Here is a 72089-nt window from a genome sequence, read left to right as displayed (position 1 = left end):
TGTCCGTATCGGCTACGTAGATGATGCACATAACCATCCTGCACAATTACGATCGTCAGCTCAGCGAGCTTGCGCAACGCTGGTAGAAATTTTTAATAAAAAAATAACAAAAAAGTACATGTGTGAATGGTCCCGCTTTTCAGACATGCAACTTCAGCCATGCCTGTACGTTTTCGCACAAGGTGACTGTTTTGCCTTTGCGCGAACTGCATCTCTATGTTCTTTACCGGGGCGCGTATGATGTCCGAAATGGGGAAACAGCTTCCCTGCACTGGGGAAATTTATGCACAAGCCGTCCTTGCTGGAAATATGCAGTGCCTGCAAGCACGCGCTGAGCCTCTAGAGAAGCCTGCACGCCAGCGTTAGGCACCCTTGTAATAACTTCGTTGACGCTTTCGCGCAGTTTAGATTCTATATTCTCCTATCGAGTGACGCTGTCGCCAGCTGCTCCGTGCGCTCAGCACAGGCACTCCCAGTATCTCAAGTCGTCATTACCCGTAGCGCTGCAGCGAATGCGTTGTGCACCATTTTTCGCAGTTCAGGGGCGCTGTAACGTAAAGCTGTTCCATTGTGTTTAAATTGCACTTTTTCCATAATTGGTCAAATATGTATGCCACATACCCACTTCGCCTCTCTGTCACATGCATGGCGTCACGAAACGGCGAAAACTGATCATCTGATATGACACGTGCACAGTCATCGCACACTAATGGTTACGAAAACTGAGCGCAAACACAAGGGACAAAAAAGGAAATGTAGGGCGCGAGCGATGTCTCGGAACTGAATTTTTATTGGGATCTTCCATGAACATATACACTTACAAAAGGAAATAAAGAAAACAGAGAAAAGCCCGTAGTAAACAACAACAGAACTATACTTCCTTTTGTGGAGCGCTCGTGTCGTGAATTTTTATCTTCGTCCCTTCTGTTTGCGCTGAATTTGCGTAGCCATGAATCCACCATTACAACTAGCCCAGTCAGCAGTCTCGATCGTTTTGCATGGTTACGCAGAATAAAAAAAATCTGCTCTTGATTCTACCCCTCTTTCTCTTTTATCCTATTCTTATGCTATTATCCATTATTTTATTCCGCTATTGGTCAAACATTTTTCTGACCTACGCCCACTTCCCCTGTCTGCATCACGACGTCAGAAAACCACGAAAGCTCAACACATCAAAGTGACGTGTACGCACTAACGATGCATTCACAAGCCGAACAAAGCCGATTATTCTTTCGCCCCGATCCCTAAATAATAGAACATGGCTGCACACCAATTGCTCGGGCACAAGCTCTGTCGGGGAGAATGAATTTCTTTAGGTATGAAATAATATATTGCGTGGCAGTGCGACATTGTCTAGCCCTTTCGAGACGTATACGATATGGCTCTACGAACTCTTCTTCAGCGATGAACCGCGTTTGGGGCATTTTTTAACCCCCCTTTGCATGCCGCAGCGACTGTAAACTAGTCCTCCCAAGCGCAACAAGGGGAAGCAGATCAGTCGCTCATACTGGCAGCACTCTCCTCACTCAATTGTCAGTTCTTATTGCACTGCAGCTTGACCTCACAGAAACCCTCTCGACAACTGCGCTGCACCTCCGCTCTTGCCAGCCGACTGTTGAGAAACAAAACCGTGAAGGTAAGCAATGCTATTAGCTTATTAAGGGGCACTAATGGGAAATAATAAGTCATGCTAAAATGATGTATTAATGCTCGAGGACGTCTAAGGCGTCAGCATTACGGCGCAAAAAGTTTTAGTAATTGAGATTTTGAGGTAAATGTAGGGCACGATTTGCGGCTCACCCAGGACATTCAAGTACTAGCCCGATGACGTAGGCAATGCCCAGTTTGATTCTGTCACTAGTTCTTAACGACTAGTAATAGAAAGGTAATTGAATTGCATAATGAAACGAAACAAAATGGTACTAACCCAGTTCACAATTTTTTTTAGAAAAAAGAACTCATTGACGTTACCCTTGACAACGACGCGGCTGGTCGAAAGGTTTCGTTTTGTGCTCGACTCTGCGGCGCCCACGCTTTCGCATTTCAGTAGTTTCGTAATCGCGTAGTGCTGCGCTGGTTTTGCTTGCTCGCGGAACTGCCACAAACGGCAAGCAGCAGATAATTTAACGCCCACGTAATGTGGCGGGAAGGTGACAAAGCCCAGCTGCAGCGGCGAATCGAACGCACTGTCTTGGCTCAGTTTCTGCATGTCCGCGTGTATGCGCTTTGTGCGAAAAACCGTAGCACTGTCTGTCACCGGCCGTTTGACACACCGGCTGCAGTAAAGGACGGTGACGGTGTGTGAAACGTCCCCATTCCTCGCTCGGATGCGGGTGATTTAAATTGCGCTAGTGTTATGCGGAACCTTCGGACGCGCACGAAACAAGCGCAGTTCACTTTCTTGAATGACGTTTCAATCGTCCACCGCCGCTTAATACATGCCTTAGTGGCCCATTAAAGAGAACAAAGTGGACTTCCTATAGGTGAGGGGAGTGTTTCATTGGGCTGTTCAAACAACGCTTCGGGTCATGTCCGATGCTGGCATCGGTGTTTACATTAATTTGACGTCAGGAGATCGAGAAAAAAAAATCTCAACTAAGTAGTTTTACGGTACACGGCCCCAGAAATCGTGCTTTGTTCGTTTCCCAATTTGACTGTTCAACTTCTGATGACCTATTGTTAGTCGACGGAAGAGGGTCGCGCTGAACATGCGTCCCGCAATCTAACTGAGCTCCGCTCGCCCTGAGATGCGATAGTGGCTTGGAATACAATCTTTAGATTATCCAGTGGCCAAATTAGCTTCCCAATTACTTTTGGTCGAAATTTCTCTTTTTTTTTTGTAAATCACGGTAATGGGTGACATTATCCTTGCCCCTTTCCGCAAAATTGTCTGAGTAACGGGCTAAATGTCCCTTGACATCAGGCGCTTTTTGGCCACACCTGGCACATGCGTAATTTAACACGATGCATCGCCACTTCAGTTATAAATATTTACGCGTAAAATGAATGCGATATTGGGTGGCAATTGAGTAAAGAAAATTGTCTTGGACAAACGAGCGTTATATAAGCTACTAATAATACAATAGGATGATGTAGCATAGCGCTTTCATAAGCATGCACCGATACTATACATTATGAAGAATGTCTTGGGACCAAAGCCGGTGCACGGTTATATTTGGGAGCATTTCGGGTACAGAAAAGAGAAAGGTGAGCAACATGCACAGACGTCAGCCAACTTGCTATACACTAATGTAAGCGTGACCAGTGGCCGGAAGCGCGACATATGTGACATTGCTTTAAATGTGCAGAAGTACAGCGACATAAACCAACACAGTCCACGCCCGATTCTTCTGGCGACGCCATTACTACGGGCCGTGTTGAGCCATGTTGATAAGGGAACCAGGATAGGCGCTCTTATAATGTAAGCACATGATCGCTCTCCTGGGGACGTTGACAACCGAGGTGTTTACATGAATTTGACAAGGGGCGCGTCGCATCTCATCGCATTTGCAGTGCGTCGAATTCGTTTAAACGTCAGCATTGCGCTAGAAATGCGAAGCGCCGACGTGTCGCATTCAGAGAGGGAGACTTCCTCCGTGTGCTCTCCTCCACTAAATTCCGAAGTGCAAACAACCGGAAACACGTTCCGGCTCTTTTCGAACGAGGGCGTAGGCTGTAAGTCATTTATTTGTTTTATTTATGAATACTATGATTTTTCTTAAAAGATCATGGCAGGCTTCGTACGAGAGACTACTACAAGAAATACAGATATGAACGTACAACTAAGATACAATAAAACACTAATTGCGATGCAATACACGAAAAAATCAGAAATACAATAACAATATACACAATAGTTAAGATGTTACGTATTATACAATGCAATAATTAGTGACAGTGAAGTGAGGTTGCTTTCAAATAATGACAGTGTGCTATGTGACGCAACTTCATTAGAAAGCTTATTTGAGTCATTAACAGTTCCCGGAAGAAAGAGTACCTATAACAATTATTCTGTGAAGTTAGAGGAGTTATCTTACTGTAGCGCTTGCAAGTGGCATAACCTGAAGAATACGCGAGAATACTTCAAGTGTTAACATCTAATTGCGCGTTTAATAATTGCACGAATTTTAGATGGGGAATACGGTTTCTATCCACACTTGCAGGTCACTTCTTGTGAGCAGCTCAGTGACTGACGTCCAACCGTAGGAGTTATAAACCTCAAGACTTTCTTTTGCACAGCTTCTAGTTCTTTAACATTACGCTTAGTGAAAGGATCCCATATTATCGTTGAGCATTCCTACGTTGGACGAATGAGTGTTTATATGCTAGCATGCAAACAGGCTGAGTATAATATTTTAACTAGCCCTTAAAAAAATACAGAGCTTACGAAGCCAGTTTCCCGTAATCGTGTCGATATGGTTGTTCCAAGTTAGATCTTTCGTTATCGATAATCGAAGATGTTTGTATTCAGCAAGTTCTGATATAAAGACGTTATTTGTGGCGAACTGAAAACATAAGCAGTTTTTTTTCTTCAGTGTTAGTTCCATATGGGCTGTTTTTTGGCAATTAGTTTCCATTTGTTATGTCTGGCACAAGCAATGACCTTGCCAAATTTATTATTCAGCCTAATCTGATCTTCACCTGAACATATTTTTGTGTGCAATACACAATCTTCAGTGTAAAGTTTCACATTTACAGAAAGATGGGTGACAATGTCATTAATAAACAACAGAAACAAAAGCGGTCCAAGGATGGAGCCCTGGGTAATGCAGACTAAACCTGAACATTGCCAAAACGGGTTTCATTTAGGGAAATAAATTGTCGTCTATAAAGGTAGGCTCGTATTCACGATAGCAAATTGTATAGATAGAAAAGCGGAAGCGCCGTTTAGGCGCTTGCTACGAAGCTGAAGAGCTAGAAGGGGGATTGGGGCTTGAGCGGGGAAACGTGACGAACATCACTTGGTAGCGAGGACGTCGAAGAAGTAGGGCCCAGGGTCTCGTAATTGATGTCACCGAGTAGACGCAGCACCTCGTAGGGCCCTGTGTAACGGGGGAGGAGCCCTGTTCTATTCCAGTGGGATCAGTAACTATTTGCGTGACGTCATATATTCACGTGGGGGTGACGTTGAAGAACACAGTAGCAATACTGTGAAAGACAAAACTTTCATTGGGCGATCCTGTGCCCACAAAAACAGGCTACTTATAGCACAACGATAGCGGCGAACACGGTCGGCGATCGTCGAAAATCTGATCAGCGGGTCAAGCGCGTCGGCTTTTATACAGCAGTCGTCGAATGTTCCAGACTAATCGTTGGGACCCGCGTGCCTTCCACAAAGTTCTACACCATTCGCGTCAGGCGATGAAATCAGATAACATAAGGTTCGGCGACAACAGACAGTGGATAGAAGTATCGATAACTTTCCAGAAACTTCGGATACATGCAGGCGCGTCCCGCGCTGCGCGATAACATTTGTTAGGCGGTGAGATGTGGTCGCCCGATAAAGTTAAAGAAGTACACGTGTCACTATTTAAACATGAAATCCGGCTTTGCAGTATCAGTAGCTTGGCGCAGACTAGAATGTTTGCCACTGCATGTTTACCAAGGAAAAACCTCCTGCTCTGATTAGTTTCCACATTTACATGACAATGCAGGTAATTCAGCCTACCAATAACATCGAAAGAAGAATTCCGTGGTCCATAAATAAAACGAAGAAGGTATCTGATAGTTTAGAAAAATTAAATTATAGAGTTTTACGCGCCACAACCATTATCTGATTATGAGGTACACCATAGTGTGGGACTCCGGTAATTTGGACCAGTTCGAATTCTTTAACGTGCACCTAAATCGCGGGTGTTTACACATTTCGCCCCCGTCAGAATACCGCCGCGTGGCCGGGATTCGATCCCGCGACTTCGTGCTAGGCAGCCCAGCACCATAGCAACTAAGCGACCACGGCGGGTGTATCTTATTCTTCTAATATAGCCTTTACACAAGATGATTTCTACGGCTTGGTCATCTGGCATTTTTACGACCTGTCTTTTGCTCTTAAAGAGAATGGCAACGCCTCCTTCTCTTCTAACTAGATCCTAACGGCACAGTTTTTCGGTACAAATTCACCATCAAAAACATAATCTCGTAGCCATGCCTGCGTTAGTAATAGAATACCTGGGTCGTTTCCTAGAATCATACGTCTTCCACTTCTGTGGTATCAGCAAGATGGGGCACCAGCTCACAGCAGCAGCAGAGCACGGAACTGGATGGATGCGTCTTTTCGTGTGCAATAGATTGGAAGGCACGGGCTTGTAAATTGGCCGGCTAGGCCACCTGACCTCTCTCCACTCGATTTCTTTCTTTAGGGTTATGTGAAAGATTGTGCTTACGTGATCGAGACGGACGCCAGGTTAGCTCAAGGCAAGGATAACGGATGTCTGCCGTAGAATTCCAGCTTCGATCATCAAGGAAGCCGCATATGCATGTTGCCTACTATTGCATGGAGTAAGTAACACTATTTCTTTTATTCTGCTTAAGTGCGTAATTAGTCAAGATTAATTAACCATCTTCGGAAACAGCGAAGTTTGCCAAAAAATTCCAATTAGAAAGTTGTAGAGCGCTTTGCAAAACGTCCGATTAAACAGTTTTCTACTTTCTATCTATTGCGCATTAGTGTCTTTCCGCTTACTACTGATGCCCGCCAAATACAAAAATATTCCACGTGAGATGTCCGCTTGTTTGTCTTGATTGCATTTATATCCTTAGTTCAGCTTCAGTTTCGGATTGTTCTGACCACTGGCGCCACACCGCGCTCAACCTTGTGAGTGTACTGCGTCATTTACCGCCTCTCACCATTTGACAGAAACGGCTTTCTACGTTTGGTCGATTTGGTCCCCTTCCAAGGAGGTTTTCCTGCGGCGCTCCACGCCCTGGGTCGTTGGCCTGTTCCGTAGGCCCCGCGTTGCGGCCCATCCGTCGAGTCAGCTACACGTGACGGAACTGCAACAGGTGCAGACTTTAAGAATGTTTGGCGCTTATCTTGTCGCACAACAATGATAATCATCTATCTTGCCTGCATTCGCTTTCTTTATCACTGCGAGCCCGGCACTTCTCAGTCACGAACGGCACGCGCGCTATCAGCGTGACACAGCATTCTCGACGAGAAAGAAGGCACCGCAGTTTTTGAAGAAAGCAAACGCAAGCAAAGGAGACGACGATTATTGTCGAGGGGCAACATAAGCCCCAAAGGGTGTAAACACATTTAGAGCGAACCGAAACGCTCCACGGTATGCGTGTTTGTGCAATGACAGAACAACGCGCAGAGGAAGGCATTTCTAGCATAATTCCCCCCTGATACTTGCTTTGCTTCGTAAAAGTGGGGAATAGTTCGTAAAATTTGCCATGGCTTAGTCTAATTCTACGCTGAAGATAAAGTATATATCTCTGTTTATAACGAAGATTGGTTGTTCGTTTTCACACTAATAGGCCAAGAGGGACGCCATCGATGCGGGAGAGTGTGTCGATTTCCATCTAAGAGATAACGCCAAGTGACTGTGCAGCGTATATGTGGCGTAACCGTGCGCGATACATTTCTGTATTTATTCGCTTTTTTTACTTTATTTATACAGACCTGGATAACGTACAGTCTGCCTGCCCCTTAGACAGGGAGTAGTCACAAATCATAATAATCATTATTATCATCATCAGCAGTGATTCACGCTAAAGGCTGTGACGCTATCTGCTAGATGGAAGTTGACGCACATTTCTGAGCGCATGTCCGCTTAGATTGGGTAGCTACAGCGCGCCGTCACTCTAGGCTTAGCAGCGTAAAGATAAACGATCTAGTGGAACTATCCGGCCTAGGAAACTAGGCCGCTCCGGTGGTAGAAGTAATTGGCGCCATCCATCGGTAGGGCGGGCAAGCAAATCTGCTTCCCTCCTAGATCACCATTAGGGCTTTTCCAGGTCCACTTCTTGTTGCTATGCTTCCTGAAAAACGTATTCATTATTCGAAGCTGATTCTTTTCTGCGAATTCCACCAGTATCTTTCCTCCAACGTACCTAGAATCGACGCCGTAGTTGCCAATTGCTTGTTCACCAGCCTGCTTTGTCCACAATTTCAACAAGACACTCCCTCACCGGATCAGGAATTGGCCTCCCTGGTGCAGTATTGGGCCACCCCCTCCTACTTCTCTAACTCAATTACCCAATGGCCCTCATCCCCCAGCAGCTGCGGAGCATCTGACCAAGGTGGCGGTCAGACCTGTAAGCAGCAGAGGGTGCTAAGAATCTCTGCATCCCGACAGCCCGCCAATGGAAATTGATCCTTGCGACGTTTAACACCCGAACCCTCTCGAGTGAGGCTAGCTTAGCAGGAATCTTTGAGGTATTATCAGACATTGTTTGGGATATCATCGGCCTTAGTGAGATTAGAAGAACTGGTGAGGCTTATAAATTGCTGAATAACGGATATCTCATCTGTTATAGAGGTCTCCTAAACAAGGAGCAATACGGGGTAGGATTCATAATCCATAAGGATATAGCGGGCAACGTTGACGAATTCTACAGCATTAGTGAGAGGGTAGCTGTAGTCGTAATCAAACGCAATAAGAGATATAATTTAAAGGTAGCAGAATCCTACGCTCCAACATCCAGTCACGATGATGAGGAAGTAGGTCAGTTTTATGAAAATGTTGAATTACCGATGAGAAAAGTGCAAACTCAATATACTGTAGTAATAGGCGACTTCAATGTTTTCTATGTGCTGCTACAAAAGCTGACTACTTTCTGTTCTCCCTTGCCACCGTTACTCTTGTTGTTGCCAAGTGCAAAATAATGTGATAACGTGTATTTCAGTTTTTAGTAGAACGTTATTTTTGTTCTGCCATTTCTTGGCAGTCAGCGGCAAACACTTCAGGATAGTGACACCGTACTTTGCTGTTGGCAGGCTCACTGCCGTCGCTCGGATACACTTGGAGGGACCGGCTGTACCCACTAGCAAGGTTACGGACATGCGCATTTGAGGATCCCTTCGGCGCGTGTGCTTTACCGTCCTCCTGCGCTCTGCAAGCTGCCTTCATCACGTCACGAGCGTCACGCCTTGCTCTGCCACCTGGTGTCTCCTCTGTCGCTTAAAAAGCCTGCTGCTTCAACGGACACTTGCAGTCAGCGGCAAACACTTCAGGATACAGATACCGTACTTTGCTGTTGGCAGGTGAGTTTGATACCTTACCTGCCTGTTCTTTGTGTTGTTTTGCCGCTGACTGCACAACAATGTCTCATCTATGTGGTTCGTGTTCTAAAGCTATACCGGATGATGGGAAATGTTTGACATGCTCTACTTGTAATAGGAGCTTTCACATAGGAAAGAGTTGTGCGATTGCTGAAGGTACATTTGCAAAGATGTCGTCCGCGAAACGCGTAACACGGCACTGTCCCTCTTGCAAAAGCGGCACGGGCAGGCAGTCAGTCTTCTGGAGGCGTAGGTCAGGTGGACAGTACTATCGTGCAGCCGTTGAAGTCTGGGAATGGAAGGCTTGACAAGTTGTGCACAACTGTCAGTACGCGTACTCTGAAAGTGGGTGAGCTGTCGACGTTTGGGGAGGCCTGCGCTGGAATTTGAGGTGGTGTTCAGGAAATGCAGAGATCTGTTGATTTTCTCTCCTCTAAATATGACTCCGTAACATCCTTCACTGAATCCACCAAATCGGAAATAACAGATCTTCGTACCCAGGCTGTCTCTCTATAGTCGACTGTGACTACCCAGGCGGAGCAACTTGACAGAGCAAACTCAGGGTTGAAGGACTTAGAACAATGCAGTCGCAGATGCAATATTGAAATTCACGGCCTTCCAACTAAATCTAATGGAGATTTGACTTCTTTCATTTTGGAACTTGCAGTGAAATTGAAAATATCTGATTTCAAAGTAGCTGGCATTGCCGCCATACACCGTTTGCGCAGTCAAGGCGTCACCCCACCCGCTATTCTGGTCCAGTTGCAGAGCTTTGCTGCGAAGCAGAAATGGTTCGAGGCACGCGGAGCTCTGTCTGGTCTAACGCCTTTGGGAGTGCTTACACGCCTGTATTTGAATGATAATTTAACTCGTGAGAACCGAGAGCTCTTCTGGATGGCACCGTTAAAGAGCAAGGAAAATATTTATAAATTTTGCCGCACAAAAGACAGCAGAATTTTCGCAAAGAATTCAGAAGGGGCGTCGCTTCTCAGAATAGATAGGAAGTCCGATCTTGATAAGATTGTTTGAATATGATCAGTTGCGGCTTTCTTGTCACTACTAACTTTTCCGAAGCTAAGAAATTGCTATCTGAGCCACAAGGAAATGCTTTGCGTATAAGCCATGTCAATATATGTAGCATTAAGAAACATTGGGACCAGTTCGTCGCTGCAACCTCAAGTGACCGCTCTTTGTTTGATGTTTTTCTCGTGGCAGAAATAAACATCTCATTGGAATTTACTGTGTAATATACTCTGCCAGACTATCAAATGCTTACATACACACGTCCTGTAGGAATAGGGGGAGGCATTGCTGTCTTTGTTAAAAATAAGTGGTCAGTTTGCGAACTAACTGTTTTCTTCGTTTACGCTGAAGCGGTAGTGCTTCGGCTCAGCACTGTTGAGCTGTAAGTTGCCATTTTTGCAGTTTATTGCCCTCCGCGCTCCAACACACGGTTGTTTCTGTCTGAGCTAGATACGGCTTTATCCTCACTTTCTCTAGATGCTCATGCGTGCCTGATAGGCGATATAAATATAGACACACTCTCTCCTACGAAGCCACCTGTCAGCGATTAAATTGACACTGTTTCAAAATGGGGCCTAGAAACGACAATCCGTTGGGCCGCTCGGGAAGAATTTTTGGCTGATAGCCTTACGGTTTCATGTATCGACCACATAAATGTGCGATCATGTAATCTAGTTATTAATTCCACAGTAGTTTAAACAAAACTAGCTGATCACTACTTCGTTTGTACTTCTCTAACACAGTCATCTGTCACCATTTTTTCTAGCGCGTCCAAGCAAGAAATTTCAGTAACTGATCCAAGGTTATTCGATAGACTAGTCCAACAATATGATTGGCACAGTTTTCTATCAACCGTGCCCTAGTCTGAAATGTATGAAAAATTCGTTGCTCTTTTCGATGACTTTAGGAGAGAATCCACTCGAATGATAACAGTTAAACATCGCAGCGCTAATGATGGTTGGATGTCAGCAGAAATTCTTGCTGCTATAAAAGAAAAAAGATATGCTTTGGAGTCTGTGTCGCTGAGCCCCTAACGGCAACACAATTCGTTTAAAACTTAAACTTCGCAGAAACAAAGTTAATGCAGCTATTCGCCTCGCTAAACGCAATCACTTTCGCAACAAGTTTAATAATGTCCGATTTGACAGCCGTAAAACCTAGTCCCTAATGAATGACCTCAGAGGTGTTGGTAAAAAACTACGTAGCGATAACTACTTTCTTTGCCACTTTTCATTTGATGGCCACAGTATAGCAAATGATTTTAATGATTTCTTTTCTAGAATATCGGGTTTTCCCATACCACATCAAGATACATGTACACTAAAAACAAGTAACCTACAATCAGTTTATCTACTGTTGCTGACTCATTGTGACCTAAAAACAATACTTTTTAGTCTTAAACTCAACAAGTCCGTAGGTACCCATGGCATCTCCGTCATCGAGCTTCTAAGAAACTACAGCTACATCAGGGACGTTTTGATAGGAATAATTAATCATATTTTGACATGTGGCGTTATTCCAGTCATACTGAAAATGGCAATTATTATACCACTCTTTAAGAAAGGATCTCGAGGCAAAGTGTAAAACTACTGCCCTATATCAGTTTTACCTTGCATAACACAAATTTTAGAGAAACATATGCTGCTCACTATGAATAGCTTCCTTGATACTAACAACATGTTATCACCGCAGCAATAAGGCTTTATAAAAGGCAAAGGCACTGAGGCACTTTTGGATGATTTTTCCGATTTCCTGAATTTCTGCTTCGAAACTAACCAGGTAGCGTGCGCATCGTTTCTCAATGTAAGCAAGGCATTTGGCAGTGTCTGCCATGACTTGTTGTTAACAAAGCTTTCGATGTTGGGATTCCGTGGTTTGTTTCTGTCACTTCTCGATAGTTTTCTCCAGGACCGGTTACAGTACATATCAGTTCAAAACTTTCGCAGCAGCCTTTCACCGATCAAAGCCGGTGTTCCACGAGGTTCGGTATTAAGCCCTCTTCTATTTAACATTTACGTTAATGATCTGTCTAATGCAGTCCCCATTAAGATATTTCAGTATGCAGACGATACAGTGTTAGTTTCTTGTTCAAATCAATATTCTGATGCAGCTTCTCTTTTACAAGAAGCAGCAACGAAGGCAATGGATTGGATCGCCGCGAATTTAATCAACATTCACGCATTAAAAACGCAACTTGTCTGCTTTCGAAGTCCTTTAAAGAGAGTACACTTGACTAGGGAAATAATATCGCATAATTCACATTGCAATCCATGTTCTTGCAATCCTATAGACCACACATCATCCGTAAACTATGTGGGTTTGTGTTTTGACAGCGATCTATCAGGGAATTCGCATGTTTCTTATATCTGTCAGAGGCTTCGCTCAGTGCTTTGCTTACTCTATAAAATCCGTCACCTCATGCCGATATCAGTCAGGAAACCACCGCGCATGTGTTGTGCTACAGTGTTGTCCTATACGGAATTACTGCCTACGCACATTGTGCTCTTAGTTGGCAAAAAAGAATTAGCTCACTAATGCGCTCCCTTTTAAAAGTTATAGGTTATGACTTGTGTCTTGAAGGCAACACCGACATTTTTAAGGTATTATCAATGCCAGATTTTTCTTCGGTTTTACTGCATACAATAGCCCTGAGACATTTTTGGGAAAATCGTTATAAAGCACCTTATGTAACTCCCCGTAGCCTTAGACCAAAATGGCGTTATCAAATACCGCGTTGTGCAACAAAATACCGCAAAAATATAGCGCGAATACGATGTTCCTTCGTTGTTTAATTATTTACCTTGTAACGTGCTGCAGTCCACATCAAAATACAAGCTCAAGAAAGCACTAAAACGTGCGGATTTGAGCGGTTACAATATATAAAGAAATAGACCGCACTTACCTTCTCGTGTGTTCTGCTTAAACAGAGGCTTTGGTCAAAACTGTGACGAGACAGTTTGTTTCCGCAAAGTTTTCATGGAGCATTTCCGTTTCTTTAACTCATTCTGTTGTTTATAATCACGTATTCGTTATTACTGTGACATGGAAACTAATCGCGTGGCATGGTGATAATTGTACGCGCCAGGTGCGTTTCTCAAACCTGAGGGTATGCATATATTTAGATGTATTATGAATACGCATAATGTATGTATCAGTGTATGTATACACTTTTATCGCTTCCCTGTTATTCTTTTTTTTTCTTGTTTTTCTTGATATTGTAACAGTTTGTATGCTGCCTGTCACGCTCTGCCAGTCAAGCCCAATGTGGCTTTTGCAGGCCTGATGGATGTGCTAGGTTTTATAAAGATAATAAAAGTTTAGTATTATTTTTCATTTTGTTCAGTAGTAATGAACATGTCACGCATTTCATATACATTTGTGCAGGGCTATAAGTAAGATCTTGTTTTTTTTTTTGGTATGGCTGTCAATCCAACAATCTTAGCATTTTATTCTATTGTTTAGGTATTTAGCGTGTTTTTGCCATTACCAGTAATTTTACCTTTCTTTAGTAGTCATGGCTATGTCATGCATGTCATCCAGTTATTTGCAATATCTCAGTGAGTATATGAGAAGCTCTTCTACTTTGGACTTCAGGGCATTAAATAAAAATCTTTTATATGTGTGCACATGAAACGGGCTTCGCGTTTTCTTGTGTTTTATATATATAGTTTTTTGTTATTTCCCTTTCTGTTAACTTTTCGCTTGTTTAGTAATTATGTACATGTCATTTATTTTTCGCTCTTGTTTACTTTCTGTCCGTGTATGATACAGTTACGCGAAAATATTTGTTTTCGGAAACGGAAGTCAATAAAACGAGGTCAAAGGACTGTTGTGTTGGAAGTGGAATTTATATATGTTCTGGTATATGCTGGCATACTCAAAGTATGGACAAGGCTGCGTGCGTTCGTGCTAACGCATAAAAAACGGACGGCGCCCCACGCGCCAGTTCACAAACAATGCCTGCGCTAGCGCACGCGCGCAGTAGAAAAGAAGATACGCGTCGCGTAGAGGCAAAAAGAAAGCAAAAGTAAAGGCGCGCGGAGCATGGGGAAGGGGGAGAGGGAGCGTAGCGCGTCGTCATAATAAAAAAAGAAACAAAAAAAGCAAAGAGCTCTAGGGTGAGGAGGTGCCGCGCGCGCCTGCTGTTTCTGTTGGCATGACAACGTAAACAATCGTGGGCGCCGCTATTTTGCCAAACTATCGCCCTCATGCTAGGGCCGTAACTGAAGGGGACCTTGTCGCTAGCGTCGAAAGAGCGTCTGCTCAAAAACAGCCAATGGCAGCCATTCGGAGATTCACCCCTGGGCAACTATCACGAGCGAGTTAGCCTCGAAGGGGGCAGCCCTGGATGCTGTCATGTTGTTGCGGCATATAGGGTACAAACACGGCATGCGGGAAACTGTTCCGGTAAACTTGTACCGGAGGCAGCTAAACTCGGCGCATGCGCAGTCGTCGCCATTAGTACACGGTACCATTCACGGTATACGGTCTGCCGACCTCTCTAATATGTGTGAATACGCCCTTAACGGGGACTTCCATCCTATGCACACCCGCGGATTTTCCAATTCAATTGCCACAGGAACGAAACCGGTGTCAGACGAGAATCAAAACTGCTACTTTGTGCTTGGCAGTTAAACGGTCGTCTCACGGCCTGCGATGTCCGTTGCTTCTGTGCTCTGCGGACGAGGTTTTTTTTTTTTCTGCCACAGAAGACGTCGTCGATTAGACGCTATAACATATTTATTACTTTTTTATTTACTCGTTTATCTATTTATTAGGGATCCTGTCAGTCCCATCAGGGACCATGGCTGGTGGGCATAGAGAAATGAAATACATGGAAATAAAAGTGCACGTACAAAGTGCGTGTCAATAAGCCAAACAAGAAACACCAAAAGAGTGAGGTAACAACACATAAAAAAATATAGATATCATATGTCTGGGAAACATGCGCGCCAATGCAGTGAATACATCGTGAAAAGGACATCAAACGCGAACCAACCTAACCGTACACGATTATCAGTTCAGTTTCTGTTTATTCTTCATTAAAAACAATGAGTAAATAACAAATAGTATGCAGACGAGGGTGCCAAAGTCAACGACTGCAACGAGACCATCGGTTCTAAAAAGAGAAAATAAAGGATGTGTCCAAAACTTGGGTTAAAGCAGCAAAGATACAAAACAATGTACAAGGAAAACAAATGAATGCGCGTATTGCAATACATTGGCAAGAGGAAAACCAAAAAGTACATATATCAAAAAGCATAATTATACTGAGAACATGTTATAGGACATGAAACTATTTATAAAAAGAAATAAAACATCTTAACTCATGGTTGAATACATTCAAAGACGATGTTAGTTTAAGTAAATGGGGTAGGTCATTCCATATTTTTAATGCTGAAAACGAGGATGTCATTTTTGCATAGTTCGTGTTACATTTAGGTAATAAAAATTGTAATTATGCGCAAACCTAGTGTGGTTGGTAATAGTGAGTACATTGTTGTCCACAAATTCGTAAGGAAGCTGTTTGTTGAGTAAATTAAAAAAGAGAATTCTTTGATGATACCTAAACAAGCCAGATACAGGTAGTATAAATTTTGCCTGGAGTAGCGGGAGAGCATTAGAGTAAAAGGGGCTGTTGGTGATTATGCGAATAGCCTGGTTCTGTTTGGGTTGAATAGACGAGAGGTGGCAGTTATACGTGTTTCCTCAGGAAGCAATACCATAGGTCATATGACTCTGAATGAACGCAGAGAATAAAGATAATTATTTGTGTTCTGTAAAGAATGCACGTGATTTCATGACAGCGCTTATGCCAAAAGCTGTTTTCTGTTTAACAAACGCAATATGATTAGTAAATTTCATGTGAGAATCTAATTTTATGCCAAGGAACAACACGCAGTCCGCTGAAGGAATAAGGTGACTGTCGACAATTACTTGGGGGATACACAGCACGATCTTCATCTGTGTTTTAAATAACATGAGCTGAGTTTTGAGAGGGTTTCAATTTAAATGAGTTAACTGACACCATTCAACAGCTTTCGCTAGTTCATTGTTCAGTTTAAAGAGTAAGGTTGTTAAAGAGTTATCAGACATGGAAATAGTGGTATCATCACCATATAAAATAGCATTAGAAAGGTCAAGAACATCGGGTAAATCGTTAATGTAAATGCACAACAACAATGGTCCCATTATTGAGCCCTCTGGTACCGCCTGATTAATAACTTTTTAGTCAGAATAAGCGCCTCCTACAAAGCCTGTTTGCTCACGGTCATGTAAGTAATCTTTAAGAAAAGCTAAGACTGGACCTCTTGTTAAGGCTGCACCTCGTTTGGTAAATAAAATGGCATGATTAACAGTGTCAAAAGCTTTAGTAAAATCTAAAAATACTGAACCAACAAACTTACCACTGTCATTAGAACACCTTATGTAATAGGTTAAGCAATAAAAGCTAAGCTGGTCGAACTGCCAGCATGGAAACCGAATTGCCAAGATTTTAACAACGTAAACTTTGTTAGGTAGCTGTTCAAGCGCTTCAGAAGTATTTTCTCGATATGTTTACTAACGGAGGATAAAATAGAGATTAGCAATAATTGGACACCAGAGATTTATCACCTTTCTTCAAGACAAGATTGCTTTTGCCTTCTCAAGCGAACTAAGAAAGGTACCGCATTTAAAAATTAGATTAATTATGGTGCATACTATGTCTGCAATGCAAGGGGCGAAGTTTTAAGTGATAGGCAGAAACATCATCCAGACCTGGGCAAGTGTTTTTTAGATTTTATATAGCAGAACACACCTCATCGGCTGTGGCGGGAAAAAGAAAGGATGCATGATTGCAACGGTTACATGGATAGGAAGAGGCTATCGGGCAATTACTGTACACTTCATAGAAGTACTCGCGAAATTAGTTGGCTGTACAAGACGATTGAGTGCAAGTTTCATGTTTCTGAGTTATGTTATCAATGGTTCTACTAGCCTGGGGTGCATTCAAAAAGCATGGCTTCCAAGAGATGAAAAACATATTACGTAAATAAGACTGCGTTACGCATTACTTGATATGGATTCTAACTGTGATGTGAACTGAGATAACGAGTTTGCAGATATGACTGAATGGTCGATGCGATTCCATTCTCTTATCACGAAGGGGAAATAAGAGAACATGAATGTATCATTATGGCATGAATATTCTGTTATAGCCTGTACACATTTGTCTCGATGAACGTGATTGCGAAAAACATATTGTTCTGTAAGGACTATCTTATAATAGTTTGATCAAGTTAAATAAAAATTTGAGCCGTTCTTGTTTCGCTCTCTATGATGGTGTCACAGAAACCGAAATGGCCGCTAGGTTAGTGGGTGCATCTCTTCGGTTATACCTGTAAATAAGCCGCAGCGCTTTTCGCTGTACTTTATCCAGTTTCGTTATATTAGTTACTGAATGGGGCAACCAAATTGTGTTAGCGTACTCCAAAACTGGTCTAACGAAAGCAGTATATGCGAGAAGCTTAGTGGGGGTGGGTGTGAGGCGGAGACGTCTTCGGAGATAAATTAGCTTGCGTTATGCCTTCGATGTCACGTTGCCATTGTGCGCGTCCCATCTCAGGTCAGAAGTTACAGTGATGCCTAAGTATTTATGCTGGTGAACTTTTGTTAGCATTGCGCCATTAATGAAGTACGGAAAATCATAAGGTCGTTTTTTTCTTGTTGCCTTCATGCAAACTGATTTAGTTGTGTTTAGCGCCTTTTACCATTCTTTTGTGCCTTTGATTTAACTAGTCTAGTGAATTGCTAAGGGAAACATTATCTCCGTAGGCGTTAATTGTTTGGTAGATATTGCAGTAATCAGCAAACAGTTTGATGGAACACTATTTCAGGTTATGTCGTTAATGAAAATTAAAAATAACAGTGTCCCCAACATGGATCCCTGGGGGACGCCTGATGTGACAGGCATTGTCACAGATTCCCCATGCTGAAATAGTACGAATAGTGTCCAGTTTGTTAAGAAATCTGTTACCCAGTCTAAAATTTCCCCATCCCCAATAAAATGTCGTAATTTTGCTAATAATTTACTGTGGCAGACGCGATCAAATGCTTACGAAAGATCTAATAATATTAAATCAGTCTGGCTAGTTGCCAATGTTAAATTCGAGATCATGCACAACTTCCGCAAGCTGCCGTGACGGTTGACAGTCCATGGCGGAGTCCGTGCTGGTGCGGCGTTAGACGGTTGTCAGTGTCAAGAATGCTTGTTAAGTGCTTAAGGATGATATGCTCGAGCATCTTGCAAGATGTGCTAGTAAGAGATATTGGTTGATAATTAGAGGGCAATGAGGTATATCCTGTTTTGTGTATTGGCATGATTTTGGCATTTTCCAGTCGGCGGGTAAGGATGATTGCAATAGGGACTTCCGAAATATTAGGCCCAAGTATCGGCTGTACCATTCTGCGTATCTCTTGAGGAAATGGTTTGGAATGTCACCTGGTCAAGGGTGAAGAACATGTTAAAGATGTCCGCGTCAGATATGATTAAAGGATCAATGCGTGATGTTGGACTGCTACTAAAGTTTGAAAGGTTGTCGTCGTGTTTTGGTAAGTTAGAGTGAAAATAGTTATTGTACGTATTAGCGTTGTTAGCTTTTTTCCTCAAGAGACAAGTCCGATAACGTGTCTTTAGTAGGGCGGGAATGGTTTCAGGATCGATGAGGGCTGTTTGTGAGAAAGCTAAGCGGCACATGAAAATAATACTCCTTGACATGTTTGGCTGTCTGTCGAAAATGTGCTACTGCGCATGCTAGTTTGTTCGTTTTGGATGTGCATGATCCATGATATTTAATAGAGTTGGGTATCATTCTTACATGATGCTTTGGGTGGGTGACTTCCCGAGTTATCCATATATGCTTCTTCTTTGCGGTCGCTTGTTTTTTAACGGAACGTGGTTAGTTACGCACTGGGAAGCCATATTCTTAACATGAAGCAAGAGTGTGTTCAAATCGATTGACGGGCCAGAGGTTATTTACGTAAAGGCTCGAAATTCGTGCGCAAGGTGGCTTAATATGCTCGTGTCATCCCCCTTCTCGTAGGTGAGTACTATAGATGCATTACAACGCGTTTTTATGGGCCCGCTTGCCTTCCAGACTGTGGTTTCTTCCCTTCTCTGTGTTGTTCCTTCTTCCTCGTCATCGCACGTCTCTCCTAAATTACGAAAAGTTTTACTAGACAAGACCTTGAGTCCCCAGGTCTGGAATATTTCTCTTCAATTGGCGGCACTGTTCACAATCCTTGTGAAAACGAATCCAGGTAGTGTATAGTTCGTCCGTAGACGTTTTGTAGACCGACTTGCCTTAACATTTCTTTGACGGCGTACTGCTATGCGCTGTTAACATAAATATGTAAGATGTTCAGATGCGACGCATATGCTGGAATGTATTTGAGTCGAAGCTTTCGCCAAGTGGTTCTCTTGGGCGACGTGCCGCGCGACATTACACACGCGGCAATCTTGTGGAAGAGCTGCTCCACGCGTTGGCAAGAGTGCAGCGTGTTTCTTTCTTCTTTTATTGATACTGTTAGCTCCGGGAAGGAACCTTACACGAGTGTTAAGGCAGAACATAAGGCATAACAGGTGCCGCTTCCATGCGAAACATAAATGAACGAAACAAAGCACGAACGAAACCGCGCAGGCAAAGTAGGTATATTAGGCATTAAAAAAGGCAGTATATGCGTGTGATTGCAGTGCAATTTCTTTCTTATTTATTGGGTAAAGCATATGGGCTTTCGGGCTCACATACCGTGGTCCTATCCCATCATCTGACACGTGATAAGTTTATTTCCTCCCTGCAGGGTTATTCGAGGCACTACAGCGCCCCCAAGCCACGGTCAACCAAGTCCAGGCACGTTCGATAAAGAAAGCTGTTTGGTCATACTTGGCGCTTGCGCCACAATGCCCTATATTGATCACTCATCATGACCTAATCAGTACTTAACAAAGACACGTGTCTTTGATTTTGTCTCTCGTGGCGCGCGGACTTCCCAATGAGGTGTTTCGAAGAAATCTACATATAATTTTTTACGAAAAAGCTAGGCCTCTATACTTAGCACCGCTAACTATGAGCCACATACAGAGATTGCGGCGTCTCGACAGCTTACATGCATGCGTTACGGGGCGGCCTTGCGCAATCTGATTTATCAAAGTGACGTTTGTATACCCCCGTATCCGTGATCTTTTGTTCACATGGTGACGCCGCTCAACATACCTCGCGTTGTGTGTGCGATACCTCCCAAGTGGGTGACGCCCACCCGTAATGCATTGAAGAAATGCGAGAGCGATGATGGGATTGGTCGTAGGCCTGCCAGCACAGCTGCCTGGCGCTGTAGCCACGATCGCACCGATGCATCTTTCGCGCCAAGTACACACTTTAAAACGCCTGAAGCGGGCGTCACATGCCATTTTCTCGCATTCTTCCCTTGTGACAGCGAGTGCTTTGAGACGTTGTGTTAGACAGCCCTGCCTTTTTTTCGGGATCGGTCCATATTTTTCGTTGCTGCCGTCAGAGTGGGTAAAGTTGGCCTATAATGCTAACGCGTTAAAAGCTGTAAGGCCATAAGTTCATAAGTGGCCATCTATTGCAAAATTGCAGACGTCATAGATAAACCCTCATATAGTCCTTCTCTACACAATCTAAATATTTTCTTTTTGTTTGAGATAATGAAATCGTTCCTGGTCTTCAGTCAGCTGCGAGTCTTAACAATAGTCCGCAGTTTAAATGAGTGCACGCGTGTATGCAAGTTGTTTGAGCTGACTCTTTAGGTTTAAACAACCTTCGCCCAACGCTTGCAGCAGCGTGCCAGCCGTTCACCAACATCTCCGGTATTTTTGATAATGCCAGCACATCCCTATCGCTCACTCAATCCCTAGCCGTTATCATTTATTCAGACCAAGTGCGGCCAACTCCACCGATCGAGTAACTCCCGTGTCTTCTCAAGATGCAACTTATTTTCAACGTTCGAGGTTACTTAGGTCAAGGCTATGTGTTGGAAGAGATAGCACACTGCCGAGCGTAGCGATATCTCATAGCGGCCGAGGAGGCGATGTCTTCGAGAGTCCGAAAGGAGATACTTACGGCAGAAGAAGAGGGGTGGGGGGGAACCAGCCTATTTTTACTCCTTGCCCTTCGCATCGAAAGGAGACGTCTAGAAGACGTTAAAGCTTATTTATCAAGCTGGTCGCAGTGGCAGAAGAAGTAGCGGCCCTCATCATGCAGCTTCAAACTTTTCTTCTGGTTTCCGCAGCGGTCATTTTTTCAGAATGGCACGCAGTGGAAAGCGCTGTTTCGTTAGGCGTAGCGCGCGTAGAAAATGGCAAGCACCATTTTTTTTCCTTGTTTCATTTGGAGGCGGCCGTCGCAGAAACAGGCCGTTCGCTATGCAAACCTTGCTTTGCGTATACTTCCTCGGGGTTCAGCGTGTCGCGCACGCCGAGTAAAGCGGGCCGATTCCTAAGACAGTGTACGAAAGGCGTTGACCTGGTTGGCTGATATTGACGTCACATACGTGCATCTTCGCGAGGTTTTTACTGTGCTTTGCAAAGCTGGCCGATCGTGTGTAGGCAGCGCAGTCATTGACATCGGTGAGTCCGTCCCGGTACTGCTATAGCATTATTGAGTCGCTTAGGTGTAGCATGTTGGCCAAGCTCGTTTGCCTCTTCCTTGGGCTTTGGCCAAACGTCGGTGTCCCGCCGGGTAGACGTAGTGGGAGTTCCCTTAGACAGCTGAGCCGTGCAGTGGGACAGCACGAAGAACAGTGGTGCCGTCAGAGGAGACCAGTTCGAAGAGGAAGCCCTTCCGTAGTGGCTCCGGTTTATGTCACAAAAATGGGTGCGAACGAAAAGCACAGGTATCAACGGCTCTCGAATGGGTCGCGACAATCGACATATTTTTTGCAGCATTGCACGTACATGCGGTAAATGTCAATCGTTGCGCTTCGTAGCTCTCGCACGTACGCGCGTAAATACTTGTAGTTTTGTGGGCACCGCTAGACCAAGTGTGTCAGTATTCATAGCTCGACGGAAGCCGTCGAGGACCTTCGATTCCACCGATTCCCACAGTTCTTAGGATCCGCATATTTTTTTTCTAGATCATGTTATTCATACTAGCGGAAGCGAATATAACGTGCGAACCAGTTTAACTCCTTGGTGCTTGAAACTCGTCACGCGCTGTCGCGCTGTAGTGAAGCACGAGCGTAAATTGCCAGCTGTACCCGAACACGACGCATAGCATTGAAGCATAAACTGTCATCAAGCGTGCACCGGACGCAACCCTCTTTACCTACAACATTTTATTTACATTTTTAGCATTCAGTCGAGAACGAAATCACGGCTGACGTCAACTGGCTGATTGGTTAGAGCCATGTGTGCAAGTGTGCATGCGCGTTGTCGAGAAGTTAACCTTCCAGTTTCAAAGCGTCGAATCATCATTCACCATTTAATTCGTACGCCACCGAAAGCATTTCTCGGCAAAACATTGATGTGCACCAATGGGTTTCTTTCTTCAGGTAAATGCCAATTAGACGGAACAGAAATAACTGCAGGAGAGCCAGTGTACCTGGAGGAGCCTTGTGAAAGATGGACTTGTTATATTGGAGATGACGGGACCGGCCATGTTACCACAGCAAGGTTTGTTTCACCTTTCTTTCTCGCTCTCTCTCCGTTTTGCATTCACATTTGTCAGCAAGCATTTTTCACACGTATTTTTCGTTTTTGAGAGGACACTTTTGAGAGGACACTTTTGAGAGGACAGTTTGTCGTGTGCGTATCATGGCCACGCATGCTTATATCGCCTTTCCGTTTCTCTACCACGGTTGCGCTTTAAAACCACGGCGCTGCAAGTTTGCTTTCCTTTCCTTCCCTCTTCTCCGCCCTTAAACTGGCTCTCTTAACTACTACACGCAGAGACAAAGAAACAGCACGCGCATGCGATCGCATAGATGAGATGAATACATATATATAGAAAAGCATCAGCCATAGCTCTCGAAGTATAATATAATATAATATAGAATAGCTCTCGAAGATAGCTATTCCGGCGGCTAGCTTCCCACGCTATGCGTGCCGTCCTCGCACCTGTTAAAGCTTTTCCTAGACGCTAGAGCTACACTATTCGTGCGCAACCTTGAGCGATCGGAAAGCGCGTTTTCCACGCCTGGCCGGCGGAGAGGGGAGGCTTCGTTCCGGCCGCGAAGCTCTCCACATCCCCGTAAGGAGCCTGGTGGTGGTCTCGTGCTGACGATGCCCTCTCGGATAGCGCATATTTCCCCCCTCATCTTTTAAGAGATTCAATACATGCAAGCATTTGTCTCGCAAACCAGATTTATTTCAAGGGAATTTTCCACGTCTCAATTATTTCTCTCGTCGTATTCGAGTGCTGATTGCCGTGTTATAGTTTGTTAACGAAACTACCCCTCAATTCTAAATATTGTAAGGCAGTTTGTCGTGTGCGTATCATGGCCACGCATGCTTATATCGCCTTTCCGTTTCTCTACCACGGTTGCGCCTTAAAACCACGGCGCTGCAAGTTTGCTTTCTTTTCCTTCCCTCTTCTCCGCCCTTAAACTGGCTCTCTTAACTACTACACGCAGAGGCAAGAAACAGCGCGCGCTTTAGATCCTATAGATGAGATGAATATTTACAATTATTATTAGGGTTATAATTATATTCGAGTGCTGATTGCCGTGTTATAGTTTGTTAACGAAACTACCCCTCAATTCTAAATATTGTAAGGCAGTTTGTCGTGTGCGTATCATGGCCACGCATGCTTATATCGCCTTTCCGTTTCTCTACCACGGTTGCGCCTTAAAACCACGGCGCTGCAAGTTTGCTTTCTTTTCCTTCCCTCTTCTCCGCCCTTAAACTGGCTCTCTTAACTACTACACGCAGAGGCAAGAAACAGCGCGCGCTTTAGATCCTATAGATGAGATGAATATTTACAATTATTATTAGGGTTATAATTATATTCGAGTGCTGATTGCCGTGTTATAGTTTGTTAACGAAACTACCCCTCAATTCTAAATATTGTAAGGCAGTTTGTCGTGTGCGTATCATGGCCACGCATGCTTATATCGCCTTTCCGTTTCTCTACCACGGTTGCGCCTTAAAACCACGGCGCTGCAAGTTTGCTTTCTTTTCCTTCCCTCTTCTCCGCCCTTAAACTGGCTCTCTTAACTACTACACGCAGAGGCAAGAAACAGCGCGCGCTTTAGATCCTATAGATGAGATGAATATTTACAATTATTATTAGGGTTATAATTATATTCGAGTGCTGATTGCCGTGTTATAGTTTGTTAACGAAACTACCCCTCAATTCTAAATATTGTAAGGCAGTTTGTCGTGTGCGTATCATGGCCACGAATGCTTATATCGCCTTTCCGTTTCTCTACCACGGTTGCGCTTTAAAACCATGGCGCTGCAAGTTTGCTTTCCTTTCCTTCCCTCTTCTCCGCCCTTAAACTGGCTCTCTTAACTACTACACGCAGAGACAAAGAAACAGCACGCGCATGCGATCGCATAGATGAGATGAATACATATATATAGAAAAGCATCAGCCATAGCTCTCGAAGTATAATATAATATAATATAGAATAGCTCTCGAAGATAGCTATTCCGGCGGCTAGCTTCCCACGCTATGCGTGCCGTCCTCGCACCTGTTAAAGCTTTTCCTAGACGCTAGAGCTACACTATTCCTGCGCAACCTTGAGCGATCGGAAAGCGCGTTTTCCACGCCTGGCCGGCGGAGAGGGGAGGCTTCGTTCCGGCCGCGAAGCTCTCCTCATCCCCGTAAGGAGCCTGGTGGCGGTCTCGTGCTGACGATGCCCTCTCGGATAGCGCATATTTCCCCCCTCATCTTTTAAGAGATTCAATACATACAAGCATTTGTCTCGCAAACCAGATTTATTTTAAGGGAATTTTCCACGTCTCAATTATTTCTCTCGTCGTATTCGAGTGCTGATTGCCGTGTTATAGTTTGTTAACGAAACTACCCCTCAATTCTAAATATTGTAAGGCAGTTTGTCGTGTGCGTATCACGGCCACGCATGCTTATATCGCCTTTCCGTTTCTCTACCACGGTTGCGCCTTAAAACCACGGCGCTGCAAGTTTGCTTTCTTTTCCTTCCCTCTTCTCCGCCCTTAAACTGGCTCTCTTAACTACTACACGCAGAGGCAAGAAACAGCGCGCGCTTTAGATCCTATAGATGAGATGAATATTTACAATTATTATTAGGGTTATAATTATATTCGAGTGCTGATTGCCGTGTTATAGTTTGTTAACGAAACTACCCCTCAATTCTAAATATTGTAAGGCAGTTTGTCGTGTGCGTATCATGGCCACGCATGCTTATATCGCCTTTCCGTTTCTCTACCACGGTTGCGCCTTAAAACCACGGCGCTGCAAGTTTGCTTTCTTTTCCTTCCCTCTTCTCCGCCCTTAAACTGGCTCTCTTAACTACTACACGCAGAGGCAAGAAACAGCGCGCGCTTTAGATCCTATAGATGAGATGAATATTTACAATTATTATTAGGGTTATAATTATATTCGAGTGCTGATTGCCGTGTTATAGTTTGTTAACGAAACTACCCCTCAATTCTAAATATTGTAAGGCAGTTTGTCGTGTGCGTATCATGGCCACGCATGCTTATATCGCCTTTCCGTTTCTCTACCACGGTTGCGCCTTAAAACCACGGCGCTGCAAGTTTGCTTTCTTTTCCTTCCCTCTTCTCCGCCCTTAAACTGGCTCTCTTAACTACTACACGCAGAGGCAAGAAACAGCGCGCGCTTTAGATCCTATAGATGAGATGAATATTTACAATTATTATTAGGGTTATAATTATATTCGAGTGCTGATTGCCGTGTTATAGTTTGTTAACGAAGCTTCCCCTCAAGTCTAAATATTTTAAGGCAGTTTACCTAGTCTCTAAAGCCGCTCGAGTTCACGCTGCTCCTCTGGCGGCCATTTTTCCAAGAAATTATGCCTTCCAACCAATCGACTGTCGCGGACAACACGAGCCCCTTTCCACATAGGTATGAGGCTCGGAGCAGGAGCTATGGCGCTTGAAAGTAACCGCAGGCTTGACGAACCAACCGGCTGAGCTACCTTTCCGCGCAACATTGAAGGATCATGAGTTCAAATCGCAAGTTATGTTCCATTTTTTCCCCTTTTTTTTCTTTTTTTAATGTCTTTTCCTTTATTTTATCACTTTACGGAAACCCTCCTAAAAGAAAAAATTATATATCCTCAATTATGTGTGGCCACACATGTGCAGGTCATAAATACCAGGTTCTCTAGCCGAGTGCCATCCATGCGGTATAACCGAGCTCAGATTGGCCCACCTTGACTGATCAAATTGGGCACCACTGTAGGTTAAATGAGGCGTACAACTCCTGCGGGACCCGCCGTGGTTGCTCAGTGGTTATGGTGTTAGACTGCTGAGCACGAGGTCGCGGGATCGGACCCCGGCCACGGCGGCCGCATTTCGATGGGGGCGAAATGCGAAAACACCCGTGTACTTAGAATTTGGTGCACGTTAAAGAACCCCAGGTGGTCGAAATTTTCGGAGTCCTCCACTAAGGCGTGCATAATCAGAAAGTGGTTTTGTCACGCAAAACCCCATTCTCCAATTTTTAATTTAACTCCTGCGGGGACGGTAGAGTATCCGTCTCCAGTGCAAAAGGACCGTGATTCAAATCCCGGTGCAGCGCAATTCTCCACCGGAAAATACAAAAAAAACGTGTGTTGAGAAAATTGCACAAACAGGCCTGGAGTGCGGCCAGATCCCGGTGACCAGAACCGGTAACGCACTCTCTCACCAGAGCAGGATTGGCCACCCTGGTGCAGTACTGGGCCACAACCTCCTATATGAATACAACAATCAAACCCCGGCCCTCAGTCCCCAGCAGCCGCGAAGCAACTGACCACGGCGGCGGTCAGATCTGTGACGCTGCAGAGGGTGCTAAGAATACCTGGCTCCGGACAGGCCGCCATTGGAATCTGAACCTGACAACGTTTAACGTTAGAACGCTATCTAGCGAGGCGAGTCTAGCAGTGTTATTGGAGGAATTAGAGGGTAGTAAATGGGATATAATAGGGCTCAGTGAGGTTAGGAGGACAAAAGAAGCATATAAAGTGCTAAAAAGCGGGCATGTACTGTGTTACACGGCTTAGCAGAGAGACGAGAACTAGGAGTCTGATTCCTGATTAATAAGGAAATAGCTGGTAACATACAGGAATTCTATAGCATTAACGAGAGGGTGGCAGGTCTTGTTGTGAAGCTTAATAAGAGGTACAAATTGAAGGTGGTACAAGTCTATGCCCCTACATGCAGTCATGATGACCAGGAAGCCGAAGCTTTTATGAAGACGTGGAATCGGCGATGGGTAAAGTCAAAACAAAATACACTATACTGATGGGCGACTTCAATGCCAGGGTAGGCAAGAAGCAGGCTGGAGACAAGTCAGTGGGGGAATATGGCATAGGCTCTAGGAATAGCAGAGGATAATTATTAGTAGAGTTTGCAGAACAGAATAATATGCGGATAATGAACACCTTTTTCCGCAAGCGAGTTAGTCGAAAGTGGACGTGGAGGAGCCCGAATGGTGAGACTAGAAATGAAATCGACTTCATACTCTGCGCGAACCCTGGCATCATACAAGATGTAGACGTGCTCGGCAAGGTACGCTGCAGTGACCATAGAATGGTAAGAACTCGAATTAGCCTAGACTTGAGGAGGGAACGGAAGAAACTGGTACACAAGAAGCCAATCAATGAGTTAGCCGTAAGAGGGAAACTAGAGGAATTCCGGATCAAGCTACAGAACAGGTACTCGGCTTTAACTCAGGAAGAGGACCTTAGTGTTGCAGCAATGCACGACAATCTCATGGGCATCACTAAGGAGTGCGCAATAGAAGTCGGTGGTAACGCCGTTATACAGGAAACCAGTAAGCTATCGCAGGAGACGAAAGATCTGATCAAGAAACGCCAATGTATGAAAGCCTCTAACCCTACAGCTAGAATAGAACTGGCAGAACTTTCTAAGTTAATCAACAAGCGTAAGACAGCGGACATCAGAAACTATAATATGGATAGAATTGAACAGGCTCTCAGGAACGGAGGAAGCCTAAAAACAGTGAAGAAGAAACTAGGAATAGGCAAGAATCAGACGTGTGCGTTAAGAGACAAAGCCGGCAATATCGTTACCAATATGGATGAGATAGTTCAAGTGGCTGAGGAGTTCTATAGAGATTTATACAGTACCAGTGGTGCCCACGACGATAGTGGCAGAGAGAATAGCCTAGAGGAATTCGAAATCCCACAGGTAACGCCAGAAGAAGTAAAGAAAGCCTTAGGAGCTATGCAAAGGGGGAAGGCAGCTGGGGAGGATCAGGTAACAGCAGATTTGTTGAAGGATGGTGGTCAGATTGTTCTAGAGAAACTGGCCACCCTGTATACGCAATGCCTCATAACCTCGAGCGTACCGGAATCTTGGAAGAACGCTAACATAATCCTAATCCATAAGAAAAGGGACGCCAAAGACTTGAAAAATTATAGACCGATCAGCTTACTGTCCGTTGCCTACAAAGTATTTACTAAAGTAATCGCAAATAGAATCAGGAACACCTTAGACTTCTGTCAACCAAAGGACCAGGCAGGATTCCGTAAAGGCTACTCAACAATAGACCATATTCACACTGTCAATCAAGTGATAGAGAAATGTGCAGAATATAACCAACCCTTATATATAGCTTTCATTGATTACGAGAAAGCGTTTGATTCAGTCGAAACCTCAGCAGTCATGGAGGCATTACGGAATCAGGGTGTAGATGAGCCATATGTAAAAATACTGGAAGATATCTATAGCGGCTCCACAGCCACCGTAGTCCTCCACAAAGAAAGTAACAAAATCCCTATAAAGAAAGGCGTCAGACAGGGAGATACGATATCTCCAATGCTATTCACAGCATGTTTACAGGAGGTATTCAGAGGCCTGGAGTGGGAAGAATTGGGGATAAAAGTTGATGGAGAATACCTTAGCAACTTGCGATTCGCTGATGATATTGCCTTGCTTAGTAACTCAGGAGACCAATTGCAATGCATGCTCACTGACCTGGAGAGGCAAAGCAGAAGGGTGGGTCTGAAAATTAATTTGCAGAAAACTAAAGTATTGTTTAACAGTCTCGGAAGAGAACAGCAGTTTACGATAGGTAGCGAAGCACTGGAAGTGGTAAGGGAATACATCTACTTAGGGCAGGTAGTGACCACGGATCCGGATCATGAGACTGAAATAACCAGAAGAATAAGAATGGGCTGGGGTGCGTTTGGCAGGCATTCTCAAATCATGAACAGCAGGTTGCCACTATCCCTCAAAAGGAAAGTGTATAACAGCTGTGTGTCACCAGTACTCACATATGGGGCAGAAACCTGGAGGCTTACGAAAAGGGTTCTGCTGAAATTGAGGACGACGCAACGAGCTATGGAAAGAAGAATGATGGGTGTAACGTTAAGGGATAAGAAAAGAGCAGATTGGGTGAGGAAACAAACGCGGGTAAACGACATCTTAGTTGAAATCAAGAAAAAGAAATGGGCATGGGCAGGACATGTAATGAGGAGGGAAGATAACCGATGGTCATTAAGGGTTACGGACTGGATTCCAAGGGAAGGGAAGCGTAGCAGGGGGCGGCAGAAAGTTAGGTGGGCGGATGAAATTAAGATGTTTGCAGGGACAACATGGCCACAATTAGTACATGACTGGGGTAGTTGGAGAAGTATGGGAGAGGCCTTTGCCCTGCAGTGGGCGTAACTAGGCTGATGATGATGATGATGATAAGAACGACTTCACCGCTGGTCGTGCACACGTATTACAGAAGGTGCTTCTAAACGAGAAGGAAGGGGATTAACTGAGGGGCCCGATTTTTTTTATTAGTCATATCATTAGAAGACACAACCTTTCCCCCGCAGGGGCGTCTGCGTCAGCAGGCGTTTGGTGTGTGGCGACACCACGTACCCGAGCACACGAGGGTTGGACCCTCCCGCGTGTAGCCGTGCGCTGCTTAGCCGTGTCCGGGGAAAGGGGGATCCTGGGGGTTGAGCCGATGCTGGGTGTTTGGACCTTTAAGGCCCCCCGGCGGAGGCAACACGCCTCTTTGGCCTCTGCTTCACGTAGACGGAACCCCCGGGCTGACCCACCCGGGGGAAATCGGCAGTCGCCTTTTCCTGTCATCCTCTACTATCTTCGTCTTTCTCTGTCACCTTTTTCATCCTTCCTGTCTTCACTTCTTATTACTTCCTTATTTCCTGGCAGCAAGGGTTAACCTTGTGCATTATGCCCAACCTCGGGTATAGGTATTTGGTTATAGTGGGGATGTACCGCTGGCGTGCGCAGAACTAAATACTTCCCGTCCTGTGTCGTCCCCTGGTTGGGCTCCATGGTGGGCGGCGGCCATCCCTGCCGAATATATTATTATTACTAATGGAATCAAATTTCCCTCCACTACCTGATCGCTCCTTCAAGAGGGGGCGCACCGAAGTTTCCTTCAACTTCTTCATGAGTCACAAAGAAACATTCCCAAAATACCATGTTATTCACAGTCAACATGAAAGCAAGACAGTCCGAACAATATCTCCTTTTGTTGTGGCAAAATCATTGGCAAACTCCATCGGCCCAGGTTACAAAGTAACTAAAATGGGAAGCGCCGATCTTCTTCTTGAACTTCGTGACAAGACACAGTACAGTAAATTGTGAAAACTAATTGCTTTTGGGGACATTCCAGTTTCAGTAGGCCCACATAGATCTTTGAACACTGTCCGCGGTGTCGTCTCTGAAGATGACCTGCTCGATCTTAGTGAAAGTGAGCTACTTGAGGGATGGCAAGATCAAAATGTTGTAAAGGTCCAGAGAATAACGATTAGGCGTGACGGCAAGGAAATCCCCACAAAACACATAATCTTAACTTTTGGAACTAGCAACCTGCCAGGCTCAATAGAAACAGGATACTGCAAACTCCGTGTAAGGCCATACATTCCTAACCCACGCCGATGCTTCAAGTGTCAGCGGTTCGGGCACGGTTCACAAAGCTGCCGAGGGCGCACTACTTGTGCAAAATGTGCACCAAACGAGCACTCATCTGACACTTGCACTTGCACCACCCATTGCGCTAACTGTGACGGGGATCACCCAGCATACTCCCGTTCTTGCCCAGCCTGGAAAAAAGAAAAACAAATCATCGAAATCAAAATCAAACTGAACCTTTCCTTCCAAGAGGCGCGCAAGCGCTTCTCGATGAACCAATCTAGTACGTCTTACACCGATGTGGCGCGCCGGGGGGCAGCGCTACATCATTCGGCGGCCGCCCAAGTCACACGGAGTGTGACGGCGGTCACGCCACCAGCCCCCCCCCCCCCCGGCCGGAAGAGCCAGCGCTGTTCGGGCCCCCTCAAAGGAGGAACAGCAGACCCTCGGGCCTGTTTAACCCAGGGCCACTGCGCGTGCAGATAGGCCCACCACCCCCGCGAACGTGCCCGCTGCGCAGGCACTATCCACCGCCTCAGACGAGGTGATGGATACGAACACAAATCCGGCGCCTCAGGCGCCCAAGGAACGGCGCAGCTCCCTCGAGCGCGTCCGGAAGGTAGAGAGATCTCGTTTCACGAGGCCTGGAAAGGTCCCGTGAGATAATCTAATCTATATTTCTTTGACACACAGCACAAAACACATACATTATGGATACACAGATAATATAATGGAATGTGAGGGGTTTACTCCACAACCTAGACGACATTAAGGAACTTTTACATAAGTACACCCCAAAGGTGCTGTGTGACCAAGAAACACATCTTAAACCTTCGCAAACAAACTTCCTTCGAATGTATGCCATTTTCCGAAAAGACCGCAACGAGGCCCTTGCCTCGTCGGGCGGTGTGGCAGTAATAGTAGATAGGAGTGTTGCTTGCCGGCAGTTACGGCTTAAAACGCCCCTAGAGGCCGTTGCAGTCAGAGCAGTGCTTTTTAGTAAGCTGCTGACAATTGCATCCTTATACATTCCTCCCAACTGTCAACTCTCCGAAACTGAATTTGAAAGCTTTATTGCGCAACTTCCGGAACCCTACATTGTCGTTGGAGACTTACATGCCCATCATACCTTGTGGGGCGACTCTTGGTGTGATGCCAGAGGGCGTCTGATTGAAAACTTCCTCTTCAGTACGGGTGCATGCTTGCTAAATAAGAAGGAGCCAACTTTTTACAGCGTTGCGCACAAGACATTTTATCTATAGATTTCTCCATTGTTTCAAGTACAGTCGTGCCGTACTTGGAGTGGAATGTACATAAGGACCCATACGGGAGTGATCATTTCCCGATTGTTTTAAAATTAAGGAAACGGGACGAATGTTCTCCACATGTACCCCAGTGGAAAGTTGACTCAGCGAACTGGCAGCGATACGGACAGCTAACATATATGACCTGGGATGATATTCGTGCACTCAGTATTGACGATGCAGTGTCATATTTAACCGCATTTATTCTCGACATAGCGTCAATGTGTATCCCTCAAACAAATGCATCGCCTAATAAACCACGTGTTCCCTGGTGGAACGACGAATGTAAGGAAGCACGAAAGAAACAGAATAAGGCTTGGAATCAGCTCCGTGACTGTCCGACTATCGAAAACCTTATCAGCTTTAAGAAAGTCAAATCGGAAGGCAGAAGAACGCGCCGCCGTGCCAAAAGGAATAGCTGGCAAAAATACATTTCCGGAATTAACTCTTATACAGACGAAAGAAAAGCCTGGAACAGGGTAAACAAATTAAAAGGCCGCGAAACTCCCATCCTCTACCATTAGTAAACACACAAGCAGACACTCTTGAGGACCAAGCTGATTGTCTAGGAGCACATTTCGAGCACATTTCCAGTACATCTCATTACACAGAAACATTCCTAAAATACCAGAGACTAGCAGAACAGCTGCATTTGGGTCGGAAAAGCACATCAAATGAAGCATACAATCGTCCATTTAGTATGGCTGAGTTCCAGGCCTCACTGAACTGTTGCAACAAGTCCGCTCCAGGAAGTGACAGAATAATGTATGAGATGATCAGACACTTACACCCAGAAACCCAAAAAACACTACTGTCACTCTTCAATTCCATGTTCTCTGCCGGCTACATTCCTTCTGCCTGGAAAGAAGCTATCGTAATCCCCATTCTCAAACAGGGCAAAGACCCCTCATCACACAACAGTTATAGGCCTATAGCTCTGACAAGTTGTCTATGCAAATTATTTGAGAAAATGATTAACCATCGCCTCATCCATTTTCTTGAAAGTAACAAGATACTCGATCCCTTTCAATGCGGTTTTAGAGAGGGTAGATCCACAACAGATCACCTTGTCCGCATCGAGACAAATATCCGAGATGCCTTTGTCCACAAACAGTTCTTTCTATCAGTATTTTTAGATATGGAAAAGGCATACGACACAACCTGGCGCTATAGAATCCTCCGAGACCTGTCTGAAATGGGAGTTCGAGGCAACTTGCTGAACGTGATTCAGAGTTACCTCTCCAATCGCACGTTCCGTGTTAGAGTTGGTAACGCTCTGTCTCGTCCATTTACGCAAGAGGCTGGTGTTCCACAAGGTGGTGTGCTGAGCTGCACTCTTTTCATTGTCAAAATGAACTCGATCCAGACTGCCATACCACGTAGCATGTTTTATTCTGTATATGTGGATGACATCCAGATAGGTTTCAAATCATGTAACCTAACTATCTGCGAGCGGCAAGTACAGCTTTGCATAAATAAATTATGTATGTGGGCGGACAAAAACGGTTTCAAGCTAAACCCACAAAAAAGCACATGCGTCCTGTTTTCTAACAAGAGAGGCATACTTGCGGACCCCGCAATAGATCTAAATGGAGAACGGCTGTCTGTGAGCCATGAACACAAATTTCTAGGAATCCTTTTAGACAGTAAGCTGACTTTTGTACCACACCTGAAGTATCTGAAATCAAAGTGCCTCAACACTATGAATCTCCTGAAGCTCTTGTCACGTACCTCTTGGGGAAGCGACAGACGGTGCCTTTTAAAACTTTACAAAAGTCTAATATTAACACGGCTTGACTACGGAGCAATAGTCTATAATTCTGCTGCACCTAGCGCTTTGAAAATGCTACATTCTATTCAGCACTTAGGTATCCGCCTTGCTACAGGCGCCTTTAGGACTAGCCTTGTGCAAAGCCTCGACATCGAATCAAACGAATGGTCATTACACTACCAAAGGACATATTTAACTTTCTCCTACGCCCTGAAAGTTAGCTCAGATGTTAAACATGCTAGTCATGCTACTATATGCGACTTGTCCACTGCTAGGCTGTTTCGTAACGGCCCGGCCAGTAGGCCTCCTCTGTCCCTCTGGTTGGAAGCACTCTCAGGAAATACAGGGGTCCCTCTTATACACAATGTCCTTATGGCTCCTACAGGGCTTCCACCGCCTTGGGAGTGGCAGATTATCAAATGTGACATCTCCTTCTTAGAAATATCGAAAGAAGCACCTGAGGCTCACATACAATCGCATTTTCTTGAACTTAAAGAGAAGTATTCCTGTGACGAATATTGCACAGATGCTTCGAAGTCTCCTGCTGGTGTTGCTTACGCAGCTCTCGGACCCTCATTTTCAACATCAGGGCCACTAAACCCACACACCAGTATCTTTACGGCAGAAGCATACGGTATACTTTCGGCTATTAAACACATAAGGCACAGAAATGTCGCTAAGGCTGTTGTCTTTACAGACTCATTAAGTGTCGTGAGAGCCCTAATTAGCTTACGAAAGCATAAGAATCCCGTTTTGAGTGAGCTGTATAGTTTGTTGTGCTCCGCATATATCTGCAACCAAACGATTATTCTATGCTGGGTACCTGGCCATAAAGGTATAAAAGGCAACGTAGCTGCTGACGAAAACGCTACGTCAGTGAGTTTTAGTGACACAGATGGAAATATCCCCATTCCTGCCACAGACCTAAAGCCCTTTCTGCGCCGTAAATTGAGGAAACGTTGGCAAGCAGAGTGGGATACACAAACATTGAATAAGTTACATATTATAAAACCAAGATTGCGGAATTGGATAAGTGACAAAACAGCACGGTACAAGGAAGTACTTCTTTGCCGATTAAGGATAGGACACACTTACAGTACTCACTCCTACCTCTTGACTGGCGGGGATCCTCCTACTTGTAATAGGTGCGGCGATAGCCTGACAGTCCTCCATGTTCTTATCCAGTGCCCTGCAATAGAAACGGAGAGGAAAAAGTATTTCCCTTCTGCATATCGGGAAAATATACCTCTCCATCCTGCATTTTTTCTTAGTGACGAACCGCTTTTTAAACTGCAAATAGTCTTAGATTTTTTAGCCGAAACCGACATTCTGAATATCATTTGGCCAGGCAATTTTTAGCACGTGACTAACAGCCCTGCATTCAAGAGCGCTCTTGAAACTCTGGTGTCAGTGTCGTTTTATTGCATAATGTTTTAACGACAGCTCATTGCCATAGCCCACATCACTGCCTAGTCACCGTCGTTATTTTAGCAACTATATATTCTACGCCACTTACAGCTACAGACTTTAGGCCCTTTTACAGCCATGTGACATCTACCGTGAGGAATTCATTGTGCACGCCATCCATAATACATCGTCAACATTACCACTTGTCATGGCGCTCTTTGGCCAAACCTGGCCCTTGAGCCATAAAACACCACACACATCATCATCATCATCATCATCATCATCATCATCATCATCACAACCTTTGCGAAATGCGAAGGTTGTGGGCTTGATCCCCACCTGCGGCAACTTGTTTTTTCATCAACTTTAGTTTCCAATAATTCATCGTTACATTATTTCATTTATTAAGCACAAGTAATTCCCCTAAGTTGCCCTTGGTGTCAGTGTTTGTTGGCTTCTTTTGATATGACTAATAAAAAAAATCGCGACCCTTGGTTAATCCCCTTCCTTCTCGTTTATCACATAGCGAGAGTCTCGAATCCGGCAACATTGATGCCTTGAGGTAGCACGTGTGAATTTATTGACGAGTCGCCTTCACCCAAAAAGATAACGTTCTCGTGACGCCTACGGCAAAAAGGACGTTCCACGTCCGCCGCCAAGGTCAGTGATTGGTGGCGCTGGCTAACCCTCCCAGGGTTCTACTAGGAAACATAAACACCCAAGAAAGTGCATTGGGAAACGACGACGCGGTAGCTCAATTGGTTGAGCATCGCACGCGAAATGCGAATGGTGTGGGTTCGGTCCCCACCTGCGGCAAGTTGTTTTTTCATCCACTTTCATTGTCATTAATTCATCGTTTCTTCATTTCATTTATTAAGCACCAGTAATTTCCCCTATGTTGTCCTTAATGTCAGTGTTTTGTTGGCTTCTTATTATATAAGGAAGGTGCTTCGGTGGTTTTTGACAATGGCTTGACTCTTGCGAAAGCCTTTGTCTTCGTGAAGCTGCCCTCATATCGCCTTGACTTTACCCACATGAAGCGTAAAGCAGAGAGTATCGCATACAGAGCTCTATCAAGGCGTATTTGAACGGCAATTCTAAATGATTTGCGAGCTTCATTGTTGTGCATAAAAAGAAGTCAATGTGGGGAAAGTAAGCAGTGCATTAGTAAATGAAGCACGGAAGGCTTCCGACGTACCGAGGGGTTTTCGCTGTGATATAATGGCCGAGTGGATCGCGGGTCATTGCGACATTACAGGCGACACCACTGCTGATGATATGTGGGCGGATCGCCAAAAGCATACATGTATCGCCGCTGTACAACATCTTGCAGCGAGTGATGCACGTCGTTTTTTGAACTTTGCTGCCGATTGTCCAGAGGAACTTGGGTTGTAATTCCTGCGGAAAGCTCGAGATTACATGCGATAGACTCCAACATGGAACTCAGGATTCCGGTGCAAAACTGCCTCTCCAGCGATGCAGTTCATAAGCTCATGATTGACCCAACCAATACTAAATGTTTCTTGTATGAGATAGGAAAGAGTGACAGCGGTGCATGCCACAGTGTAGAAGCTGATGAAGGCATAGATCATCTTCTTTGCACTGAAAAAAAAATTGCATTCACCATAAGAAGGTTTCAGCAAAGCTACAGGCTACGGATATGTGACCAATATCACTAGGAAAAATCGTGGGTCCAAATAGCAACTCAGTGCTGCACAGGCATTTACTGAAATAGCAATTATACGAGAACTCAAGGCGCGTTCTCGCAGGTGCCGTCGAGGCCGCTATGGGCGCCGTCGTGCAGTCCCGGTATCGACGCACGTGAAACGTTAGAAAGTCTTCATAAACGCGTCGTATGTTTGGCTGCAAAAGCGACGAAGGCCACGACACACGTCGACATGCTCTGCCGGAGATGGGGCAGCTTTCTGACTTGCACTGCCGGCATGAGAGCTTTGCGCAAACACATGGGCGTTCTTTCAGAGCAGCTGTGTGCATAACACACCTTGGTGCTTACATTGGGAGGGAGAGGGTATTCTGTAATCGTCCACCCAGTGCACGTGTCCATCTCATCTGCTGCTGAACTGTTGGTTCGCTGGAAGCGCCTGTCTCCTTCAGGAGCATAACCCAAACCAGTCAATATACAGTACTTTAGCAGCAGATGAAATGGACATGTTCAGTAGGCGGACGCTTAGAGAATACCCCTCCACTCCACTCCGCCCCTAGTCTGAGTATAACGGACAGTAAACGTCACGCTAAATCTATCTCTCCTTTTACTGGGCGACAAAAACACGCCGTGGGTTTTCCGTAGGTGTCACCTGATGCAGCGTCGAGGTGCCACGCCGGTAACAGTGCCGCCGGCGCTTATCACACCAGCGTCGTGACACGCGTGGCAAGCGCTATACACAGGCGACGTTCCCGGTGCACAGCTGCAGCTTTCTCGCACGGCGCTTCACACCTTGTTGCCTCCGTGCACTTTTGGAACACCGTGAGAGGAACGTCCAGGAGTGCAACCTTGCTCTCGTTTTCAATACCTCGCTTTCAAGCCAATGTGCCAATTTTATTTTGTAATCGTTGCATCTACTCTATTTATTGCTTGGAGCACAATTATCACATCATATAATACAAACATCGAAATATACAACGTGAAAAAAGAAAGAGAAGAGGAAGCATCAAGAACGAATGGGTCACATGAAATCGTTCCTTGAATTTCGAGCACATGACCGGTACTAATAGAAAAAAATATTTCATTGTCATGAAAGCCGTTCTTTCAAGGCCACTAACTTGGCCGTGGTACAAGCATCGTTCAAAGCGGCAGTGTGTGATTGCGTAGTGCCATAAGCTTGTGGCGCAGCAGTTGTCTTTGATCTGCATATAATAATAATAATAATAATAATAATAATAATAATAATAATAATAATAATAATAATAATAATAATAATAATAATAATAATAATAATAATAATAACCTTTATTTTTTCCATCAACGTGATGGGGGAGGTAAGGGAAAAGAAGCTGATACAGAAAGCTTGACTAGTTCCCGCCCCCCGCAAAGAAACTATATGGTCAAGTCGAGGGACACGTGGTCGATGTCCTTGTCTGTCACTCCGTACTTATGCGCAAGAAACATGTTGCGATTTTCCGTGCGATCGGTCGTACGGCGAGTCGTGCGGGACTTGCCGCATGCGACGATTCCGGACACACGGTACGAATTAGCGAGCGGCGCGTAGCTCCTCCCAGAACCGGCGCTCGTGCGTGGAAGCTCGGAATGCTGCGATACTTGTAGCCGAAAGCGAAAGCAAACGAGTTTGCACAGCTCTCTTGTTTGAAACAAACGATGAGAACATAAACACGTGAATCCGAAAACACCGTAGACGTGTTTCCGCAAGGCCGCATTCGCAGTGCGGCTCCGTTGACAGCCGCCGATGCATCCAGCCGACATAGCTCGCTCGGCTATCGAATGCGACACCGGTGGCACTTGTGACACGATCGCTTGCAGCTCGTATAACGAAGCGCCAATGTTAGTCGGCGCAACCAATACGCTGTTACGTCTCGCTTAAATCGCTCTACATTTGATTTCATCGGCGCCGACGGAACCGAATGATCGCTTGCGATCGCTGGGAGACGGTGTAGGCCTATCGATCACCGGTCGTCTATCCGCCGCCCTTGCGATGCGTCGGCAGCTCGTAATAAAGAGCCTAAATTCGTCAGCACAATCAATGTCTGAACGGTTATGTTGCTCTTAAGTGAAAATCGATTAGTTTTCCCGATGCTGTTAGTAGCGATGAGTATAGACGCCAGTCACACGAGGCGATTCGTGTATGCGATTACTGCGCGTCTGCGCTGACCGCTTCCGAGTAGAAATCACGCCGACGATTTACTATTTCGCACAACGTTTTATAACACGCACTCTTTCGAGGTCATTTTATTCTATAAGATATTTCGTCTCAGAAAAAAATTGTAGCCGATTTATGTGCCGCCGTTATCGGCGAAAGAGGCCAGCGTTTGGATCAGGCAGAGAAAGAAAAAGGGGAAAACACAATATTGATCGGAGCGGCGAGGCGCTCGCTCGACGGCCCAGCCCCGCTGGGCCTACCACGTGGCCATGACGTTCACGCTACCGGCGCTGTCATTGGCTGCTGTCGTCCTAGCCACGCGGCAGTCGCACGACAATATTCATCAAGTTGGTCACATGCACGGCGTGCGATTCGGCGCCGCATGCGGCGGATTCTGTTGAGAACCTGTTGAGTGCGGCTGCCGAGCGAATGGTCGTGTGACGGATCGCACTGGAAATCGCTCCATGTGTCTCGGACTTTAGACGACGGGAAGCTTCCGCGAATAAATAAAAGGATAAAGAAAGCGCCTAACGTATAGGCGACATCATGGAGAAGTAGGTGAATGAAAGTTATCATGTGTATTTCCTATCTGTATACTCAGTAGCCTAAATACACATTAAAGGGCACGGATATGAAAAGCGAGCCCCGTTAAAAACATAAGGGCAACTTTATCAAACAAACGAAAGTGCGACATACATATCGAGGCAATATCCTCGACAGCCCTCAAACAGTTTGGTTTTGACGCAGAAAGTGAAGTAGAGCCCCGTCGCATGTTCAATTGTCTACAATGGCGGCTCTTGTAAGACGTGCTCTTGCGTTTGTTCCAATTATATCCAAACCATAAAAAATACCTAATTATTACATTGGAAAAATCAACAGAAGAGCTCAATAATATTTATTTATTTTAAATACTCACAAAATAAAAATGTGAAGGCAATGCGTACTCAACAGGCATCACCACACTGGCTACACGGCGAAGTGTAGCTTAGTCAAAGTTACGAAACTGCTCGTATCCCGGTTATATTAACATAAATAAAATAATACGTAAAGCACCCCTCCCAAAATTTGAACCGAACAAATGACGAGAGATCGGCCATTCATTTTAAAATGTCACTTACAAAGGTTCATTCTCCCCATCGGCTGTTGGGTTTTGGAATAGGGTCTTAAATGGTATTCTAAATGCTAATACTATAGACAAGTTTGTAAGAATCGTTGTGTAATTCTTGTGGTTGCATTTTGAAAGTGATGTTTTTAGTTGTCCTGTGAAATACTGCAAATAACGACACCACTTGATTTAGAGCGTCGCTCTTTGGCGCCCGTTGCATGCGGCGAGCGTCGTCGTCGTCGGCGTAACCGAGCGAACGAGCACAGCGAAAGATGAAGGAGCGAACGCAAGCGGGATATGAAAGACGCGAGCCGCGAACGGCGGAGACCAATGAGAAAGGCCCCTTCAGTGACGTTTGCGCGGGCAGCTGGTGTCATGCGGACCCGCCGAACCACTCGATGCGCACTCGTAACTCTTCTCAGCCGGACCATTCGCACCGTTCTTTCGTCTGCTCGCATCAGCTCTCGCTCGCGGTTGTTTGGTTTGCTTGGTTTGGACTCGTTCGCACATGTTCCGATTGTCATGGTTTGCGGTTGTTTTGTAATCTGATTGCATGCGCGACGCCAGTTGTCAGGTACTTTCTGGAAGCTTCGTGGCATCACCGATTACACTGGAACCTTCGACGAGTCATAAATAAAAACCGACGCGCTTGACCCGCAGATAAAATTTTCGGCGATCGCCGACGCTGCAACATGGCTCTCTCAAACCCTTTACCTCAATATATCATGCAATGAAAACAAGTACAGAGCTGCGCTCAAATTTCGCATTAGGGAGCATCGTAATCATCAGTGTAGTTTTTTTCCATCAGGTTTTTTTATGGCTCATCTGTCCAAGGGTTCCGCGTTATGATGCGGAGCTGACTTCGCTCTTGAAAGCTGTTTTGAATATTGTAACTATATGTGATCTTATGCTTTCTTTTCTTCCGTTTATTCATTTTCCCGCTAATACGTCTACGCATTCATTCGTGTTGTTCCGCACATTATGACCCATATTCAATTGCCCCTTCTACATGAACCTGAAACAGGTTTACAGTGTGCTTAAATAGTAATCTTTCCTTCCTCTGCAGCTGTGGCGTAGTCGGCGGATATCCCGGATGCCGTAAAGTCAAAGGCACCGGCGTCTACCCTGACTGCTGTGAAAAAGTGATTTGCGATTGAGTGCGTCGTGGCTGGCCTCAAGATCGGGGCAAGACATAGACGGGGCTTTTAGCGCAAGCTACGGCTTTGCTACGAGTCCCCTTCGTTTGCAAGTTTCCAAACACATCACCAACTTCTCTCGTGGATAGGCGTTGGAACTTGAATGTAATTTCGATAATAAATATGTAAAGAATTGTTGCGCCTTTTCAATAAAATAGGATGCAATGCACTACAGTACAATACAATATAATGCAACCCACAACAATAATGTACAATAAAATACATTGCACTACATGCGCTGCTATACAATACAGTAAAATACAATGCAATACCATAGCATAATATTTCCGTCAAACAGATGAAGAAGGCTAACGGTAAAGGCTGCTTCAAAAGTAGCTTTAGAGTGTGTCGCCCATATTCCTCTGCACAAAGCAGCTGGTGATAGTAGCATGCATACGCTGCATCGAAATCTCGCACAGGAATCACGTTTTCAAGCTGCTGGCAGACATTTAACTAAGCGGATGTTGTAAAAAATTACTTCGTTCTGAAAAATAAAATATTAAGACAGCTCTTGGATGTCACCCAAGGAATATAACGCTCATATCAAGGGTGAATCACAATATTCGCGAAACGCTACAAAGTGGATAATCGGCACGCCGCATTTTAAATTGCCATTCTGGCGTATATGCAGATTCTGTTCTTATCCGCTGCATTAGGCATGCTTGCACTGAACAAAACCGCAAGACTGCGCAGGTCGCATGTGGCGGAACCCAAAGTCACCGGGATTTCTGACTTCGCAACTTTATCGAACTTTATCACCGTTTAATTACGTTGACTGCGCGGGTGCCGCGTATCGAAAAGCATCTCGTTCCTTACGTGGCCTGACATCTCAATGCAAGAGGGAATTCACTGAAACTTCAGCGCGAAGCCTTTAATTTTGAGGGCTTTAACTAACACCGGTGATTTGCGAGGCAAACTGGTGGACGGTAAAGCGTGCCACAGTTGCTGCAACGTTGGATTCGAGTCCGTATGGAGTGCCACATTCTGGGGCAGGCAAAATCGGTAGTCTGCGTGGACCAGGTGCCATTACCAGGCCCTTGAGCCACGTCGACGAGACCACATGGTCCTGACGGCCGGACCGACACACGCGACCTCTTTGGTTGCAGAAAGAAATGTTAGATCGGCCACTGTGGCCACAGAATAGAGATGTAAGCAAAGCATAAACGAAGTATAATTACAAATTACTTGTGTCAAACCTTTGTGCGCCGAAATTAAAGTTCTTTGAGCAGCCCTGGAGCAATATTTCGTGAGCTGATCATCGTCGTTACCTTGTATGCGGCATTGGTGAAAAAAAGCTGCGGTTGCAGAATGCTATAGGAGCAGCGAAACTATTCACAAATAGGTTCGCGAGCAAATGTCGTTGAAGTGTTTTATTACTCATTGAACAAGCGTATACTTAGGCGCATATCGGCAAGAGACGAACAAAGATTTCGCGACAAACGCCAGGCCTGGCGGCGGACAAATGCGACACCGAACTCCCCGAGCGCTCTCACTCAAATTGGCACAAAGGCACACAGAACTCTCGTCGGTAAGTTCTGCCTTGAGTGCGCCATGTTAATTTTCGAGTTATGTTTACTGAAACACACACACAGATATATATATATATATATATATATATATATATACATATATATAAATATATATATATATATATATATATATATATATATATATATATATATATATATATATATATATATATATATATATATATATATATATATATATACAGGCCGCCATTGGAATCTGAACTTGGCAACGTTTAACGTTAGAACGCTATCTAGTGAGGCGAGTCTAACAGTGTTATTGGAGGAATTAGAGGGTAGTAAATGGGATATAATAGGGCTCAGTGAGGTAAGGACGACGAAAGAAGCATATACAGTGCTAAAAAGCGGGCATGTCCTGTGTTACCGGGGCTTAGCGGAGAGACGAGAACTAGGAGTCGGATTCCTGATTAATAAGGAAATAGCTGGTAACATACAGGAATTCTATAGCTTTAACGAGAGGGTGGCAGGTCTTGTTGTGAAACTTAATAAGAGGTACAAATTGAAGGTGGTACAAGTCTATGCCCCTACATGCAGTCATGATGACCAGGAAGTCGAAATCTTTTATGAAGACGTGGAATCGGCGATGGGTAAAGTCAAAACAAAATACACTATACTGATGGGGGACTTCAATGCCAGGGTAGGCAAGAAGGAGGCTGGAGACAAGTCAGTGGGGGAATATGGCATAGGCTCTAGGAATAGCAGAGGAGAATTATTAGTAGAGTTTCCAGAACAGAATAATATGCGGATAATGAACACCTTTTTCAGCAAGCGGGTTAGTCGAAAGTGGACGTGGAGGAGCCCGAATGGTGAGACTAGACATACTCTGCGCGAACCCTGGCATAATACAAGATGTAGACGTGCTCGGCAAGGTACGCTGCAGTGACCATAGGATGGTAAGAACTCGAGTTAGCCTAGACTTTAGGAGGGAACGGAAGAAACTGGTACACAAGAAGCCAATCAATGAGTTAGCGGTAAGAGGGAAACTAGAGGAATTCCGGATCAAGCTATAGAACAGGTATTCGGCTTTAATTCAGGAAGAGGACCTTAGTGTTGAAGCAATGAACGACTATCTCATGGGCATCATTAAGGAGTGCGCAATAGAAGTCGGTGGTAACGCCGTTAGACAGGAAACCAGTAAGCTATCGCAGGAGACAAAAGATCTGATCAAGAAACGCCAATGTATGAAAGCCTCTAACCCTACAGCTAGAATAGAACTGGCAGAACTTTCTAAGTTAATCAACAAGCGTAAGACAGCGGACATCAGGAACTATAATATGGATAGAATTGAACAGGCTCTCAGGAACGGAGGAAGCCTAAAAACAGTGAAGAAGAAACTAGGAATAGGCAAGAATCAGATGTGTGCGTTAAGAGACAAAGCCGGCAATATCGTTACTAATATGGATGAGATAGTTCAAGTGGCTGAGGAGTTCTATAGAGATTTATACAGTACCAGTGGCACCCGCGACGATAGTGGAAGAGAGAATAGCCTAGAGGAATTCGAAATCCCACAGGTAACGCCAGAAGAAGTAAAGAAAACCTTAGGAGCTATGCAAAGGGGGAAGGCAGCTGGGGAGGATCAGGTAATGGCAGATTTGTTGAAGGATGGTGGTCAGATTGTTCTAGAGAAACTGGCCACCCTGTATACGCAATGCCTCATAACCTCGAGCGTACCGGAATCTTGGAAGAACGCTAACATAATCCTAATCCATAAGAAAGGGGACGCCAAAGACTTGAAAAATTATAGACCGATCAGCTTACTGTCCGTTGCCTACAAAGTATTTACTAAGGTAATCGCAAATAGAATCAGGAACAGCTTAGACTTCTGTCAACCAAAGGACCAGGCAGGATTCCGTAAAGGCTACTCAACAATAGACCATATTCACACTATCAATCAAGTGATAGAGAAATGTGCAGAATATAACCAACCCTTATATATAGCTTTCATTGATTACGAGAAAGCGTTTGATTCAGTCGAAACCTCAGCAGTCATGCAGGCATTGTGGAATCAGGGTGTAGATGAGCCATATGTAAAGATACTGGAAGATATCTATAGCGGCTCCACAGCCACCGTAGTCCTCCACAAATAAAGCAACAAAATCCCTATAAAGAAAGGCGTCAGACAGGGAGATACGATATCTGCAATGCTATTCACAGCATGTTTACAGGAGATATTCAGAGGCCTGGAGTGGGAAGAATTGGGGATAAAAGTAGATGGAGAATACCTTGGCAACTTGCGATTCGCTGATGATATTGCCTTGCTTAGTAACTCAGGAGACCAATTGCAATGCATGCTCACTGACCTGGAGAGGCAAAGCAGAAGGGTGGGTCTGAAAATTGATCTGCAGAAAACTAAAGTATTGTTTAACAGTGTCGGAAGAGAACAGCAGTTTACGATAGGTAGCGAAGCACTGGAAGTGGTAAGGGAATACATCTACTTAGGGCAGGTAGTGACCACGGATCCGGATCATGAGACTGAAATAACCAGAAGAATAAGAATGGGCTGGGGTGCGTTTGGCAGGCATTCTCAAATCATGAACAGCAGGTTGCCACTATCCCTCAAAAGGAAAGTGTATAACAGCTGTGTGTTACCAGTACTCACATATGGGGCAGAAACCTGGAGGCTTACGAAAAGGGTTCTGCTGAAATTGAGGACGACGCAACGGGCTATGGAAAGAAGAATGATGGGTGTAACGTTAAGGGATAAGAAAAGAGCAGATTGGGTGAGGCAACAAACGCGGGTAAACGACATCTTAGTTGAAATCAAGAAAAAGAAATGGGCATGGGCCGGACATGTAATGAGGAGGGAAGATAACCGATGGTCACTAAGGGTTACGGACTGGATTCCAAGGGAAGGGATGCGTAGCAGGGGGCGGGAGAAAGTTAGGTGGGCGGATGACATTAAGACGTTTGCAGGGACAACATGGCCACAATTAGGACATGACCGGGGTAGTTGGAGAAGTATGGGAGAGGCCTTTGCCCTGCAGTGGGCATAACTAGGCTGATGATATATATATATATATATCAAGGCGTCGTTCTTGTGCTTCCAGTCGGCTAGTTCTTGGCCTGCGTTTCTAATACTTCCGAATTTCACATTGGAAGGCTCCATGCCGAGAATGCTTTCTTAGCGCCAATTGTAGCTCACCGCTCTGGTCCACTTACAGATGACATCGCGAAGATGATTGCACCTGACACTACCTCTGCACAGGCGACGCACATACGTCTGCTCCTCGAATCGGACAGTGACATATTTGATTTCGGCGACACCTTGAATCCAAACATCTGTTGTTCTCCACTGTATCAACACTGGAGACACGAATCCTATTCGTCGGCGTCCCTATCGTGTATCGGATGCTGTACGTAGAGTCATCTAATTAGAAGTGGACAAACTGCTCAGCAAAGGGGTCATCGAACCATCAGCCAGCAGCAGAATGGTACGGAGTGCGTGGTAGCTTGCGCCAGCCGCCTGTTGTGACCTCCCGAGAAAAATTACTCGATCACCGTGCGGGAGTGCTTGGCTGTAGTTTGCGCTCTCGCCAAGTTCCGGCCATATTTGTACGGCCGCACGTTTTCGGTCTTTACAGACCACCACGCCCTCTGCTGGCTGTGTTCCCTCCGGGACCCCACAGGGCGACTTGGTCGCTGGTCTTTGCGGCTTCAGGAATTTTCATTTATTGTCAACCATAAGTCTGGACGTCTGCACAAGGACGCTGATTGCCTCCCTCGTCACCCCGTGGATCCCCCCGATCCTGCTGCGCATGATCCAGTGACTTGCGTGATGGCTTTGACTGACATGACCGAGATGCGCGCTGAATAACAACGCGACGCATCCTTACAGTCCATCATCGCCGGAGTGCAATGTGGCCGCACCGACAGCACGTGCCGCATGTTAGTGCTGCATGACGGCATCCTCTACCGCAGCAATATCAACCGTGACGGCCTTGAGTTGCTCCTTGTCCTTCCTCGTCATCTGCAATCCGTCGTTCTCGAACAACTTCACGATGCACCGGCGGCAGGACACCTTGGTGTTTTGCGTACATACGACCGCGTACGACGCCGGTTCTTCTGGCCGGGTCTCTACCACCTTGTGCGTCGTTATGTCGCAACTTGCCAATTGTGTCAGCGCCGGAAGAAACCTCCCCTTCCACCTATCAGACGGCTCCATCCAATTGAAGTTCCTTATGAACCTTTCTTTCGCGTAGGCCTTGACCTGCTTGGCCCTTTCCAGTCGACGACTAGAGGGAATAAGTGGATCGTCGTCGCTACTGATTACGCGACACGCTGCGCGATAACAAAGGCATTGCCGACTAGTTGCGCAACTGCCATCGCCGATTTTCTGCTTCACGAAGTCGTTCTCCAGCACGGCGCACGGGCGCACCTCGACAGTTACTTACAGACCGCGGCCGCTCGTTCTTGTCTCGAGTTGTGGATGACCTCCTGCGCTCTTGTGCCACTGAGCCCAAGCTGTCCACCGCCTACCACCCACAAACGAACGGTCTTACGGAACGTCTCATCCGAACACTCACAGAGATACTGCCAATGTACGTTTAAAACGAACACCGCGACTGGGACGCCACGCTTGCCTACGTGAAATTCGCGTATAACTCGTCCCGACATGACACCGCAAGATATTCGCCCTTTTATCTGTTGTATGGTCACGACCCCACATTGCCGTTTGACACCATCCTACCTTCTGTGCTACGCGTAGCCACTGAGTACGCTCGCGAAGTTATCGATCGCGCTCACATGACGCGTCAAGTCGCGCGATCTCGTTTATTAGCCTCGGAGCATATGGAGAAAGCGCGTTACGACCGTTTCCATCGCGATGTTCAGTTCACCCGAGCTGCTTGGGTGCTCATTTGGTCACCAAGTCGTCGGGTCGGCCTCTCACAGAAGCTCTCGCTACACAGGGTATGAAGTCCTACGTCAAGTTAACGACGTCAATTACGAGATCACGCCGTTACAGTTTCATCCACCCTCAAGTCGGCTGCCTATTGACATCGTGCAGGTTTCGCGGCTGAAACCATACTTCCTTCGCAGTTATTCGCCTAACGTGCTCCGAGACGGCGCTTCAGCACCCGGGGGTCCTGTTACGGAAGGATAAAAGAAGAGACAGAAAGAAGATCGCGAGACGCTGGCTGCTGCCTGTTGTTGTTAGTCAGCCATCTGAACCCCAGTGACTCTGCTCGGATATATATTGTAAATACACTCTGTCTATACTCCCAATATCTCCGTAACTTTACATATATATATATATATATATATATATATATATATATATATATATATATATACATATATATATATATATATATATATATATATATATATATATATATATATATATATATATATATATATATATATATATATATATATATATATATACTGCCACAAATCTGAGGCGCTGGATCTTGTTGAATATCTACTCACCGAGCACCGCTGCATCGAAGCCATAGAATTGCACAGCAGCGTGAGGTGCCGCCCCTCGCTGCTCGACGTTCTGAAACGCCATCGCTCTTTGCACAGTCTTACCATTTGGGGGAAAACTAACCAATATGAAGTGCACCCTATGTTTGTCCTGATCAAAACTCTCTTGCAGCTGAAAATATTTCGTTCGGGGTCTTGGATCGCGAACAAGAGCATGGAATGAACATGCATACATCTGGCTACTCAGTAGAGCTAATCATACGTCATGTCGCCGTTCTGGACGTGCGAGGCCTCGAAATATCTGAAAAAGAGGCGAGCTTACTCGTCGACGTGCTACCAGGCAACTGCAGCGTCAAGTAACTAGCCGTCGGACGTGTACAGCAGTGGAGACAGCGATTCTGGTACGCATTTCGCCCCATGCCTAGTAAAGAAGAACTGCACCTTATGAAAACTGACGCTAAAGTCCAGAACCATTACTCACAGTGGGTTCCTTCTAACAACACTAATCGACGCGTTCTACCCACTGCAATAATTTAACGTGGACATTGTGACGAATAACGCAGACTTGTGAGTACTAAAATTCTATGTCTTATGTATCGCACATTTTTTTATCACGTGCACAGCACTCTTTCCTTTACCTAATCGAACTACTACAGATATATCAGTAGTCGGTGCCACCATTCGGATGTGCTTCTCTCATATTTTGCATTCATTTCATTCAAGCACATAGGCGTTACATTAAGTCACTATGTTCTATATTCGTTCCAGTGTATGTACAATCACCCTCTATTACGAGGTCGTTGCTCGGAGCACTACCCTACGTCGCTTGAGGAAGTCGTCGGCATTTTGCGAATGCTTCTGGCCGTACCCAATTGGTCCTGCCCCACCACTGGACCCGCATGCTGCAGAATGCGTGATGCTATTCGGGACAGAAACTCGTCGATAAACAATCTGCGCATCGAATTGCAGGGCTTCGGTGATGCGAATTGCCACGCATTTCTCTGCGATATTGCGGGCGACAGAACGCTGAGGTCGGTGATTGTCAGTTCTTTGACTTCTATCGTGAATCTTGGCAGCTTCTGCAGAAGGATCGAAGAGTGAGGCGTCTGTGATCGAGCCACCATCAAAGGCCGTCACGTTGACCTTCAGACTAAATTTATTGCCACAATGCCTGGAAAATGGCACTGCGGCAGTCAGAGCATGACAATTGCTGCTCGGTCAAAGCTTCAACGTACAGTCGATTAGCTCGGCGTTTCAAGGCCTCAGTGCATGTCGGCACGTGACGTCAGTCTTCGTGAAGTATGAGCCATTCGATCTAAACGCATTCTGGGCCTTGGCAGCATACATACAAAGTTCGTCCGAGCTCACGAACATTGACATTGACTTGTACTACGATGTGATGGCACTAACGGAAGAAGAGCGTCGTGGCGTGCAAATTGAACTGATTACGGCGCTCGCCTCCAAGCCTAAACTTGCTAAAGTCTGTGCCAAGGTACTGATCCTGCTGCTTCATATGAGCTGGTACGAGGGAACTATTCAAGTGAACAAGCTTAAGCATATGCAAACGCTCAGCGCTATGCTTTGCGAACACATTCAAGCAGCATACAACGCCTGGTACATGCTAAAAGTGTGGAAGGGCTCGACTATAGTTTACTAAAGCATACGGTATTAACGCGAGAGCGTTAAGGGACCCATGTGGCGCAAAATACGGTGTCGGCGCACTGCGTCCAGCGTCGGACGAGCTTGAGGCAAAAGGAATTTCGGACCACGCATACCGAGGCCCTACATGTGGCGCAAGGAATTTACTGAACAAATTCAATTCTTCAAGCTAAAATACGTAGAAAAATCATAAAGTACGACATACACACCACTTACTGCAATGATAGCGTCGGGTTGTAATTTGAGTATACGATAAAACATCATTGTGTCGCGCGAACACTCAAAGAAACCCCTTTTCCAGTGTTTCTACCATTCAGAGACCGGCCACGGCGGCCGCCATTTGCGCGCGCCGGCGCGCGAATACCTTGGAGGCCACGGAGCGGCTCGCTCGGTTCCTTGCAACTCCTCCGCTGGCCTACGCCGCTTCGCGGCCCACGCAAGAGGGCTCGTTTCTACGGAAAAGCCCGCCTTCGTGCATAGTGCTCGCCGCCATCGTTTCCCGGTAAAGATTGCGGTTACGTACGCTGAAGTTGCCGGGAAACGTTTAGAAGCAGTTGGGGATCTTTGAATGCTATCGCATTCCACTCTTAAAGGCGAAGCTTCAGCGTCTTTCAAATTTTTCCATTAGACACTGTAGCATCACGAAGCGCTGGCTGCAAGACATTTTTCCAGTCGATCGAGTTGTGGCATGCGATGAAATTTGCTATCCGGCGATTGTGCACACTGCTTTTGTTGTAGCGTGTTGCTTGGCTCGTTGGGCACAAGTACACACAATAATGGGTTAGATGATATATTTACTCTATTTCTTAGTGCTTCTCTTTCTTAGTGCCTGCTCGCCGTTAATAAATCGTTTTAACAGAAAAGCAGCTGTTGCGCTCCACTAAGTAGGTTGAATCGTCACACGCTATATACTTCATAACCCTACAGGGTCGTGTCCAACTGACTTTATTTTGTCTGGTTAATGTTGTGTTTCACGCTTGGAGTTTTTTTGGGTTCCTTGGTGTTCGGGAATGCATGCAAGGGTTTGGAAGGTTACCGCAACATAGAAGAATTATGAGACACGTTCCACACACCGCTGCGTGTTTTAATACTTTAAGTTTCCGTTAATAAATACGCTTTGAAAGCAATGATATGAAAACAAAGTCATGTCAGTCTACTGGAAGCACAAACTAAAGTCCAGGTGACGTATGGTCCTGCATAGCGGCGTCACACTCCAAACTTACACAATATGCGGGACGCTCGCTGTCAGGGAACCGCGCCGTCGTGTTGTGCGGGTGCACTCCAGAGGATGACGCCGAGTTTTCCTCCGCCAAAGCACGGGCGCACGCAGGCCGCTTGTGGACATCACAGACGCCTCCAAGGTGCGCTTCGACAAGGCGCGCAATCGCCACCACAAAACTGCGGGAGCCCAAGCGAACGCTGTCGGTCTCGTTGACGTCATCTTCGCGGTCGGACTCACACGTCCACCACTGACGACGGCGTCGTGGAACCCATTGCTCAGGTAGGGCCCCTGCACGAGGCGATGCACTAGGTCGCAGCAGGACGGCCATCTTGTGACTCTTATGTGCACTGGCTATGACTTCCTTCGTAGTCGCGGGGTGTGCCCAGCTGCCGCGGACCAGTGACGCACACCGCCGTGGGCTACGTTGGTCGCTCGCACCAGTCGTCTGTTTTGTGCAATGCCTGAAGCCTGACGGGGATCCTGCCGACTTGTTTCGATAAGGTCGAGCTTCCTAAAGCCGCTGTCGGAACCAGGTCTGTACCGCCGACGTCCTCCCTTTGCTCGCTTCCACGAAGTACGTTGCAGTCCTTGGCAGGCGTGGGGACGGCCTTTTACCAAAACGAATATCGCGACTCAATTAAGCAGGCAGCTAGACCTTGTCTATAGAGTTCTTGTCTTGTCGTGTGTCCTCAATAGTGGCGCGTACCCACTATGGGGGATTGGCCAAGAAGCAGGTGGATTTCCGTATGGTTAGAAGTAGAGAGAAACTAGATTTTTATAGTGGAGCGTGGGGCAACAGAACTGTAATTTAGAAGTGTAATGAAAATATTGTTAAAGATTTCGATAAAATAAGTTAACGTAAAGAAATGAAATAATAGAAATGATGGATAATTTTAGAAATTCAGTAAGGTACTCTTTTTATCTTTCTAATAAAATTGTAAACTGCCAGAAAAGCATCCCTGTAGCTGGATACCAGTGAAGTCGCCCCAAAACAAAGAATGCTTGGCGAGGTTAGCAATAGGCCAAGTTAGGTAAATGAGTATTCTAATAGTTTCCTTTGTCTTAGAAAGCGGCGGCACGAGAGAAAGTAATGTTCGATAGTTTCAGGTGCACTGTAAAAAGAACATAGAGGGGGCGTTGTGAGACCAGACCTGTGTAAGAAAAAATTTAGAGGAGGCATACGACGTCTCAATTTTGTAAATGAAATTTCCAATTGCCTTGAAGGACACCAATAGTTATTCCATGGGAAGCCAAGATGGTGGAAATCAGAAGACGGTGTTGGCATGGATATTGCAGAGTTTTGGGATATAGCGAAATTTCTGTACGTAGCCGCGGTGACATAAGCTGATGTCGGCAAAACAGATATGATAGGGCCGTTCAGGGATGCTCGTGCGAATGAATCAGCCATTTCATTCAAGTGCAACCTATGATGTCCCGGTACCCAAAGCAAACATACTTTTCGTAAGTACGGAGGTACCAGCGAACGAAATCTTCGTTGAATTGCTGAATTTAAAGATGCAGTTAGTGCTGTGCATACAGAAAGCGAGTCGGTCACAATAACGGCTAATGGGTCATTTTGGGAGAGTTTTCGTAATGCTAATATAATCACTAATCATTCTGCCTGAAATATAGGTGTGCAGTCGGGAAGGCGAAAGGAGTAAGACCATTGAAGAGATTCACAGAATTTCCCCACTCCTGCCTTCTCATTGCACACAGAAGCGTCAGTAGCTATTACATTGTCAGTGGTTAGCTGGTGTAGGTGGCCGTGTAAGATATTAATTAAATCTCGGCTTGGTAATAGTTTAGCATGATTTGGAAATATATCCTCGAGCTCACTTTTGAGGTCTGTTAAGGCATCATTTGAAAGGTAAACATGGCGTAGGGACACATCTATTCCTTGTCGTCTTTGTCGTCCCCTACAAGAAAGTGCATGAGGAACGCCGCCTTCCGGGTAACGCTCGGCGATGTGTTGAAAAAAATGAAAACGAAATGAAAATATTCGTTACAAAAGCACCTATTAAGCTGTTTTTGGTCATTAACTTCGTATTTTGCCCTTCCTATAATATGGCCCATTAATGCAGCCCGTTCGCCCTGCAGGTCGTTTCTCGGGGAAAGGCGAAATTCGAAACATGGTTCTTTTCAGCAAAGCATATATTAAACTGAAAGCATTCTCACAAAAGGCACGTATTTTCTATGATCCAGACGCCGCGTAGAACACGAATAGTGACGTGCGCGTTACTGCAAACACAAAGAGCTTAAATCTTTAGTGACGGAAAAAGAACGTGAAAGGTTTTGTACGTGTAGTTGTTAATACGATTATATACCATCCATCATTGTGGCACCTATCTGCATGTTAATTATTCGAAAAATATCAACAGAACTTCCTTTGACCCATAGATTTCAGCAAGTGCGTTAGATCTGCCGACTTATGCCGCATATGTTACTTCGATATCATTGCGACGTCCTCAGAGTGGAAAATATTCTGTCACTTCTTTTTTTTATGGGAACCATGATATTTTTCATGTTGCGTTCGGTTATGATGAAAGGATGCGAGTAAGTAAATTTTTTTTAGGGATAGGCATGTCTTGATGGCTATTATTACTTTTTCTTAAATCGCGGAATTTGATCATTATTGTTTGTTTTACTTAAAATTTTGTATGTCTTGCGCGCATGGTGCTGGAGACGCCCATTATAGTAATTGCAAGAGTCGTAAAGGCTTTCCTTTCTAAATGAAACTAACGACATTACGAAGACCAACTTAAAAACGCTCTCGATCTAATATTTCGTTACCTCTGAAGATGTTTACAAGGATGACTGTATTTTAACTTCGTCTCTCCGGCTTAGAACCGGGACGTAAAGCAAACCTGTATCTGGAGCAAAAACTAGGTGATCGGAACCGTAATCTAAAGGGCAAGTTTACTGTAACCCGAACAGGTACTTTCCGATTGTGCCTGTATCAGAACTAGGTTGAACCGAAGAAAATAACGGCTTTTGCCAAACACAATAAAGTGAAGCTGTTTCTGCGAACTAGATAACGTGAGCCAAAGTAAAGCATTACAATAACTCAAACTGACTTCCCTCGTCGGTTGACGAGTCCCAGTAACAGGCCGCTTGCGATTCGGAAAGCGGCTTGTTTGGCTCGAGTAGAGAGACAGGCTGTGGACACGTTTAGAACTACGGGCAGCTACGACTGATAAAGAGGACGATGACGCTATGGGAGAAAATACTTTAGAAGAACACGTGACACTAAAACTTTTGTTAGAACAGACCTTTCTGCTACCATTGCTAAGACAAACAACTCCGGTATCAGACGTAAAATATAAAATTTAGATGCTTTACTATGGTAACGAGGAAACACTGGAAGCAAATTGTATTACTTAGAATACCTAAATGATGCCCAAATGGAAACATGCTGAGCAAGAAAATGCACTGGAGGAGTGAACGGGGTAAGGGAAACAAAGTAGCGGTAAGACGTAAAGTACTATATCAATCCCTCTGCTACCTCCAATCAATGTATTTGTGCCGAAAAGCCGAGCACAACTGCTTGAAGTGTTGCGTGGCCTGTCGATCACTGGGTACTATGCACGGTAACATTTACTTTCGAAGAAATGATGTATTGTGCACTTTAAAATATTGTGTGGTGGGCGATATACTAATACAACTGATGTACTAAATCAATTGCTTTTCAATTCACTTAGCGAATTGTAATGTTCTTCTTTCTTCTCTTCTAAGGCTTCGCCACGTCTGAAAAAGTGTACCGCATTCCATACTGGCAACATTCAGAGAAAAGTAATCTGTGGTCTTCGACGGGCCGCAATTCGGGCCTACGAAAGCGGCAATGCATCTAAAGAAGTAGCACGTATACTACTAGCGAGCTCAAAAGAGAACAAACGATGTCTCTCCTGATTTCCCGCTCACATGGGGAAAGACATTCAACCGCAAAAACCAAACCTCAATGAAATGCCCACGACCGTGCGCGAGAACTGGCCCGCCGCGACGGTCCCACGGCATCCGAGGGGCTGGACATTCAGTTTAATGACCCGCTACTCACTTACCAAGAAATCACCTCACACTATCAAAAAGGCAGAATAATATACCCGCTCCCGCGCGCCAAACTCGAACGCCCACAGACGACCGCGTTTCGATTGCTACAAATGGACTCGTATCCGTCACGAGGCCTACGAAGTCACTGCAACTCAGACATCCTGGCAAATTGCCCAGACTGCCCAGAACTTTATTGCTCACTCGCGCGCATGTTATAGCCATGTAACGCGTTACCAAAGGAACCTCTCTCAAGTGAGCCCAAATGGGAAGAAGCCCTCAAAAGCCCGGACCTCAAACTTCAACTCGAGGCCGTCCAGAGGGCCCAAGAACTGGCGGAGCGTCACCACGTTCCCATCCCGACTTGGGCGTCACCTATACGGTTTAGGCCCGAGGAGCTCCACGCGTGGGATCTCCACGGGCTTAAAACTCCTCAGGACCTCAATGAAGTTCTTGACTAACAGACTGTCTTCGATGGTTCCTCCAGCAGCGCACTCATTTACTGCTGCAGCAGTACTCTAAAAAAAAAGAATAATACACTTTTGTAAAAACCAACTTCTTGTTTGCGCTACGCACAACGTCATCTTCGTGCGCTAAAGTATCACCAGTGGTGGCCTCTGAAGTACTCGTACATTCACGGATGCCATTTCTCTTACAGACGTCTGTGTGCTGCAGAACACAACGCAGAAAGCTATAAGGGCAAAATGCTGCGCCATGAGTGGTTAGAACTTTTGTCTCATAACGTCTCATTTTAGCAGTTCCATGACTTTGATCGGCACTGTTACATTATTAGACGGACACTGCGCTGGACGAAGGCGAGGTAGACGCAAGCTGACAAGCTTGAAGAATGAACGTGTATTTTCAGTTCACGTCGCAAAATAAAGACAGGTGCAGGAAGGAGAGGAAGGGAACCAAGGTGAGGGAAACGTAAGGTAGGCAGGCAGAATGGCACGTCTAGTTGTCGGCTTCAGTTGAGCCAAGAAATTATAGGAAGAATACTGCAGTTACAACATTTCTCGATCAATAATACTGAAGACGTGCCCAGATCTCAACTCTCGTGTTGAGCGTCGCAGTTCAGTGGTCATTGTAGGTTCACCGTTTCTCTCCTGTGGTGCCTGCTGGGGTTAGGGTGATGACTGACGCTGGGATGGTGACGTTTCACGAGTTTCTGCTTTTGCCTTTGGCCTTCTCTAGGAGTTTCTTGCGGAGTTCTCGAGATAGACGAGCTTTCACTTTCCCTGTAGCTTTGCGCAGCTGTTGTGTCTTTCTTTGTGTGAACTCGATCAGCGTGTCGCCGGACGAGGCCCTCAGGCGTTTCTACTCTGACCATCCTCGCTCCCTCTGGGGACCTCACCGTGCCCGTCTTCCACTTTTTATCTTTAGCGAATTGACGGACGTAAGCATTCGTGTGTGGCGTTAGAGTCCAGTCATCCGATGTTCCCGATCTTCCTTTAACCAAAGGAGAAAAACATGTGACGAGACAACACCGGATTTGGTAGCCAAGAAGAAGTGCAGAAGGAGATTTGCCCGAGGCTACGGGTTTTCTCCGGTAGTTGAAAAGTAGTCTGCAAAGTTAATCTTTTAATATGCCCTGGCTCATCTTCTTCAGAGCATCTTTAACGGTTCGAACAGCTCTCTCTGGTAGGCCATTCTACTGTGGATGAAATGTAGCCGTACGCAGGTGGGTTATGTTGTTGCTCGCTAAATCGACAAACTCATGGTTACGGAACTCGTTCCATTATGAGAAGCAATGGTGCGAAGAATGCCGAACCTGCTAAAGGAGCTGCACAGGTGAGTGGTAGTTGAAGACGTGGTCGCCTGCTTCATCGGTACGGCCTCAGTTCACTTGCTATGGCCATCTACGACAAGGATCATGCTTCTTTTGATTGGCCCCGTGAAATGTAGATGCACTATCGACCAGTTTTCCTGGCGGGTCAGCCAGTTGACTAGCGGAGTAGATACCGGCATCGGTCGATTTTAGATGGAGGTGGTGCACCCCGCTGACAGTTCTATGTCGGGGTCACGGTGGAAGATATATAGCTGGGGGCACAGCACAGGCGATTCCCAGGGAATAAGCGACCAAGATAAAGTACCAGCCACGCTCCGGTGAACTGGGCCGCTGATTGCAGCGTCAGCCCTGCCTAGCGCTGAAACTGCCGGAAGAAACAAAAACATACATGAACGATCTCGTTGCGATAGCAATCAGACGAATTCTCACGGCTCGTTTGTGTCTCACACGCCGTTCGCATGGTATCAACTGTTCCTTGCGTTGTCTCCAGCAGCACCATCGTAGTTCTTTAAGCAAGCTGACTGATTTACGCCAGCGCTGCCCCAGCGGCACGGTGGGGATAGGTAAACTGCAGCGATGGGCCACAAGTGCTTTGTTGAAAACTGCAACAGCGGCTACGCAAGCTGCAAAGAAAACGTAATCTGATTCAAAGCCCCATCCGACCCGAAGCGATTAACAGACTGGACAGAAACCATTCCTCGAAAAGACCGCGTGCTGAGCTAAGAAAATGCCATTTGCGGCAAGCACTTCACGAACTAAATGATAGTTGAAAAGACATATTTCGCCGAGTTTAGCGGCAAAGTTTTGCTTGACGTTCCAAAGAGAACCGTACTGGCAGATGACGCCATACCTTGTATTTTCCCACCGGCATGGGTAAAGAAGCGGAAGCCACCCATGACCAGGAAATCACCCCCACCCATCAGGCCCACAAAGAAACGACGTACAGCAGGAGAAGCCATTACGAATGATGAGGCTTATGGAAAACCCCAACATGATGAGATGAGGCAACCATCCTCTCCTCCTGTATACGATGACCCAACTGTTGCTTCTGCAGAAATGGACTTTTCCTTTGTTCAGCACAAGTGTAGAGAATCCTCTAATCTCAACGTTGATGACGATTGCCCCACCAGGCATCTCTACACAACGCCCAGCAAGAACTCTGCAGCAGTGGAAACTCAAGCCACCTCCACCGTCGATGATTCGCCTGTGCGTTTAAATTCTTCGGCGGTTCAACTGCCCAGTGCTGCTTCGAACTACCATTGCGTGCGTCAAAATGGACTTAACAGCTATTGCTTTGTGGAAGTACTCCTATCCCCATTAAGACAACCCTTTCTATCGAAGGCTCTCCTTGTCAAACAGGTGAAAAAATCTACGTATGCTTTAAGCACATTTATACTAGGCCGCAAGCTTCAAACAACAGGAGTTTCAGATGTTTGCCAGCTGCACTGTCAGGGGGACTGGGCCGTTGTAAGCCATGCACTACAATACCTTCATGAACTGCACCTCTGTCCTGACAGGCCATGTCACAGTAAGTACGCGTGATGACCGCCTCGAATGCGGCTAGAAAGACGCGAGCAATACCTGGAGACATAACCGGTGCTCCATAATTCAGCAAAAGAACATATTGCACATATTGCAGTAGGTTGGAGAACACGCTACGTATTCACAAGGTAAGGAAAGAGAAGCGCGTCGAGAAGCGTAGAGTTAGGATACCGCTCAGCCCTGCGAGCAGATAGGCGATTGAAACGTTGAGAGCACCGTCATGCTTCGTGCAAGATGAATTCACACCCCCTTATAACTAAGAAGAAGCTTCTGTCGGAGTTATCCTCGTGTCGAGACAAGTTGTCAGAGGTTAGCGAGGACATAATGCTTAAAGCATGTGAAAAAACAAACCTGTCGGAAAAGCGGGAAATGCTAGTTCGAGAATTCTTGTTAGCGGCACGACCGAAACCGAAGAAAGGAAGGAAGTACACTGACAATGGGCTCTTTTTGCGTTTGCTTCTCCACATTCGGACACCATATAGGTACGGGTTCCTCAGAGTGAGTGACGTCCTTCCTCTCCCATCCGTCAAGACCATTCGACGATACACATCTTCGGTTGGCATGAAGTGCGGTTTCGATGAGGAGTTTTTTCCAGCCTTGAAGGAAAAGTGAAATGAAGGATCCACCTTTTGCTAGCACGGAATGCTGTTGCTCGACGAAATGCAAGTCCGGCAGTGCAAGCGCAACTTCCGACATGTGCTAACAGCAAAATTTAATCAAGCTCCGTTGGAAAGGTTTTTCAGCAAGTTCCGACGGGCGGGCGAGAGAATCCCCATCCTGACCTGCCCACGTTCCTGCAAATGTAGAGAACGTTAAGCATATATGCGATCCTGAAGCCATCAAAGTATGGCAACTAAGAGGCAAAAGAAGAAAGTCCAAGAAGCCGACAGAAGGATGTTCCTCAAAAATACTTGAACTCATTCCTGCAAAACTGGACGGGCTGATCGATACAGAGGCGTGGGAAGGCGAAGATGTGCTACACGTTGAAAGTGAGACGCCAGAAGCAGCGGACTGTGTGGTATACTACGTGATGGGGTACCTTAGTCGCACACTGCAGAAAATGTTCTCGTGCCCTGTATGCAGAGGCTGCCTAGCGGTACCACTAAGCGATACACCAGAAGCGGCTTTCACAAGTAGCAAGTCAAGAGGAGGGTTTACCCACCCAAATTAAAAATTGTTCAGCCTCCTAAAGGCAGCAAGGATAAGTTTTCTAAGAATGCTTCTGACCCTGACGTCTTCTGTAACACAGTTGATCACGTGGTTGACCAGAAAATCACATTTCCTTGAGATGAACACAAACATGACGCTGTACCCATAATTCTGCGGTACTACATCATGATGCGAATGCGTTAGTACTGCAAACAGAAGGCAATAAATGTTGTGAAAGACAGCAGCAGAAAGAAGAAGGAGTCGAGGCTTTGTAATCGATAGAAGACCTCCACCTCATGCAAAAACTTTACTCCACACACTTCGAGCAAACACTTTATGCCTTTATTCTTTTTGTTCTCGTGGAAATACTATTTACGTCATTTTATTGCTCAGGTCAATATATGGAGGAGAGTAAAAAATTAAAATGTCTTTAATTGAGATGACGGGTTTTGCACTTCAGTGTTTCGTGTAAACTCACTAAAACCGCTGCCTATTCAGCGACACTAAAAAACGTTTGGCAAACTGAATAAGTTGAACGTTTTAATTGCATACACTATCAGCGATAGCTTCTGATTACGAAAGGTTTTCGTGGTGGCCGTTCGGAAATATCGGACAGTAACACGAGCAATATTATTGTCTTTTTAAGTACTTAAACGCACAAATGACTAAGTACAAGAAAAATACTGCAAATGCAGTACCGTGAGTTACTGTCACGTGTGGGAAAGGCAAGACCAGCGAAATGCAGTACCACCAAAACGACGCGCAGTAAACTGTGGCACGAACGATATGTGCAGCAAAAAATAAATGAAAAGTTAGTAGTACCATGTCGTTTCAATGCAAATTGTGGCACAGTCAGAGGATGAATGCGGTCATTGCATCAGTGGCAGAAGCGAAGACTAGAATAATTTGTAATTGACGTATTATTACTTTTGAGGTAAATAATTAGTTATACCTTACAGCGGAGCGAAGATAAAGTTGATATTGAGCTTAATGCTGCAATTTGGTGGACTGGGCAGCATATGACCCTACCATTGAATCCCGGTTATTCTACTGCATGCGCTCGGGTAGCATAGCTATCGCACTTTTTAGTTCGACAAAGTAATGCAAGGAAACTGCTAAAACATATCGTAAAACATGCGCGCTCGAGCACGCGAACGGGCGAAAGTTAAAAAAAAAAAGTGGCATGGTCTGGCTGCGCCAACGAGCCTAGTACTCCGCGAGAGCACAATCGAGAGTCGGGTTAGGCGATGCTAGGCCGCTGCTATACGTAGATTATGCAGTTTCGTTGCCCCCTACCACAGCGGCACAATCCGCCGGGGAGGTTTATAGATCGCCGAAAGTCCTCATACGATTCCTGACACAGCGGGACATAGGTTAAGTGATGCACCACTGCCCTGGTAAGGGGCTGTTTCCAAAACAGCCACCCATGGGCTTGTGAGGCCCAGATTTCTCTCACAGAACAACCTCGTCGGGAGCTGATGTTATCCTCGCACGCATGCATGCATGCATCCTTGCAAAGAAATAGCCGCATAATGCAGGGTGGTAGGCTAGTAGTGTTTTCGCACTAAAGCAGCGCAATGAGCGGAGAAATCAAGAGCGAATAATTCTGAACTTAACGTTACAGCGCAAACACCTAAGACGAACCACAAAATGAAAGACACGACACACACTGGCCAACTAATTGTTAGTCAGTGCCAGTGTGTGTCGTGTCTTTCTTTTTGTGGTTCGTCTTAGGTGTTTGCGCTGCAACGTTAAGTTCAGAATTATGTACCAACTAGGCCCAAATGAAGTTTTACTGAAGAGCGAATAAACGACTCGGTAAATTAACGGTATAATAAGCAAGTGCATCGAAGTATGAACTAGCGGTGTGCACGAAAGCTGGAATAAGTACTGCAAGCATTTAGGGAAGAAACCAACGAGCGAACTAGCGAACAAACCATCAGTGCGTGGTACGGGCGAACGAGTGAGCAGGCAAACTAACACACGAAGAAAAGAAAGAGCCAACGGTCAAGAGGAAAAAAAAGAGGCGAGCGATCGTTACGGCTCCGTTATCAGGGCGCCGGCGCTTACTCACCTAGCAGGTTCAAATAACCCGCCAAAATTTATTGTCTTCTACGCGTTCAACTAAACGAGCACGAAGCCGCTGCTTCACGAAACTGGAATTAGTAACGAAGCTGGACAGAAACAATGCTGCAAAAGTATTTTCTTCGCTGCAGCAGCAACAGTTTCTGAAAAAATGGCCTTCACAAAGGTCGTCTTCCCCATAGAAAAACATTGCCACCAACTTCGTCCCGGGTCGCTGCGGTAACAGCCATCTCGTGTCGTGGCACTAAGCGAAACTAGGGGACTTTATCGGGGACTGGTGCGGGCCGCTGTGTCCTCACCTGTACATCTTCCAGCGTGGTCGTGGTCCATTCCAGGCCACCAGAAAGCTGACCGAGCGACTGATTTCATCGGCGATGATCCTTGATGTGTCTTATGCAACATGTGCAATAATCTATGTGGCGCGTTGGAATGACAACTCCACGGCCCCAATACTGCAAACTGTGGGCCAACCACAGTGCCAGTTTGCGGTCCTAAAAGGGGAGTAAGCTTCGTTCTAGTGCTTTAGCGCTTAGACGTCACCCGACTCTTTTGTACTGCACGACATTTTACGTACTGAGTCGCCTGTGAATAGCGCCTGCAGTTCTGCCGAGATCGCCCCCTCCTGTACATGGGCGAGTGCCAAAACGTCGCTCCCCTTCCGTGGGTTGCTGCGAAGTTTCTTGTGGCAACCTACTAGGCGCGTCGGAGTTCAGGAGCTGCTTGCCGACTGAATACTGTAACTTGTAGCGGAATCCTCCTAAATACAGCGCCCAGTGCTGTATGCGAGCAGCAACAAGAGGCAGAGCGGGCCGATCCGGTCTCAGCGGGCCCAGGAGCCGCTGGTTATCTATTACCAGGATGAATTCTCAGCCTAGAAGACGATCACGAAACTTCAGTACTCCAAATACAAGGGCTAATGCGTCATGTTCAGGTGGCGAGTAATTTTTTTTTCTGCTTTCGACAATGTTCTCGAACGAAACACGATCGACTTTTTGACGTTCCCTTTCGTGTGAAAAAGAAGCACTGCGCCGATGCCTCTTTTGCGATGCGTCGCGCTCTAGGTTAAGTGGTTGTGGAGGGTCGAAATGAGCTAACACCCATGCTTGCAGGAAACACCGTTTTTCCTTTATCGAACACCGCTTGTTGTTCTTTTCCCCAGAACCCAACACAGGTTATTTTCCAGAAGCAGATACAATGGAGCGAGCAGAGACGATATGTTCGGCAAAAATTTCGAGTAGAAAGTGATCATACCAAGAGAGGAACGAAGTTCAGTCGCTGAGTTACATTCTTTGGGGGGGAGGGGAAGGGGGGGGCTAGGGGCTTCTGTGATTGCTTTGACATTCTCTTCTATCGGGTGCGAGCCTTAATGATCGATTCGATGACCAAGATTGTAACGGATACTTATCGAAATTTGCTTTTGTCAGGGTGCAGTTTAACACCCCTCTCACGGAAACGCTGCAGAACGGCTTTTAGCACGTCGTAACTTCCGGCTTTTTCAGACACCAAGACATCGTCCAGATAAGCTTGCGCACCTGATAAGTCGCGTTGAACTCATTCCATACTTTGTTGAAAATGGCGGGCGCAGAGGCAATGCCGAAAGGTAATCCGTTATAGCAGAAAAGACCTTTATGTGTATTAATCACGCATATGTGGCGCGATTCCTCATCAAGAGGGACTTGGTTATATGTGTCACGTAAATCCAGTGTACTGAAATGTTTTCCACCGCTTAAGGACCCGAACATGACATTGATTACTGGAAATGGGTACTGTTCCAGCTCACATGCCGAATTTAAAGTGACTTTAAAGTCGCCACATATCCTAATAGTGCCGTCCTTCTTAAGCACGGGTACAATAAGCGTAGCCTATTCGGAATGCGGCACCGGTCACAAGAGGCCTAGTGCCACGAATCGATCAAGCGCTTCAGATACCTTGTCGCGTAGAGCGAAAGGAATAGATCGGGCCTTTCAGAACTTGGGCGTCGCTGCCTCTTTCAGCTGTAGGTGTGCCGCGGGTCCTTTGATGAGGCCTAGGTCGGGGCTGTAAACATCTGAAAACTCGGTGAACACATCAGCAGAGACCTGCGTGATGGCAGACGGCTGTGTAGTCAGTGCCTCGGCTGAGAGGCTGCGGTCCGAGAAGCCTGCGCCACTTAGAAGGGAAATTGGGTCTCGGCCGCATAAACTCGGATCGGGGCAATTAGGCACCACCAATGGGCATTCTACAGTTGCACTGTCATACGACACCGCCAACAGGAGCTTTCCAAAAACTGGCGGTTTTCCGAGGTAGCATCACAGCTTGGTGCTAGAAGGCCGCAGTGGAGGCCAAGTGTTCTTGCGCTGCTCAAATAGCTGCCGGGACACGACGGCGACCAGGGAACCCGTATGGATAAGCAGTGATGCGTCAACACCTCCCCATTTGAAGGTGCGTCGCACTGGGTGCTTCAGATTTACCTCCCGCGTCGATTATTAGCGTCCAAATATGCAGGCTGTCCTCTTTGTGTTCATCTTTCTCCCCTTCCTTAACAGCCAGCACTCTGCCGCGTATTCCCCGGGCTCCTTCTCGATTTCGAAACCTTGCACTTCCTTCGTTCCGGCATTCTTGTGCTAGGTGACCACGTCGACCGCAATGATAACGAGCAATACTGCAATGGCAGGTATTACTATTGTGTTTTATGCTGCCACAACGCCTACATTCAGCCGATATCTCTTTCGTTGTGGTTGATTTCGCCTTAATTTTAAGCATCGCCGACGCGTCTGCGGCCATTTTGTTGGCGTCATTATCTTCAGCTTCAGCTGACAGTGCCATTGTTTCAGCGCCCTCTAAAGAGAGATCTTTCTTTGTCAAGAGTTACATCTGCAGTGTACTCGCTCGTGGAGCACACCGTATGGAGGGAATTCGGATTACTTTGGACTGCATTGGGTTATTTAACGCGCCCCCAATGCACGATACCCGGGCGTTTTTTGCATTTCGCCCTTATCGAAATGCGGCAGCCGTGGCCGGTATTTGATCCTGCGACCTCCTGCTGAGCAGCGCAACAGCATAGCAGCTAGGCCACCACAGCATGTGTTGTCGATCTTCCTCCGTGTTGTTTTTTCTTGTTTTTATTTAACTATCAACATGGAGCAAGTGGCCCGGCCGTCCGCTTTACTATTATTTTAACTGCCTACACCTAAATCACCTAATGAATATTTGTACTTGTGCGTATGTGGTAGATGAGAAACCGGATTCCAGATATACCATTTTCGTTCAGTGCCGCTTCCAGCCTTCTCACTTAAACGTGTCTTTGATGAGCGCATGTATGTTGCTGGTTCTTGCCAGCGTTCTGTAGTGTTAGAGGACGACAAAAAGTTTAGGTACCGTGTTTTCTCTAATCTTACACCAAATCTACTCGTCACTCACCTCCCGCTGATATTTTGGTGACTCAGGGTTAAAAAATGTATACCTAAATCTAACTACCCTCTAAGTTTAAATTATGGGGTTTTACGTGCCAAAACCACTTCCTGATTATGAGGCAAGCCGTAGTCGAGGAAGGAAAGAATCTATAAATTTCCTTTCTCATTAAGAATTTTGGAAATATGTTAAAAGAAATGGTATAGTGGGTAGCACTGTCCCTAGTTTATCAGTTGGCGAGAAAACAGTGCTTGATCATTATGAGAAGGCTTGTTGTCTGAATTCCTATTTTAAAAGTGTTTTTTCTGAGACGTACACTGGTGAACTGCCTGAAATACAAGAAATAGTCTACGAGAACACGCCTATGATTACTGTCACATATAACGGTGTTCTCAAGCTTATTTCCAACCTGAACAACAAATTGGCTGGCGGTCCTGAAGGCATTCCGTCCCAGGCATTAAAATCCTGCTCGCAAGAAATTGCGCATTTTTTAGTAGCTCTGTTTAATAAATCATTAAATACCATTTCATTACCAGCAGTGTGGAAGGTAGCCCACGTTGTTCCTATTCATAAAAACGGTCCCAAAAGTGTACTGGGAAACTACAGGCATATTTCTCTAACATGTGTATATTGGAAAACAATAGAACACATTATATACAGTGCTGTGATGAAACACCTTCAAAGCAATAATTTCTTTTCGAATGTTGAACATGGATTCAGGCCTGTCTTCTCATGTACGACTCAACTGGTACAGTTCTCCCAAGATCTCTTTTACCCTTTTGACCTTGGATTTCAGGTAGACTGCATATTTTTGGATTTCCGGAAAACTTCTGACTCCGTTTCTTATGCATTGCTTTTACATAAATTATCTTCTGCATATCATATTGACCGCAAAAAAGACGGGGACAGAGGGAGAGAACAGATAAACAGCACGTATATCATACGTGCTGTTTATGTGCTGTTATGGTTATGTGTTTATGTGTTTATATTGACCGCAATATCATATTGCAGTCAATATGATGTGCAGTAAATACCAACTAGGCCAAAATGAAGTTCTTATAAATTATCTTGTCTCGGTACACACCCTGCAATAGTAGATTGGATTATAAATTACTTGTCTGGGCGAACACAGCATGTTTTAATAAACGGCACTCAATCAACACCTGTCACCGTACCCTCCGGCGTGCCCTAAGGGCCTGTTTTGGGGCCTTTGTAATTTTTAGTCTTTATAAATGACATTGTCCACAATCTAGAATGCAAAGTGAGTTTATATGCTGATGATTGCGCCATATACAGGAATGTAGAAGATGATTGTGATGTTAGTAGCTTGCAGAATGATCTAAACAAAATTCATGATTGGTGCATTAAGTGGGGCCTGTCTTTGAACAGTGCTAAATGTCAACTTGTGTCATTCACCCGCAAACGCTTTCCTGTGAGACCATTGTATAAATTGGACGGACTACTTCTTGAAAAGGTCCAACACTACAAATACCTCGGGGTCTATCTTTCAGATAATTTAATATGGAACACACATATTGAATACTTAACCTAAAAATAATATCGTATGCTAAACATTGTTAGACGTAATTTTTATAAAGCCCACTAGAAAATAAAAGGACTGCTTTCCATAATAAATGTTCGTCTGGTGCTCGCATACGCTTGCCAGGTATGGGACCCTCAAAGCTCTAAACTTATACAAAAGCTTGAACACGTCCAAAACAGCACTGCAAGATTTGTTTGTGGTAATTATAACTTCCGTACCAGTATTACATTAGTTAAAGAGGACCTTGGTTGGAAAACACTAGCACATCGCCGATTAACTGCAAAATTAGAACTTTTTTTTCCGAATTTGCTCTGATCTCACAGGAATAAATAAGAACTTGTAGATTTTCCCTCCCCACTTCATCGCTAAACGATGTGATCACGAGCTAAAAGTTCTTGAAATGCGCTGTCGTACTGATGTCTACCGTAATTCATTTTTTCCGCATGCTTCTGCAAGCTGGAATAGGCTTCCCAAGAGAATTGGTGAATGTAAAACATGTTCAGAATTTCTGTCTTTATTGTCATGCAGTCTGCCGTAGTATAATATCTTTCCGTTTTCTTTATATCATTTGGCTGGCATTGCGCTTCATGTGATAGTGTACCTTTTCCATTTCTGGGCTGCAATTTAGCACCGCAGTTCACTGAAGACCGTTTTGCCGTCGACATGACTCATCAATGTTACGTATTTTGTTACTTTTACCACCTGTGCATAGCTGTTCTAAGTTTTTGTCACATGTTCATTTTCTTTCAATTGTCACCCCTGCAATAACGCCCTTGTGGTGCTTCCGGTACTTGTATAAATAAATAAATGTATAAATAACTAAATCAAAATCCCCTGTGAGTAATTGTCCAACATAAACGTGCTACTCTAAAAACTCTAGATGCTGACTGGAGATCATGAATTCTCGTTTCCTTGCGAGGCTATTGAATACTACTTTTGCCTGCTGCATAAAAATCTACACCCTTCTGTTACGCTTTCTCGTTTATGGTCCACAATCATTTGTTGCAATTCCTCCCCAGTGTTGCTGGACAGGAGAATGTGTCAGCAGAAGTCATAGCGCTGGACTGACACTGGCAAGAAAGGCGACAGGAAGAGCGCATGTCCTGTCGTCTTCCTTGTCTGTCAATCAAGCGCTATGCCTTCAATTCATGCAACGAACCTCCTAGCCGAAAAATCTGCACTCCAGCAGAATGTGATCTACAAAGCGAAGGTTGGGGAGACATTCACCGTTTATCCTCATTTCAAAGCCTCCCCAGTCTAATAGCTTGAATACTTCTGCTAAACATGCAGCGTATACATTACAGAGATTGTCTCGTTGCATGATGCCTTTCTAGGTAAATAACTTCCTAGTTTTTCTTCTGGAGAACCAATGTAGCTGTGGAATATTTGTATATATTTCCGAAGATATTCACGTATGCCTCCTTTAGTCCGTGATTACGCAGTGCCTCCATGACTGCCGGTATCTCTACTACATGAGTGCTAGTGCACTTGTCTTTCTGGGCGGTCGCCAATTATCAAAAAAAATGTTAAAATATCGCGTTTTAATTGCTAAAACGACAATCTGTTTATGAGGCATGCCGTAGTGAAGGACTCCGGTTTAACTTCGGCCACGTTACGTTATTTAACTTGCTCCCAATGCACGAATACTTTGTTTAGCGCAAAACGACAGGCACATGAAAGACGACCAGGACAAGGCGCTACCAGAACAGCAGGATCAGGAGACGACACAGACACACAAGTATCAGGGCCCACAGTAGAAGAAAGATAGTTCAGCACAATGCGTTGGCGGGCTAGTTGGTGCGAATCCATGAATACTTTGTTTAGCGCAAAACGACAGGCACAAGAACGACAACCAGGACAAGGCGCTTTCTTCTACTGTGGGCCCTAATATATGTGTGTCTGTGTCATCTCCTGATCCTGCTGTTCTGGTAGCGCCTTGTCCTGGTCGTCTTTCTTGTGCCTGTCGTTTTGCGCTAAACAAAGTATTCATGGATTCGCACCAACTAGCCCGCCAACGCATTGTGCTGAACTATCTTTCTTCTACTGTGGGCCCTGATACTTGTGTGTCTGTGTCGTCTCCTGATCCTGCTGTTCTGGTAGCGCCTTCTCCTGGTCGTCTTTCTTGTGCCTGTCGTTTTGCGCTAAACAAAGTATTCATGGATTTGCACAAACTAGCCCGCCAACGCATTGTGCTGAACTCCCAATGCACGTTACACGGGTGTTTTTTGCATTTCGCCCTCGTCAAAATGCGACCGCTGTGGGCGAAATATGATCCCCCGACCTCGTGCTTTACAGCGCAACAGCATAGCCTCTAGGCCAGAAGGTGTTGTCGATCTTCCCCCGTCTTGTTTCAGAGTGTAGCTTGCAGGCGCCCGTGTAGTAAAGCACCGTATAGTAAAGCACTAAACCTTTGTATCTTACACTTGATACTGGAGTTGTTTGTGTTAACACCGGTAGCAGAAAAGTCAAATGCAACAAAAGTTTTAGTGTCACTAGTCCTTATATATAGAATATTTTCTCCCATAGCATGCACGGCCTCTTTATCAGCCTATAGCTGACCTTCGAGTGCTTGACGTGCGGATAGCCTTTGTCCCTGCTCGAGCCATACAAGCCGTTCTGAGAGTCGCAAACTGCCTGGTACTGTGTTTCGTCAACCGACGAGGAAAGGCAGTTTGTTTCAGATAGCTTTATGCACTTTCTTGGTTCTGGTTGTCTAGTTTGATGCAGATGGTTCACTTTAATGTGTGTGATAAACACCGTTATTCTTTTTTCGTAGGCTCAACCTAGTTCTAATACAGGCACATTCCAAAATTATCTGTTCGGTTTACAGTAAACTTGCGGCTCAGATTACGGTTCCGGTCAGCTGCTTTTTTTGGTCCAGATACAGGTTTCGTTCTGCGTCCTGGTTCTAAGCCGCAAAGATGAAGTTAAAGCACAATCAACCCTGTAACCTTCCTCAGAGGTAATGAAGTATTAGATCTAAAGCGTTATTCAAATTGGTCATGGTAATGTCATTAGTTTCATTTAGAAATAAAAGTCTTTATGGCGCTTGCAAGTATACCATAATGGGCATCTTCAACAGAAGGCGCACAAGACATACAAAATGTTAACTAAAACAAACAATAATGATAAAGTTCCGCGATTGAAGAAAAGGTAATAATAACCATCGTCCAAGACATGCCTATCCCTCAAAAAAATTTATTGACCCGTATCCTTTCATCATAACCACACGCAAAATGAAAAATATTGTGGTTTCCAGAAAAAAAAACAGCCGACAATATTTTGCGTTTTGAGGACGTCGCAAACATTTCGAAGTAGTATACGTGGAATAAGTCGGCAGATCCAGCTGATATGCTGAAATCTGTGGGTCAAGTGAAGGTCTGTTGAAATGTTTCAAATAAATAACATGTAGGTTAGAGCCACGATGATTGATGCAATAATATTGTATTTACAACTGCGTGCACAAAACCTTTCACGGTCTGTTTCCATTAGAAAAGATATATGCTCTTTGGCTCGGCAGTAACTGTTCGTGTTCTACACGGCGTTGGGGGCATAGAAAATACATGCCTTCTTTGAGAATGCAGTTCACTTTATTATATGCTTTGCTGAAAACAACCATGTGCCGAATTTGGTCTTTCCTGAAGAAGGAAGACCATGTATGCAAAGTGTGTCCCACATATGCTAGGACCAAAAAAAAATCCAAAATTCCTCTTTGGTGTTATCAGTGAATGAATGCAACGCCCTACCCCAAGATATTGTAACAATCACTGACCCGTCTACCTTCGAACCAATATGCCCTGCAAACATTATTAAATGTACAAAATGTTCAGCTTGCCCGTCCGTCGCGACGGAGATCCAGTGACCCAACTCCCAGACTACCGAGGCCCTCCACGCCCCGAGCTCGACGAAGACTTCTCCATTGCCGAGGTTAGACAGGCCATCTTCGCGCTCAACCGCAAGTCTGCGCCGGGTCCAGACGGAGTCACCAACAGAATGTTGAGAAACCTCGAGGACACGTCGATCGTCTTCCTGACCGACAAAATCAACGAGTCCTGGAATAGCGGCGTTGTTCCTGCAGAATGGAAGATGGCCTGCACGGTGCTCATTCCCAAGCCCGGCAAGGCCCCGAACATCGAGAACCTCAGGCCGATTTCTCTAACCTCCTGCGTCGGCAAGGTCTTGGAGCGCGTCGTCCTCAACAGGGTCAACGGGTACCTCGAAGACAACGAGGTTTACACGTACAACATGGTCGGCTTCCGCGCCGGACTCTCGACGCAGGATGCAATGCGCCTAATAAAGCATCAGATTGTGGATGGCCGTTCCAGAGACGTCAAGGCTTTGCTCGGTCTGGACCTCGAGAAAGCTTTCGAGAACGTGCTCCATAGCTTCATCGTAAAGACCATTTCAGATCTGGGTCTCGGCTCCAGATTCCATAGCTACGTCAGCTCTTTCCTAACGGACAGGAAGGCCAAGCTTCGCATTGGGGACTTCCGCTCCAACGATGTGCCCCTCGGAGTGCGGGGCACTCCTAAGGGCGCCGTCATCTCACCCACCCTGTTCAACATCTGTATGATTGGCCTTTCCGAAAGGTTGGCACGCGTAGAGGGCGTCAAGCGCACCATATACGCCGACGACATCACCTTATGGTGCTCCAGCGGCTGCGAGGGCAGAGTCGAAGAATCCATGCAGGAGGCGATAGACGTGATCGAGGAGTATCTCCGCCCCACCGGACTTCGATGCTCCCCCGCCAAGTCGGAGCTTCTGCTTTACAGAAAAGAGAA

General features: G+C 45.6%; 1 long non-coding RNA gene across 1 annotated transcript; it reads left to right on the top strand.

The window, feature by feature from the left end:
• Window positions 1-21450: 21450 nt before the first annotated feature.
• On the top strand, window positions 21451-42025 carry LOC142566726 (uncharacterized). The gene is made up of 3 exons (XR_012825118.1): window positions 21451-21607; window positions 22799-22919; window positions 41785-42025. It is a non-coding gene; the product is annotated as an uncharacterized LOC142566726 (long non-coding RNA).
• The last annotated feature ends 30064 nt before the right edge of the window (window positions 42026-72089 follow it).

The sequence above is a fragment of the Dermacentor variabilis genome, unplaced genomic scaffold, assembly GCF_050947875.1.
Source record: "Dermacentor variabilis isolate Ectoservices unplaced genomic scaffold, ASM5094787v1 scaffold_13, whole genome shotgun sequence".
NCBI classification, from domain to species: domain Eukaryota; kingdom Metazoa; phylum Arthropoda; class Arachnida; order Ixodida; family Ixodidae; genus Dermacentor; species Dermacentor variabilis.
Note: the sequence above shows the minus strand (reverse complement) of the source record. Positions and strands in the feature narration are given on the sequence as shown.